At 40.8% G+C, this 63,054-nt stretch overlaps 3 protein-coding genes across 4 annotated transcripts in view; 2 read left to right on the plus strand and 1 right to left on the minus strand.

Annotated features, from left to right (window-relative positions):
• CDYL (chromodomain Y like) overlaps positions 1 to 16,703 on the plus strand; it is a 105,063-nt gene extending 88,360 nt beyond the window's left edge. The window contains 5 exon segments of the mRNA XM_042833683.1: positions 5,433 to 5,689; positions 6,378 to 6,550; positions 9,376 to 9,586; positions 13,898 to 14,041; positions 14,904 to 16,703. Of these exon segments, the coding sequence (XP_042689617.1) occupies positions 5,433 to 5,689; positions 6,378 to 6,550; positions 9,376 to 9,586; positions 13,898 to 14,041; positions 14,904 to 15,062 (944 nt within the window). The 3' untranslated portion in view covers positions 15,063 to 16,703.
• Positions 16,704 to 36,045: 19,342 nt separating this feature from the next.
• On the minus strand, positions 36,046 to 48,175 carry RPP40 (ribonuclease P/MRP subunit p40). Of its 2 annotated transcripts, none has more exons than XM_042840047.1 (8): positions 48,012 to 48,175; positions 47,524 to 47,668; positions 44,497 to 44,565; positions 42,976 to 43,071; positions 42,092 to 42,217; positions 38,083 to 38,281; positions 37,596 to 37,730; positions 36,046 to 36,337 (listed from the first exon to the last, which is right to left on the minus strand). In XM_042840047.1, exons 1-8 carry the CDS (start codon positions 48,135 to 48,137, stop codon positions 36,139 to 36,141), a joined length of 1,095 nt encoding a protein of 364 aa, XP_042695981.1. In that variant the 5' UTR covers positions 48,138 to 48,175; the 3' UTR covers positions 36,046 to 36,138. The 2 variants fall into 2 exon arrangements, with proteins under 2 accessions (XP_042695981.1, XP_042695982.1); XM_042840048.1 differs by lacking the exon at positions 48,012 to 48,175 and adding an exon at positions 47,809 to 47,934.
• Positions 48,176 to 62,032: 13,857 nt separating this feature from the next.
• Positions 62,033 to 63,054, plus strand: part of PPP1R3G (protein phosphatase 1 regulatory subunit 3G) — a 2,334-nt gene continuing 1,312 nt past the window's right edge. The window contains exons 1-2 of the mRNA XM_042839335.1: positions 62,033 to 62,317; positions 62,617 to 62,817. Of these exons, the coding sequence (XP_042695269.1) occupies positions 62,033 to 62,317; positions 62,617 to 62,817 (486 nt within the window). The remainder of the gene's footprint in view (positions 62,318 to 62,616; positions 62,818 to 63,054) is intronic.

Consider the following 63,054-nt stretch of genomic DNA (forward strand, 5'->3'; position numbering starts at 1 on the left):
ATGTTTTGCCAGAAGTCCCTTTTTGTGTGCAAAAAGGGAGCATGGGGCAACCTGCACAGGTCATTTGGCACAAAGCCTCATGGACTGTCTGCCCAGAGAATCCAAAACAGCACAAGTATGGAAAGGATTTTATTTCCCAAAATCACAGAATTGCAGAGGTTGGAAGGGTCCTCAAGAGATCATCAAGTCCAACCCTCCTCCTAAAGTGCATTCCCTACAGTAGGTCAGGTAGGTAGGTGTCCAGATGGATCCTGAGTATCTCCGTAGAAAGAGACTCTGGGCAGCCTGTTAGAATGTTCTGTCACCCTTATCATAAAGAAGTTCTTTCATTTGTTTCTATGGGACTTCCTGTGTTTGAGTTTTAGACAATTGCTCTTTGTTCCATCACTGCACACCATTGAGAAGAGTGGCCTCATCCATTTGTGTCCCATCTCACATTAGATTTCTTAATATTTATCAGATACCTTCTCAGTCGCCTTTTCCCCATGCTGAACAGACCCTTGTTACTCAGCATATTTTTTTTGGCATAAAATGTGACTTCCACCACTGTTGTTTTTTTTATTTATTTTTTTAACTGGCTTTTCACATCGTATTTTTCCCTCTCTTGTGCTTGAGTTGTAATCAGTTACAATTACATGTTATTTTTGCAGTTAACACTTAAAGAAATCATTGCTGGGGTTAGTTCATTTGCTTACTCAGTAGAATGCTTCTTATTTACAAATTTGTTATGTAGTTTAAGAGAAGAAGTGGTTGGTGTGTTACTGTATAGGAAAGGTGTGAGGGTCCTTGAAGCTCACTATGATCACTGTAGACACAACTTAAAATACTGAGAGATTGCCTGATTAAAGTGAGATTAGTTGCATTGGAGATGTATGCTGAGAAATGAGAAGGGGACAAAACATAATTCTGTACAACACTGCCTATAGCAAAACGTAAAACTATACCCAGGTAATGATCAGTTCTGGACTAGATTTCTTTCTTCAGAGGGATCAGTGGATTTCTTTTTAGGCATTTTCCTAAAAACATCTACTCAGAACTAGTTATAATTTTTTTTTTTTTTTTTAAAGTCACAAATTGTTTTAGCAAAGGAGAAGAGGAGAAAAGAGGCTTGGAAATGCTGTAAGTCCCCATCTTGAATATTGTGTGCAACTTTGAATCCTGTTCCAAGATTTAGCAGAAGAGTAAAGCACATAGAAGAATTATATGTGTGGAATGTCTTCTGGAAGAAGGAAGGGCAATTGGATTGGGACTGACCTGCTTGGTGAAAGGTTGTACTGAAAGGGATGAAGGAAATGAAAAATCACAGGGTTGTAGCAGTTGGAAAGGGACCTCTGGAAATCATCTAGTTCAGTTTCTTGCTAAAGCAGCACAGGAGGGTGTCTAGACAGGTCTTGAATCTCTTCAGAGAAGGGGCTTCTGCCCTCTCTGGACAGCCTGTATCAGTGCTCCATCATCCTCAAAGTAAAGAAGTTCTTTCTCGTGTTCAGATGGAACTTCCTGTGTTCCTGTTTCTGCCCGCCGTCCCTTGTTCTACTGCTGTAAGTCACAGAAATGGTTCCACCCCCATCTGCTTGACTCCTACACTTTAGGTATTTATAAACAGTAATGAGATCCTCTCTCAGCCTTCTCCAGGCTGAATAGTCTGAGGTCTCTTAGCCTTTCCTCATATGGGAAAGGCTTCATGCCACTCACCATCTTTGTTGCCCTTCACTGGACTCTCTCTAGGAGATCTGTCTGCCTTGAACCAGCAAGCCTGGAACTGGACACAGTACTCCACATGTGATTTCACCAGGACAGAGTAGAGGAGGAGTTTCACCACCCTAGATCTGCTGGCCAAGCTTTTTTTTTTTTTTATACTGTTGGCCACGTTGTCCAGAAGAGCATGCTGCCATTTCGTATCTCATGGCCAACCTTGTTCACCAGGACACCCATGTCCTTTTCTGTAGATGGATGTTGCAGAATTTACTGGGGGGATTAAAAAATTTGGAAGATGAAAACATAGCGGTCTCAGCAGTAAGCTGGGCAGTTTCATGGTGGATGAAGATTTGAATACTTTGGGTACATGCTCTGGGAATGGACTTGCAAATTCTAGGAATCCATAAATGTCTTGTGGGTAGTGTTGAGAAAATACTGAAATCATACCTTCCATCTTATACTCATTCCTGAGGGATTTGACACAGCACCGTGTTGGGCTATGCATGCTAAACTAAACTTAAGAATTTGGGGGACTAACAGTAAAGCAAATCTAATTTAGAGTGGTGCCTAGGATTTTAACTAGTAGCTGTGTGTTACTTGTTTTGAACTCATTGTGTTTACTGAGGAGATTCCTGGCATCAGGTATTTTGATTGTTATCCCCTTCGTAGTTTGGAGGAATGGTTTTTTTGTGCTATCCTTGTCTTCTCTATGAGGGGTGAGGATGTTACCTTTGCTATTCTACCCTTTTTTCAACCTCCCACATTTTGTGTCTGCTTTCCTTTTTAAAAGAGGCCAGTTCCTTTCCTATCTACTGCCCGTTGCTTTTATTTTTCTTCTAAGAGCAGGTGCATGAAAATGGTGACTGTTATCAAGTTTTGATTAGCAGCAGCAAAATGAAGTGTTCCTGTTAATATCATTTTTGTCCATATGGTGAGGCTTTGAGCAGTAGTAGTATGTCTTCACCTTTAAGATGGTCAAATTAATGTTAATTAGTTGCAAAAAAAAAAAAAAAAAAAAACCACAAAAACTTTCCAACTGCAACTATGTTCTGTTCATTTTTCAAACATAGCTCTGCATTCACTGATGCAACCTTTACCTGTTGATGTCAGTCACAAAGCTCTGCTTTTACATGTCTGGGCTGTTTCTTTGCTTTTGAGGACTGAATGTCAAACTGTCCCCTATGCTTCAAGGTGTAGAGCACCAGACATGCAGTGCTAGTAACAAATGCTAATTAAACTTCTTTTAACTTTGTCAGTGGAAAAAACCTCCTTCATGTCTTGTAAACACACTTAAGACAATTACATGGACACCGAAAGCCCATCGCCTTTAGAAACAGCACTTCATTACAAGCTAAATATCCCTTTTTCCACTGAACTGCAGCTGTCCCTTGTTTGTGGTTTGGAACTAACTGTTGACAAGTGTGGACAAAATTTACAGAAAAACCCATTCAAAAAGCGTGAGAAGTGTGTGGTGTTTATATCTTGGTCTCTCTTGCCAAATTTTCTGCTGCTTGAGTACATCCTTAGCAGTTTAAGTTGTGAGCAAAGATCTACTCAAAGCTCTTATGCAAGTTTACTGACTTAAGGATTTTTTTTGGTGGGTGTTGGGTTTTTTGTTTTTTTTTTTAGTTCAGTCTTGTCTGTTGCACTCTCCTGGTTCCCTACCTTTTTTGTCCTTGCCATCACAAAAGGCAATAAAATCAATATAGTAAGGTTTAGAAATCATGTTTGCTTTAATTCATATTTCCTATGGAAAAACAAACTGTTGAGACAGGGATGCAATTTCATCCCATTTTCCTAGAGAAACATCGGGTAACAGTGTTGTTTCTGCACATCTCCTTTGAAGGGAATCATTTTTAAAGGAACGTAATCCGTATAGTATGGTTGGAAAAAGTATCTAAAGCATCACTCATCAATTTCACATTTGGTCTGCATCAAATTTTTATTTATTCTGCTGAAATAAAAAAAAAAGAATTTGATGAGATGTGAAAAACTTGAGAATAAGCATGAATCTTCTGTGACAACATAAAATATTTATTTTCCTTTTCATTTTATTCGCATCTATTCTCTCTGAGGATGTTTACAAGCTGAACTCAGCTCTGTAAAACTTTTCACTTCAAACAGTTAAAATCTTGAATTGCCTTTATCTTCTTGAGGAAAAAGCTATATGATAAGAGAATTAAAACACCATTGCAACAAGAAAGATTTGGAAATAGCAAAATAAAACCTTATTGCATAGCTCCTTTGACAGGTAAGTCGTCTATTTAATTAGATTCTAATTAGACAAGATGCAGGAGAGAAGTATTTATTTACAAACATTTAATATTAAGGTTCACTTATTTGAAAGCAATTTCTGTAGTAGAAATAGAAGAAAATGTTTAATGTCCCAAATTTACTTTCATTAGTTTTTATATATGACTTCGTATGGGTCAAATTAAGCAACATTTAAATAAAGTTGAAAGGTGGAAATTAAAATTATTGAGGTGAGTCCATATAATGCTGTCATTGGACCAACAATTGTTTTAAGTATTTTTGTAAAATAAATAATTACAGCTTCGTGTATTATCCAAACTTGAAAAATATCTTGCTGCTTCAGCAAGTTTGTGAAGATCAAAACAAGATCCACCAGTGATGCTTAATTGCCTATTTATGTGTTTAAACTCTGCTTTTTAAAGGCAACATATTCATGATGTCCTGGAATATCAGGGCTCAGGCTATCCGGTAGATCTTAATACAGACTTAAATCTCAGTTTTCAGCAAGCAGCTTTCAAACCTCCTGTGTCACAGCCTGCAGCATTTTTCCAACATCTTAACCCTGCTGTTCTCTTTCACCTTGCACATCCCAACACATGAATCTGACAAATTTTACATTGAAATTTTAATGTGTAGATGGATATAATAAACCCAAGATGCTCTTATTTTGTCTTATGAATGCTAATTATTTGGTATTATGCATCCTAATGTGGAGTACAGAAAAACCTATCCCTTCTGTGCTATGATGAATGGCCTGTTTACTTGCATTCCTTCAAATACTGTCTATTTAAATTACTGGGAACAAGACCAGAAAGACATAATACTCTGTTTGCCAGTTTTAATAGCAAAATTGTTTAGACTTCAGAAATATCTCATTGTCTATGAATCCATTAAAATATCCATCACTGCATGCGTCTTGTTTCTCTCCCAAAGCAATATAGCCTGTATTTCTTCATTTCTATTTTCCTTTAAAGGCTACTATGGTGTATATGATCTTGTCAATCAAGGTGTTTATTTGACTTGCTGTAAGTTCATTTTTCTTCCATTTATTAACTTCTCATGTTGTTTGAAATTGAAAGGCATCTGCTTTCTCTTTGCAATCTTGATGCTGTCAGACGACTTAGAGATGTTGAAAAAGGAAAAAGCAGAGCATTCATATCTCTCCTGAATTTATTTATTATACTTCATAAACCTACTGAAGTGCATTGGCATTAGGGACAAATAAGCCTTTTCCTCCTCTCTAAGAACAAATACTGTTGGTTTGCTTTGCTCTTTTTCTCACAAGCGTGAAATTCATTTGCATTATTGCACTGTGTACAGTGTATATTTCTGTAACATTTATCCAGCTTCCATGGGAAGAAGTTTAATGTTTATTGTATGTTCACAGTGATATGCCTAGTGTATTTTCGTGCTGTAGGGATTATGAGACTGTTGAACTGATAAAATGTAATTAATAGAATGTTACTGTTTAAACTGTTTTCCAGGTACATCTACCTTTATGGAAGCATTAGCAGCCAATGGTACAACCAACATACAGACTTCTGTGACAGGAGTGACAGCCAGCAAGCGGAGGTTTATTGACGACAGGAGAGATCAACCTTTTGATAAAAGGCTGCGGTTCAGTGTGAGACAAACGGAGAGTGCATACCGGTACAGAGACATTGTTGTCAGGAAACAAGATGGATTCACGCACATCTTGCTATCAACAAAATCATCTGAAAATAACTCGCTAAATCCAGAGGTCAGAACAATCCTGATTTGGGAGGGGGGAAAGAGGTGGCAAGGCTGCAGAAGGAATTATAAATCTCTGCCGTGTTTCTACCTCTTATTCAGGCACAAACACACTAAATGAGATGTGGGTTTTTCTTGCAAGTTATTGTACATCCAATTGACTTGTAGCTTGATTCAGTTGAGGGTGTTAACTTATGTTATCTGAACATAGATATTTTGATGATGTTTGATGAACATAGGAGTTTTGATGTACTATATTCTCTAATAGATGTGGAAATCAGTGAAGTGCAACTCAAAACAAACTTTAGTCTGAATCAAGGTTCTTTTCCTCTGAACTGGTTGCATGTGCCATCTGCTGTCCAAATTACAGAAATGCTGAATTAATTCTATAGTTAAAGATAACATCGAATAATTTTTTTCTTAATGGTTTCATCATCTCATTCTGATCATGTTTAGAAACACAAAGCTAACACTGATGGGGCTTTGGGTTGTTTTGCTGTTTGCTTTTTAAACTTTCTTATATTTGAACAATGAAAAAAACTTTATAAATAGTAACTTTTCTAATATGATGATTGGATCCTAAGGAAAAATGAGAATCTCAAAGACTGAGATCCTTCATGACAAAGGGGAAAGAACAGCGTGCTAATTTCTAATGTTATAATAAAAGTACTTTAATGAATTTTTTTTTTTTTTTCCAGGTAATGAAGGAAGTCCAAAGTGCACTGAACACAGCAGCTGCAGATGACAGCAAACTCGTGCTGTTCAGTGCAGTTGGTAGCATTTTCTGCTGCGGTCTTGATTTTATTTATTTTATACGACGTTTAACAGATGATAGAAAAAAGGAAAGCACTAAAATGGCAGAAGCTATTAGGTATGTAAACGTATCTTCAGTCATCTGAGCGGGTATTTTTCATTATCCAGTCTGACTTGCTTTATCTTTTCTATTTCAAAAGCCTCTAATTCAACAATACCTCAGACAATCACCTGTTATGTGATAAGCATGCAGCACTTCTTTATAATCCCTGTCCATTTCTATCTGGGTTATTATTTCATGCATCACTATTTATACCATTAAAATTTAACTACGGAAACTAGTGTTATGATAATATTTATCCAGTTGAAGCCAATTTTAAAAGACTTCAACAGCCATACACTTTCAGGAAAGGTAACTGAACGTACAGAAACACAAGATCATTGTGTTGATTGTGACTGAATGGTTAACAGTGTAACTGATACAGAACAGTAGAATCATGGATATTTTAGTGGTGAACTAGTAGTGAATAAGTAAATACTAGTTACCTGTCGTGTTTGAACCCAGGAAGCATATGAACACCCTGCTGCCTTTTGCTCATTCCCCCACATCTCAGTGGGATGGGGAGAAAATAGGCAGGAGGAAAAAGGGTAGAAATTGTAGGTTGAGATTAAAAACTATTTACTTAGAAAAAGGAAGAAAAAAATAACAGTAATGGTAACTTATACACACATACACAACCATAAACTAGAAGAATGTTTATCAAAAAATGTATGGATCTTGCATCCCCACGTACAGGGAAGCTCTGTTTTCTATGGCCTGAGATCTTGCAGTAACTCCTGCATACTTCCAGAATAACTGTACTCCTTCAGAGACCCTATGTTCAGTTGCTACTGTGCTGTATATGTCTAAACTTAAAAAAAAAAAAAAAAAAAAAAAAAAAACCGAAAAAAAAAAAACGGGGGGGGGGCTTACTCATAAATTTGTGTAAATCTCCCCATACAGTATCTAAAACTGAATTGAAAAGCCACCTGTCATTCAGGTTAAAAGATTGTTCTACAAATGCTGATTTCTATATGTTCACCTCTGAATTTAATAATCATGTACCTGCACTAAATATGAGCAACATTATCCTTATCTATCAGACCTATTAACTATTTGAGGGAGCTGGGCTTGTCCAGCCTGGAGAAGAGAAGGCTGTGAGGTGATGTCATTTGCAGCCTTCCAGTACCTAAAGGGAGCCTACAAACAGGAGGGGAATCAACTCTTTGAAAGGGTAGATAACAGCAGGACAAGGGGAAATGGTTTTAAGTTGAAGGAAGGAAGATTTAGGTTGAGTATCACCAGGGAAGTTCTTCACAGAGAATGTGATGAGGTGCTGGAACAGGCTGCCCAGAGAGGTTATGGATGCCCTGTCCCTGGAGGTATTCAAGGCCGTGTTGGATGGGGCCCTGGACAGCCTGATCTAGTGTTGAATGAATGGGGAGGTTGGTAGCCCTGCCTGCAGCAGGGGGTTGGAGATTCATGATCCTTGAGGTCCTTTCCAACCTGGGCCATTCTATGATTAACTAAGAAATGTCAGTATCTTACTTGTGAGTTTGGAGTCTCTCTCCCTGTCCCCCAACTTTTATGCACGCATACTTTTCATTGGAACTGGGATGAATGTCTTTTTGTGTCGATAATATGAGAATACACAATTGTAGCATAGTATCGTATCATCATCTAAGAGAGAGTGGCTGTGTGAGGCACAAGATTTTAACACAAACACTTCCATACCAGGGTCATTAAATGCACATCTGTTCTATAACTGTGCTTTGAACTGGGAGAAATGTCAGACTTCCACACAGAGTGTAGAGGTTGGAAGGGGACCTCGGGATTCGTCTGGTCCCCTCAGCAGGGTGCCCAGGACCACGTCTAGACAGGGCTTTGAAGTTTGTGCCCACTGCCTCTTGTTTTGTTACTGAGAACCACTGGAAAGAGCCTAGCTATGTCTTCCTTGCAGCCTCCCTGCAGCTGTCTGTGTACATTGATAAGATCATTCCCACGTTGAGCCTTCTCTTCTCCAGGCTGAACAGTCCCAACCTTTCCTCATAGAAGATATGCTCCAGTCTGTTAATCAGCTTTGTGGTTCATTGCTGAACACTGTCCAATAACACCCTGTCTCCCTTGTACTTGGGAGCCCAGAACTGGACACAGTATTTTAGGTGTTTTTTTTCCTTATGCTGAGGGGAAGGATCACCTCACTCAACCTACTAACAACACTCCTCATAGCGCAGCACACAATATCATTAGTCTTCTTTGCCATGAGGCAAATGTGCAACTTGGTGTCAACTGGGACTGAGTCTTTTTTTCTGCCAGGCTGCTTTCATTGGCCTCCTGAATGAATTAGTGCATGGGGCTGTTGCTTCCATGCTGGACTTTGCACTCCTTTTTGTTGAACTTCGTGAGGTTCCCGTTAGATGTTTCTCCAGTCTGTAGAGGTCTCTGGATGGCTGAACAATACTGTAGCCAGGCTTTTTAATGGTCAATAAGCTTTCTGAGAGTGCACTAACCCACCTAGGTCACAAATGAATTTGAATGTGACTGGACTGAGTACTTAGCCCTGGGATATAGGGCTGGCAACTGGCCTCCAACTAGACTTTGTACCACTGATCACCATCCTTTGGGCCCAACCATTCAGCCAGTTTTCAATCCACCTCGCCATATCCATACTTCATCAGCTTCCCTGTGAGGGTTTTATGGGAGATGGTGATGAAAGACTTACTGAAGTCTAGGCAGACAACATCAGCTGCTCTCTCCTCATTGGCAAAGCTAGTCACCTCCACAGTAGGTTATCAGGTTGGTTTTGAAAGTGACGTTGCTATAGAGATTAATTATTACTGAGATCTCAAGGGCTGGTATATTTTGCTTTTAATACATGAGTGCATGTTCTTGTTTTTCTTCAGGAATTTTGTGAATACTTTTATTCAGTTTAAGAAGCCTATCATTGTAGCAGTAAATGGCCCAGCCATTGGACTTGGAGCATCTATATTGCCTCTGTGTGACGTGGTTTGGGCTAATGAGAAGGCTTGGTTTCAGACACCATACACTACTTTTGGACAAAGTCCAGATGGATGTTCATCCCTTACATTCCCCCGGATAATGGGCCTGGCTTCTGTAAGTAGCTTGCAGGGCAGGGGATGACAGCTTCACAATACAGTTGTGAAACTTTATCCAGCGATTTCATGATCTTTTAAGCTTTGCTGTGCTATCTTTATTATTCTTTCTCTCTTGAAAACCTTTCATGAGAAACCAGTATTTATAGGTTCTCTGCTGTTGCAACTTAGCTTACAACTGAGGGCACCAAACAACCAGCGTGAGACCTAATCCCACATCATGGGCACCCTTAACCCTTTTGGTGGCAGAAGGGAAAGGTGTGTACCTGGATACATGCTCCCAGCTGAGGTCTTATGAAGACCAGCCAATGGTGTCTTGCATTCAGCACAGCATCAGGAAGTGTAGTAAAGAGTACACTGGTCTGTGCTTATGTTGCAGATCCCTGTATCACCAACTATCAGCAGTCTTATGCTAATATGCAAAATAGGTAAATCAGCTTTCATGCACTCATCATTCTAAAGAAGCTTCCCTATTTTATGCATCTCTCCTGATGTTAAATGAGTGCGTTATGCAGGAAATACTTGATCCAAGTCACCCCTGCAAATCCTTTTTTTTCTCATCTAAATTTTAGCTTTGTATCTTGTTTGTATGGTTTTAATGGCTTGAAGTCAATGCTTTGCATTGCTGCTGAAGCTATAAGCTACATTATTTAAGTTTTTCTTTTTTCCTGTTTTCCAGTCAGATAAAAGAATTGAATGTAAAAAAGAAAATGCTACTTAAAATATTCTTACCTACGTTATTTTTGTTGTTTACTTTTTTTATGCTGCATTCCTTGAAAACTTGGACCTATGTCCCATTGCAGTTGAAACTGAATAGTAACAGTGTGAAACAAGCACTCACAGCTCTGTGTTTTTTTCCTAAGTTACTGTTTATTATATAATCCAGTTTTCCCCCATAGGCATTTATTGATTTTAAAAATACAAATTTTTAACATGTTAAAAGCGTCAGGTTGAACAGATCTCATAACTAATTAATTGCGTGATGTCTGGATTTAGTGAGTAGAAGGAAAAAGAAAAGGTAATTGAAACAGGTTGATAGTTATGAGTATATTTAATATATGAGCATGTTACAACCTACTGATTGTTCCTTTCCCTTTTTATTTGGACATCAATCCATTCGTTCATCCATTCATCCATCCATTCCATCCATCCTCGTCCTTTAGAGTGAGTCTCGTGGTTGTTACTTTTTGTTTCTTCAGAACTTTCATAAAAACACAAGCTCTTCCCTAGTGTACTCTTTCATTTGCCTTCGTGAATGCTCTCATCCTTAAATCTAAAGATCTAAATACAAAGCTTCTAGTGCAAATAATACTGTACTATTCCATAGCTAAATGCATTTTCCAAGGGAAAGTCCAAGCTGCTGCTTTCATACTATTGTTGACCCTTTGCAGTGTCAATGCTGTGCAAGGCAAAGTTGGTCTTTAATCAGTGGGTTTTGTGAAATCTATTCAGAACATGTTGGAAATTTCATTAAAGCAGCATGCTTCCCTGGGAAGTCAGCAGAAACAAGAGGCAGCTAGCAGGAGATGACAGACATTCAGGGAGGAAAAAAAAAAAAGTCCTACAAAAGAAAGGGGACCTCTGTCTGCTTTGAAACTTTTTTTACAAATGTATTGAAACAGATACCAAGTAAGTCCCACACACAGCTCTTGTACGTTGGTTTCATTGCATTCTTTTTATCAGCAACACCTAGTAAAAATATTCTAGGGCAAGACTGTTGGAAATACCTTCACGGAGTGGGTCAGTCTCAGCTGCTGAGCAGTCTGTCGTGTAGAATTTTTTCCTAGAATATGGTTGATGTAAAGCTCATTACTGCAGGAAATTTGAAGTACAGACTTGGGATTCAAAACTGATTCTGTATTGGGAATACCAAGAAATTTAGAAGAATGCTTAAGCTCTGCAAATCTGCAATAGAGGTTCTGAAGTCTGCTTGGGAAGCCCTGTTACTGTGTGTCTGCTGTGGAGTTCTTGCTCTGTTTTTTCTGGTTCTTGCTATAAAGCACAGGAGCTGTGGGATCAAGTTATACGCACCTGCTTTTTTTTCAGTCAGTCTGCAGCATGCTGGCACTGCGTCTTAAGCTTTTGTGTCATACGTGGGGGATTCATATTTCCCAGTCTGTAGTCTACATCAGTCAGGATCTTCAGCACTATAGGGAGCTGCCTTTTGGCAGTGCGTGGGAGAGTTGAGGTGCTCTGTGGCATCTATGTGTGGAAGTGCCGTGATGCACTTTCTGTTGAAAGAGGGAAACTGAGACCAGCAGATGTCTCATTGCCTTATGGCAGTTCCTTAGTGAAAGGAGAAGTATGAAACTGAGTTCATGAATATGAGAATTGGTCATGAGAACGTGGTGTTAATGAAGTATTTTTATCATCATCTCTACGGCTGTATTTTATTTCTTGGAAAGTAGGCAACAAGTGTGTTAAATTTCAGATCAAATACAAGACGTGGTCAGATGAATAAAAGTTGTTTGGCAGTGGGTCTCCAGCATACAATATGTACTAATCTAAAGATTCCATTTTGAAATCTGTCAGCTAAGATCACTATTGAGTGTGCATTTCATGCAAGGTTTTCTGCATGTGCTGTGATACAGCTTGCAGAAATAAGATAATTGCACCGCTAGCACTTGTTGTCTTCACATTCAGGAGAACAGTGTCTTTGACAATAATAATGATGATGTTTCCTAGCATTCATTTTTTACCTCATCACTTAAGATCTATGTGAAGAATATGTAACTGACTAGCTGACTTCAAGTGTAAAATTTCCTAGCTCCCAGTAGATTGTCTTCACGTTTTTATCAAAATCAGTGCTAAGTGTCTTTCAAAATTGAATTTAAATATTTTTTCCTCCCTTTCCTGTTTTTTCAGTCAAAATTGTCTATCACTGATTTTTTGGCTAGCATTACAAGTCAGTATTGTTTGTGTATGATCCAGAAAAATTAGAAAATATTATTATGATAAATCTTGCGTAGTTAATTTTGCTGGAACCTGTCATAGAAGGTATTACTAACAGGAGTATATACATTATATGTCAAAGATCCTAGGAAGCATTCCTTTTCACAAGCCAACTGAGCTGGGGGTCAGCAACTGAACAGCCTCATGTTCCAAGTGCCCTGTGAAAACTTTGTCATGTTTTCAGTGTAATTAGTCATCAAAGGGCAGTAAGGCTGATTTTTCAAAGTTGACGATTACTCTGAGCTTTTAATCTTCACTGGCTGTTACTGTGCAGCTATCAAGGCAAACACAAAGTTTAATTGTCTGTAGAAGAATCTTCATTAAGAGTGATACATAAACATGTAGAGTCCCGTTTAACAGGGAAGCTATTAAACAGTCACGTGTGTGATTGGAAATCAACAAATTTTACAGAGATTGTTGTATAAAATGTATTGTTCTTCTGTACCTTTATTAATGCTTTTTTCAATGTATAAGATCTTCCTAAGATTTTGGGTTCTGATTGTTTTTGTTTGTGTTTTTTATTGTTGTGGTGGGTTTTCTGTTTGTTTGTTTTTTAATTCCTTCCAAAAAAATTCCTCTATCAGCTTCAGAAAGAATTAATCAGTTCAATATTAATTTTCTATGACTTAGAACAGAAAACAGCTAATATCCCATTCACTTGCTTCAGTAGGTTTTGGAAATTGAACTCCAAAAGATGAGCCATCTATTTCAAATGTTACATCATACATGAAATGCTATGAAGACATGTGAGATGGGCTCAAAATAAACCATATATATATATATATATATTTAGGTTTCAGAATGTTCAGTATGAAAAATAAAAAATAACAGCAGACCATTTAACTACGCTTTTCTTGCAAGACGAGCAGTTCACAGGAGGTCTACCACAAGAATTAGGTGATCTTTATAATTTACACATAAATGTAGACTTAAAAGTATTTTTAAAAATTATATTTTTTTAAAGTAAGACTTAGTTACTGCAAGCATTGCTATCATGGAAAGCAAGGTGATGAGTTCATTACAGATCTGTCAGGCATTGTAATCTGTTACCATATGTACCATATGCTGCAGTACTCCAAGAAAGCCGAAGCTTATGTACACTCATGAATAGGAAATAACAAAAAACCATCTACACATTTCACACTTAATCATAGACCTCTATTTCTACAGCTACTGAAGCTGTATAGTCAACACCACTGACCAGCTCATCTGTAGGCAGCTCTTTATCTTTAAAAGCTGGAAGAGCCATAGTCAAACTCTCAAATAGCGTAGGCATTTTCTCTTTTCTTTTGAGCATTTTTCCTTTAATGAGTTCTGTCTCATTACATTTCATACCAGAAGTAACTTTTTATCCCTTCAGGCCAATGAAATGTTGTTCAGTGGAAGGAAGTTGACTGCGCAGGAAGCTTGTGCCAAAGGACTGGTCTCTCAAGTGTTTTGGCCAGGAACGTTCACACAAGAAGTAATGGTTCGAATAAAGGAACTGGTGACATGTAATTCAGTTGTAAGTGTCCTTAATTTAACTATGAACAACTTATTGTAAGGAAATAAATAATTCATGTATTGTTAGACTACATCGTTACACCTTCCCTCTCAAAAAAAAAAAGACAAGTAATGAGTATTAATGTGCTTTTTTTGTTGTTGTTCTTGATTTAAAGAATTCATACCTGTTTGTTTGTTTGTTTTTTTTTTTAAACCATATTCTGTAATACATTGTGGCTAAGCATACTGTACTCTTTCAGAATGTACTTTCTTTTTAACTTAAGTATAAATGATACAGTAAATAAGTCCAACTTATTCTAATTAACAGTGTAAACAGTTGCCCTAGTCCTGTTTTGATTTGTAACTTAAATTACCAAGGAAATTGATAACTTAATAATTCTGTAGCAAAAATGCAGTTTTTGACAACAGGCTAAGCTTTCAGTTTTTACTGGTAATGCTTGTGGCACTCATGTCTGTGTTTCAGCAGTTTTGCATGATGGCTGCAACCACCACAATCCAATGCTTTCTTAGGGAAAGAAATACAGTACAAAGCAACTGTTACATGCATTAGATATTGTGGATTTTGAAAGAATAAGTGAAAAAGCCAACCTTTGGGGTGTTTTTTTTTTTTTTCCAATCTTTTTAAAATGTTGTTTAAGTTAGAATGTCAGCCTGGTTATTAGAGCAGTTTTGGATAAATGTATTACTGTTAACCTTCACCAAAATGAAGTTAGTTTTCTCATGTTAGCACTGTGAAATCATGCACATGTAGTACATGAATAGTTTGAAAAGCTCACATACATGAATAACATCAGGTTCTGTTTGTGTGAAACTAAATGTGCAAGCTGCTCAAAACTGAACAAACTCTTCTTTTTCTGGTGTAGGTACTTGAAGAATCCAAAGCTCTAGTACGTAATATTATGAAGGTGGACTTGGAACAAGCAAATGAAAAGGAGTGTGAAGTTTTGAAGAAAATCTGGGGCTCAGCACAGGGGATGGACTCTATGTTAAAATATCTGCAAAGAAAAATCGATGAGTTCTGATGAGGTGCCCATTGACACTGGAATTGTACTTCTTGGACATCAGGGCAAACAAAATATGCCCGTTTTAAAACCTATATAAACTCACCCTGGCTCAGCTTGGGAACAGTAGTAAATCCCTCCTCCCCACCCCCCCAGTTTTATTGTCAAGGGGTATGACAGTACTGTATCACTTAAATTTGAACAAAACTCCTTTCTCCTTGATTGTTGTGTGTGTGTGTATGTATGCACATGCATAAGGTATGTGTGTGTGCACATATACATAGCTTTTATATATACAAAGTGTAATGCGTGACAGCGTGTACATAGACACATGCACACAGAAGGTAAACAATGACAGAGTGCACTACCCACCATCTCCTGAAAGCCTCTAGTTTTGGTCATCGTTGGCTAGTAATGTATCAGGCAGAGAATGGATTAAAAAGCAAATGATGTTGTGCTATTTTCTGCGTGGCAGGGAAGTCTGGAATAATGCTTTTCTTTTATCATTAGAATACAGAATCGAAACGGGTATTAGCCAGCCCTTACTTTCACTGCCCAACAAGTCAGCTAAGATGTAAGGCACTGTCTCAGAAGAAGGTTGACATACCTCAATGGAACATCCTAACATTTTTCAGATGAACTCCTTAAAGCTTAGATCAAAAATATCACCCAAAAGAGAGCGTGCTCAGGATTAATGCTAAGGAAACACTCTGCCCTTTCCAGGGGAGTGGTATAGAGGGGTGGGAGGAAGAGAGCAGGAATGCATTTAATTCTTACCCAGATAACGTGAAGAAACCACTGTCTCATGGGGAAAGGCAATGAGGAGAAGCAGGGGGAATGTGGAGGGGAAAGGAAAAAAAGACAAAAAAAGCTTGTTTTGCAGTATTAGTGAATCACTGAATATCTATGTATGAATATCCTAAGTTATAAGTTAGTTTTAGTGGGTTTTCAAATAGCCTTTTTTTTTTTCCTTAATAACTACATAAGTGCTTCTGTTGCTGGGTGAGAATACTACTTTATATACAGTTGTTTGGTTTTTATTTCCTATTTGCTGGTTTAATTGATGTATTACACCAAAAATGCATTTTATGTTCATAAATTTTAGGTTCACTTAGAATATATTATTTAATAAGTTAAAATTCTTTTGGCACACTATTAAGTAAAAAAAAAAACTTTAAAAAAAAACTACCTTATATTAGATGTTTAATGTTCTTTGTCTACGCTTTTTTTATTATTTTAAATATACACTATATACAGTATGGTGTAAAAGAGTGCCCTGTGTAAATAGACCTATTTTGCATTCCTTTCAGGAGTGGTTATTGATTCCTGACTGCAGATATCTATTATTATTTGGGTATCTGTGCTTGCAATCTTATTGAATGTATTATGAAGAATGGAATAGAAATCAAACCTTATTTTTGTACAGTTTTGAAGTTTTTACTTGGAACTGACCCACCTCCCCTTCCCAGTGGAGAGCTGTACAGTGTGTAAATCTGCCTTTACCTTGGATTGGTACAGTATTTTTGCATCTGTGGGACCTACTTTTTTGTTCTAGTAGTTTGAACTATATATAAACTGTACAATCTGTAAAGTTTTTATAGAATAAATATTCAGCTGTGAAAACTGGTTAAATAAAACTAATATTTCTTAACACATTTTAAACGTGGTTCTCATACAGTTGTCTTTTTCAAAGGCAGTTCTGATTTTAGAGGAAGCATTGCTTAAAACTTGAAAATTAGTGACCTCATGTTTTCATGTTATTCATGTTTTACTCTGTCAAACATATACAAGCTCTTACTCGTTTCCTTCAGTGAAAACCTGGTTGTGGTAAACAGCACTGACATTTTCTCCAAGAAGAGGATGATAACACCTCAGGACAGGCCTTTTCTGGTACCTTGGAAGGGGCATTTGGGCACAGGTTGCAGCTGTTCCGGCTTGAGAATCATTTCTGCTGTCCTTACATACAGGAGAATTTCTCTGAAACAGCAGACTGGACCTAGAGATAGGAAGGAATAGAGATAGGAGAGGAATTACACCAATCGGAGATCACTCAATTCAGGTGGAAATTGAATTCTACTTCATTTTGTGCTGCTACTGTCAGTCAGGCTGTTACTATGCCTACAATTTGCATATTCAGCTGCAAATAAATTGGAAAAAATCCTTAGTTCAGACCAATTTCTGTACACAATAACAAACCTTACACTTACAAACTGTGCCTTCATTCATAAATGTACATATCAGTACACTGAGCTACACAGATGCTGCTTCATAGGAAAATAATGTACAGCCCCATATATGTCAGGAAGCATCTTTGGTGCCCAATAGTTACCGATGTGCAAAACTTGCCTATGGAGGGTCTGAGGAATTTCTTCATTCCAGTTCAGAAGCATCCAGCAGAAAATGTAAAATAGTAAAGGCACAGTTAAACTGTTATACTGAAGAAATCATACAGGGAGTAAACAAGGTAGGTTTATTATTTCTTTGGTTCTAGAATGAATATACAGAAGCAATGAATGAAAATCTTACTCCACAGGAGATGCCCATCCAGCAAGGCAGACTTCCAGAGTTCAAGTAGAACATACTGTGCTCTTTTTTTAATCAGCCTCCACTCAAATCTGAATTGCTGCCATCTATCTCTGTCCACGGGCGCTGTCTCCAATAGCTGCAGGTATGTGAATCTTATGTAGTCTTCTCTTATTATTTTGTATGGTTTCCTAACACTGCAGGAAAAAAAATGATAGTTTAAATTATATTGATAAGGAAATGTGAAAAAATAAGGATCTGTTTCTTCCTCCAAACATCTGATAGGTAACAGAACTTTACTTTCAGCTGCTCTCAAATAGAACTTCTCTGCCTAAGAAAACTGAGGAGTGTGTACCTGAGTGGAGCAGCATTAAGGAGAGTTTAGTCTTTCAAAACTATAACAGAACAAAGCCAACACAATGATGTCCTTCTAATAGCAAGCAATAAGACAAGAGAAATCATAAGTGACTTAAGAGCTTTTAAAATGAGTACTTTCAGGTTGCCTTCACAGAATTCAGGTCTTTGTCTAGCCTGGTTCACTGCAGATACTTGTGGTGTTCTACATAAACTTGCACCACTGCACAGATAAATCAGGTTTAGGTTCCTGCTGCTTAAAGGCAGCTGCACCCACTGGGGGATTGACTGGGCCCAGGAGAAGGGTGAGAAGGGCTGCCTAAACCAGCATTTCTTCAAAGGCACCTCACTTGGAGTCGCAACCTCCCAGAAGCAGTTGTACATGAAGACTGCTTTTCTATGCTGACTCTAGTACTGATGTGTAAACAACTTCTGAGCATCATGAGGTTGTTGGACCCAGGTGCAAAGCAGCATCATAGAAACAGGATCTTTCTGAATGCTTGAGAGAACTTTCCCATGGTGTTTTGCAGCTTATTTTTGTAATAAGGGAAAAAAAAATCTACACTTTTTTCAACCTGCAGGCATGAAGACAATCACGAAACCTGTTTTGATGTCAGGCATTTAGCCGTTGGGCAGAGAATTGGAGATGGTGGTACTGGAGTATAAGTTTGAGACAGGACTGAACCAGGCTTAAGCTGATTCCTGAGGCTCCTATCAAGATTGTCTGCTACTTTGCATTGCTGTACTACTCAATCTGTGAATGCAAAATTCAATAGAGAAACATTGGTGCTGAAAGTTAAAAGGAGAACAGGGGCTGTGGTAGTACAGTGTAGGAATCTCTCTATGATAGTCTAGTTCTTCTGAAATAAGTATGGCCACAGGCACTTGAGCAAACAGCAAATGGTTAAGTATTGGCAATTGGGCTGGAGTAAGTCCTCACAAAACGTTGCATTACACTTGAGATCATTTTGAGTTAAATAACACTACTTTTCTCCTGTCAGGAAACAGGACTGGATAAGCCAGAGGTTGAAGAATGTACTTGGAACTGGTAGAAAGCCACACACGTACTCATCTCTTGTGTTATTTTGAACAGAAATAGAAAGCACAGCAACATTTTTGCTCTGTGTAAGTTAATCTACAACATACAAAAGGTATTTTGGGGTAAGCTAAAAGTTAAACTCACCTAGATGTCTTTTTCTTGTTCCAAGTTTCAAATTTGCCCAGACAGCACTTAGAGCAGTTTCCTTCAGTGAGTCCTTTGCTGTGTTGCTGCTGTCATTGCTAAAGGGTACTTTTCTCTGTACTTCAGAACCTTGTTCTGAAAACAAGGCTCAAGGGAATTAAATCACTTTGTTAGGTGAGATCCATTTCTTAAAGCTATGCTTACTTGAAATTAATTGAAACACACATAATACTAGAGCTATGACTGCCTTCCCTTACACTGATACAACTTCATCATGCTTTTACCCAAAGGTGGGTGGAATTGGACTGTAAACAGCTAGAGAAAGTGGCAGTAAACAGCATTTCTGGATGAGAGAGACCTTCAGTAAAGTGGGTCAATGACCTACCTCGGTTTGTTGGTTGAAGTTGAAGTACTTCATGTTCTTCCAGGTTCTGACAAGTATGAGTAGGAGGGAGGAGATACCTCTCAACTCATTTACAGTTATCCTTATGATTTTTCCATGCTAAGGAACTGCCGGCAGCTGTCAACACTCAGGCTGTCTTACAGTGCTATATCAGAGGCTGAGATGGCAACCTTAAATCATGCAGCATGAGGACACAGCTATGCTGAAGATGGCACACGAGTTTTTTTTTCCTTTCCAAAGATGTAAGCATCAGGATGAGAACCATGATACGGCACAAGGCCACCATGTTGTGTTCAGCATCTTGTATTAAGATGGTACCAAATCCCCTAGGACAGAAATGAGCACAAAGTGACTTGTGTGTTTTGGGTGAGACAGGAATCATCCTTGACTTTTGGTGAAAAGCATAAAGAAAAAGTCTTACTTGTTTCTCCAAGGATAAATAGGATTGCTAAAGAAAACAAATCTACGTGCCTTTTACATAGTGCCCAAAACTTTGCTTTAGACTTGGTAGCTTAAAACTTTGTATTTTTCTCCCCAAGATCAAACCCATCAAGCTGCAGAGCAACCCAGTCATCCTGAATGTAACCAAATGTACTAACGAAGTTGACAGCATATAGTCTCAGTCATTAGTTCCAAATTAACACATTTTGCTACATTCCCTGGCTATTTCTTTAGACTAAACACATGCTAAAAACTACATAATTCTGCACAGAGAAATCAATTCATAATGCTAGAATAAAACAGTATTTCCTAGATACTCTTCAAGTCTTTGAAAGGGTAAATAGTAGAAGGACAAGGAGAAGTGGTTTTATGTTGAAGGAGGGAAGATTTAGGTTGGATTTCAGAGGGAAGTTCTTTACTAGGAGAGTGGTGACGTATTGGAACAGTCTGTCCAGAGGTTGTGGATGCCCCGTCCCTGGAGGTGTTCAAGGCCAGGTTGGATGGGCCCTGGGCAGCCTGGTCTGGTATTAAATGGGGAGGCTGGTGGCCTTGCATATGGCAGGGGGTTGGAGATTCATGATCCTTGAGGTCCCTTCCAACCTGGGCCATTCTGTGATTCTATTTTCTGAAACTCATTCGTTGTAACCCTATACATCTCCACCAAAATGTCCTAATTACCAGACAAAACCCAGAATATTAACACTATTGAAGTGTTGCTTGGCATCCCTACCGCTAATCAGTTAATTTTCAATAAGTTCATAGTACCACCTGTCTCAGTGGGAGCAGACACTCATACTCAGCCCCTCAACATTGCCCCAATCACATGCTGCACCAAATGCCTACTGCCAGCAGCAATTTGTTGAAATGCAGACAATGCTCCACATACATCAAGTGTATGTACGTGAAGTTCACTGAGCTTGTCAGGCTGGACTGGGATCTTTGTCAAACAGTTCTATTTTAAAAACAACAACTGGAAAACCTGCTAAGTCAGGAACAAAGAAAACACATACATGCATAAATCACACTTGCACTCCATCATATAAAAATGATAAAGTAAGAAACAGTTTTCTTCCAGTGCTAGTTCACATATGGTCTATTGCATCACAGAACTACTGTGTCATAGAAGCATGCTGCGATCAAATGCCAAAAGGCAGAGAGATGTCCCCTTTCTTCTCACAACCCCTCTGCTGTTCAGGAAGGATTTTCTTTATTCTAAGTAAGGTTAACAACAAAGCAAAGCAAGAAGCTTCTAAACAAGATGACCCCTTGAATCAAAGGGATCAAAATAAGAAAGCGAATGGAAGCAACACTGCTCACCCAAGCAAAAGTTTTTTTGCTTGCTTTGTAGGCCTGATGACCAGTGATGTCAAAACAGGGGTCTGCAAACTGAGCTTTGTGATCTTGTGTTCATTTATGCCAATGTGAAGTTACACTAAAGAAACAAATTCAATATATCAATACATCCAAAAGGCAAAGAAAGTCAGGTTTTGATTCTAATTTTCATAAAACAAAACAAGTTGCTGAATTTTCAGAAACAAACAACTAATACAACAGCCTGTAACACTGTGTATGTAATAAAAACAATACACTATATCAAAACTGTACAGAAGTCCAAGAGAAATTGATCAGCTAAGAATAAAAGTAAGTAATTTTGCTAGTATCTAGAAAGGCACACACAAAATCTGACTTTAGCTGGGAGACTTCAGAAATCCTCAGCAGGATTTTGTACCCCCCAAGAAATTGCAAGAACATCAAAGATCTTTCACAGACCTAAAGATCTTTCAAAGATCTGTTTTTCCTACCTCCCAGCAGCAAGACCAAGCTTTAAGTAGAAAGGGGTAAAAGAGTTTCAGCCCCAAGAAAGGGAGGCACATGCTCACTGCTCTTTGTTGAAGACTGCATTTGTCAGAGCTGCAGAGCCTCTGACTGCTTCTGTGTGGGAAACCCTGGAGGAGAAGTAAGGATCTGCTCAGAACTGACATGAAAACGTTAAGTTTTTCTTGAAGGAAAGAAGGAAGGCATGAGAAATCCGAGGCAAGAAGTGCAACTATTCCCAGCAATCATGGCAATTGCAGCTTTGTAAGTTAGGCTGGCCAGATGCCCAGAATGGGTAAGCAACCCTGAACCAGCAGCACTGACAAGCATATGGGAGCTGGCACGGCTCAGGAGTGGTGCAAGATGACCTCCAACTTCACAAAAAAAAAATCTTAGCTACACTTCTAAGCTTTTTTTTTTTTTTTTTTTTAAATTGTTGTTTAAATTAATAAACCTAGAATTACTCCAAGATGGTGAAGTTTGGTTTTTCCAACAGTACGAATCTATGACAGAGAAACTTTCACAAGCAGTACTCGGAACTCTGAAGGTAGATATTAGGTATCTTTTACTTGATGTCCCATGGTATAAACAAAAATGAACGAGTTTAATTATTTTTAAACAGAGGATGCTAGAGTGCAATTATTTCATACTGTCACCTGCCCTGCATGGGCTTTTCATGAAAAGAAAAGAGTTAATAGAAAGAGTTAATCTGAACAGCAGTGTTCTTTCTGTAGCTGGAACTATGTACTGCCTGATAAATTTGTAACAAGATGGAAACACAAAGTCATAAAAAGTGGTGTCCATCAGTTTTAGTGAGAGAAGGGGCAGAAACCATACGATACAGGAGACCATGAAAGGCCGTGCCTTCACATTCTTCCCTGGCTTTCTCATCAGCACTGTGTCCAGCACCATACTTAATGTCCTTCACCACTCTGCTACAGTGCAATTATCCCGCAGTGATCCTGAAGCAGAACTTTAGGGAAGTTCAGAATAGCTCTTACCAATGACATGCAAAACCATTTGCCATCTAATGGGGTCAGAAATACCTGTAGAAGGAACACAGGTGTGCTGGAATTCTGACATCATATCTTGCTTCACCTATCTGGAGTGATACCATACTGGCAAAACCCAAGATCCTACAGTGTTCAGGCTCCTTAACTTCCATTCACACATACATAAGATAGCTCATGAGCATTGGTGGCCACGAGCTGCTGGAAATTGTACTTATTATCCAATTTTAACAGGCTCATCTTTCTTAATGATCTTTTTTATGATGAGCGAATAAACAGTCCCTTGGGATCTCATTTTATTTCTCTTCAGGCCTTTTTAATTTGCTAGTTTCTCAAGCCTTGCTGCCAGCTTCCCACATACTCAGAATCACATAAATCACAACTGCATCTAATTTGCATCTTTTCTAATAAGAAAAAAAGAAAGCTTATTTCTCTCTTAGTACTACATCTTTGGACATTCTTCTAAAGTCCCACGGAGCTGCATCCAATTCATAGCAGTACAAAAGTGACTGGAGCATAGCAAATCTTTTGGTTGCTTTCATTCCAACCTTAGTTTCTTCTGCTGCCATCTTTCCCACAAGTTCCACTTGATGCCTACTAGCACAATGCTCAGCATGCTGGCTCTAGACTCACTGTTCATGCTACTCTTGACACTTTTCTTTTCCCCAGCCCCCTACCAGCTCAGTGCTTTTTTTATTCTGATGACTCGTGCCAAACACTGAAGTCATAGTTTGAGTCTTCAGTTCACTCACATCCCTCACTCTTATCCTTATTCTATAGCTCCCTCTTCCCTTTCCTTATAAACACTGTCAAGTCTGAATAATTCCATCTTTTTCAAATCTGTATTTACATAATGGACAGCTGTAATGTATTTTCCTTTTCCTCATCTCACTATAACCTGGCAGCTCACAACACTCACTCCTCGGGCATTTGCACATCTTTGGGGAAAATCTGGAGTTCATAGTGACATGGGGGTTAAGAAATATGAAGCTTATTTTGGCTCTGCCATGATTCCGACTCCGAGCAGCCAATTTGCCTCTTTCAAAATGCCATTTTTCAACAAAACCCATGGGCTTCCAGACTTTAATTCATGCCAAACTGCATGCAGATGAGCAGGTTCCAGCCAGCTCTCATTTGCCACAAAGCCAACATGTAATACAGCTCCATCCTTGCTTTCAAAAACCTTGTGACAGAATAATTCGTTTAATAGTCCAGACTTCTCTTTGGCTAGTTCCCTTCCCAGAAAGCTCCCTCTAGCTCAAGAGTTATTGAAAATGTTTTTCACTATCTCGCACAACTATTGTTTTTGACAGTCTGTCTCAGAATTTCCATGCACCAACATTTTCCACCACTGAGGCAAGCCAGAGCAAAAGAGGAAAAATAAGGCACGATAAGTCCATTTTGTACTTTGACCAGTACCTCCAAAAAGCATTCTGTGTGACATTATTCTGCTGACAGCAACATCCTGAGAACAGCCACAGGGACACAGCACAACAGGCATATGTCTGACCACAGGCAAGGACAAACTTTCTGAACCTTAAGAACAACCAAACAAGTTTGAAAGCACTGGCTTGGAGGAAACATTCTGAAGTGCATTTCCTTTCTCTCTGTCCTTTTTTCTGTCAACAGCAAAACCTTTCCTGGAACTTTACCATGTTTGTCCAAGTATGTGTTATTTTTTAATATTTGGAAGCAATGAAAGGCAGAAGTGGATTCTTTTTGCACATTACTACAACACTGGACACAAAACTGCTAGCAGAATATGGGCATTTCATGTCCAGCATCAGAAATTGTTAGAATCTCAGTGAAGTTCTCAGAATTTGTACTGCTTCCTTTCTTTCCTACTCCCAAATACCAACTCCATCAGCAAGAATCCTCAGGAGGTTTATGCAGGACAGTTTTAGCAGAAATCAATTTTACCCCCCCCACCCATAATAAACCTGGCTGTAGTAACTTCCAAACTACAAACACAGCAAAACTTCTGGGGGAGTTAAATCAATAAAAACAAACAAAAAAATCAGCAAAATGGAAATAAATGCAAGTCCACCAGAAGACAGCTACTTATTTCTGCTTAGAACTGTAGAGTTCTTCAAGAAATCTGACGACATAACTCACACTCAAGGCCACACAGAACAGCTCAGAGATCATGAGAGGACAGAGCTCAAGGGCTGACACCAGATGATTTAATCAAAGACATGCCATCCTCAATGACACTTAGTTTTAAGAAAGTGTACCACAGGTAATTTACAAATCATATGTATTTGGTAGGCATTCTTCTGTCGTAAGAAAGCAAGGACAAGAGACCAAGATGGTTTATTGCAAAAGTAACCAGATTCTTGACTCTCACACAGATACTGGCACTTGCAGGTCTTCTCTTAGAAGAGGGCAGTATCTGCTCTTCTGATTGGACTGGGAATGAAATATATCCAAGTATGTACAGAAGCATCTGGCAGGGTAGGCTATTATAATTTCACTTTTCCTAATAAAACAACTAGTTTTTAAGAAATTCAGGAGGCTGTGGAAGAATATGGGAATTCATAGTTTGCACTAAAATCTGAACTGTTAAGATCTCTGTTGTGTATACAGAAGTTGTTCTGTTCTGTCCACATGGCTCTTATTGAGTTTGGAGAAGTAAAACAGAGCACATCCTCAACTCATCTCTACTCATCAACACCTCAACTCATCAAAGCTCTTTTTCCTCAATTGCTATCTAAAAGATCTCCCTTAGGCAAAATTTATCATATTAAATCTCAGCCCAAGACCAACTTCTAATTTATTCTAGTTTTTTTCCTTATCCACCTTTACTTTTTTATTGTTACTGAAATTTAATTAGGGGGAAAGAGGGCAAAACAGCCATTTTAGAGCAGTAATTGTGTGAACTTGCACACTTCATTGTGTTCTTTCTTTGCCTTCATAACTTACAGGGATGAGAACTTCTGACACTTTGAACAAAATCTTCCTCATAAAGCAATTTCTATGCTATTGAAAAGTCTCTATCACACTTCTGCCTTATGTTACCACTGCAGTTTTCTATCCCGTCTTTGTTTCTGAATCATCTTTTTGGAGTCTTCCAGAAAATGACAAACGAACGACCACTCTCCAAGAACAGAACAACAACAACAAAGGAGAGGAAAACCACAGAAACGCAATCCCACCACCTTGGAGATGTAGCATTTGTGAGTCACACTGAGAATTGTCAGTGCTGAGAGCTTTTTGTCTGAATGGTGGCTGCCAGATTGCTCTTCCAGAAGAGAGGCCAAGAACTCCACAGTTTTTATTCCTGGAAACAAATCCTGCTTATCTACACAGCCTGTGGCAAACACTGGCCAAGGGCAAGGTAGGCAGGCCCTCTGCCTTCAGCAGTGCCCATCTCCCTGACATTGTTTCTCAAATTCAGCACAATAAACAATTTTAGAAACTACAGAAATAAATACAGGAGGAGCATTTGCACTTTCTCAATGAGCCTACCAAAACCGGCGTCAGAAAAAATAAGAAATAGCCATTCCAGACTACAAAGCCCCACAATAGTCCTGAATGGGGCAGACCTACCTTCTGATAGGCATGAAGAAAAAAAAAATATTCTTCACAGCTCCTCTTCCTAGAGGTCCTCAGCATAGAGTTAACTTGGTCAGGCCACAGATTAAAGAAGGAGAAGGAAGAACAGCATCTGGATCTAAGGATGTCTCAAGTTTAGTTGAAACTTAACAGCAACTCCACTTCCAGCCCCTAGGGAAGAAAACTCAGCGTAGGTTTTCATTCACAAAAGTAGTAAATCTATAGAATAAAAATTGGCTGTCCCACCCAGATTACCAACATCAGTGAGAAGTTCTGTGCAAAGCATGTGTGTTTTCTTACGCTGAAGTGTTGTGGCTATGCTCCAAGTTCCCAATTGCATAGGAGCTATACAGAGAGGTTCCCACGGCCGACAATACTTTAGGGACTTGAAAGGAAGCTGCAGGAATGCTTCACTATTTAAAAACGCATTCACTTCTGTTCGAGGGAAGGCATAGAGGAGGAGGGCTCCTGTAAACGAGTAAGGTTGAGCTGAAGGCCCTTTTGAAGCCATAAGTTACATAGCTTCTTAGCAGTGTGTTTAATCTTGTCCCTCTAGATCTTCACCCAAGGCAAGGAGCTTTTAGTTTACCTTCATCTAACTTGGCTTAACACATAGATGTTTTAGCATTGCTTGGGGAATAGTAAAAGGGTAGGCAGGAAGAAGTTGAGGGGAAAAATAAAAAAGAAATACATAAAGACTCTGTCTGAGAAACCAAGGAAGCAAATGGCATCCTACTGATTCTGCAAAGCTCCAGGAACTCTATCAACAGGGATCCAAACTTGACTCCTAAAACTCATGTATTATCCTCAGAAGAGTACTGGCTGCTTCCCACCAGACACACCAGTTTCTGTCTAGATCACATTGCACTGACACTCCTGTAATGGAAGCCATAACTAATAACGTTTCAGCAAAACAATATGTGGGAATTTTGCCATGTCTCTCTGCTCATTTTACAGGGAAGTCCTAAAGCTAAAAATCCAAGCCTTCCTCTTGGGGAAAACAGAACAATGAATCTTGCTGCAGAGTGACACATTCAAGGCAATTAATTACAAAAAATTCAGCTCACAAAGTCACACTCTGAGTATGACTGGAACATAAATAGATTAGCAGCCGCTAAGAATTGCTCCTCCTGATCTGAAAATAATGTTCCCTCTTTGCTTTTGTAGCCTTTAATGATGTACAACCACTCTTTTAACAAGAAAAGCCATTTCACATTTTTATAAATATCCCAAATGCTTCAGGTTACCCTTAGTTACCCTTCATCTCTGTTCTCAACAATGTTGCCAACAGAATCATGCTTTCCAGCAACTACAGCCTTGCCTTAAGCAGAATAAAACCTACACCACTTCCTTCATTTACATCATTCCCCAGACAGGTGGAGGAAAGACATGACTTGTTTTGCCCTGAAGCTCTGGTCAAAACCACTGCTCTCTGATCAGCAGCCTTCAGAGGAAGACAGATGCAGCCAGAGCTGATTACAGGTTTTGAAGTTCTCTGAGCATTGCATGTACCTCTAGCCATCCCAATGTGCTTTGCAAAGCCAGCAGTATCACTGAGCCTGATGCACTGAAACTGTCAGAGCAGCACAGAACTGCAAACCGTACAAGGTCACCCAGTAATTTGTTATCAGAACTAAAATCCAGCTCTCTCTACCACAGTCCGTCAGGGAGCTCTCCCAACTCAACCTCCCCTCTTCAACAACAAAAACAAAAAACCCCACACAACAAAATCAGAGCAGGCGGAGCTGAACTGCAGAATGAGAATCTGGTGCACCTTCAGATTCCTCTTGAAACAGTTACACGACAGAGTACAGGATAGAGTGTTTACACCAATGATGGGAAAACAAACAACACTGGCATAAATCTTTTTTTGAACACACTTAAGTTAAATAAGGGACTGCAAATTCTTGTTCTAGGAGCTCTACAGTTGGATTTATTATCTAACAGGCTCAAGAAGCGATGCTTAGCTGCTTCGTTTTGTGCCTGTCTTATGCTGACAGCTAAGTTGCTTCAATAATGAAGATACCTCACTCCGTAACATGAAGTCTGTGATGGTGCAGTGACAGCATAGTGCCCAGCTCAATAAGGCTGTCACCCCAGTGCCAACTTCTGGTGTCAAACTGCAAGAACTTTTGAAAGCTGTGGTGTAACAGCATTGGCTTCCCACAGTGGCTTAAATTATACTCTTAAAACACACACTTTAGTAGTGTTGAAGAAAGGCACAAAATATAACGATAGATTAATCAATACATACACTATTTTTCAGCTACAGCCACTAACAAAACCCAGTTTCTCCGCATACTCTACAACCCTATCAGTACACAACACAGGAATTTGAAGTTTGGCTGAGATATTAATAATAATATTGACGCTCAACTATATTTGATAGCGGGTGGGGATAAAGGAAGCGCTCAGCACCGCCAGACAAAACAGCACATACTACTGCATAGAATGTTCTTTTATTGCAAAACACAGCCATTTTCTAGTAAGGAAGTCCACAGAACCGCTACAATATAGCCTACAAAAAGAAACTTGACATAGCCACCTCACCTTACTCTGAAAAACCAAGAACTGCTCCAATCAGTTCAGCCCTACTTTTTTTGCTGCTGTATCCGGCCGCATTAAAACAGTTCACGTAGTACTGGAAGCAAACTTCCAAGAATGAATCAGAAGCCTTTTTTGTTTGTTTGCTTGTTTTTTTGCTCTGCCAGCAGAGGTTTTTATTATTCAGAAAGTGGGAATTTCGTAGCCTGCTCGCTGAATTACTCTGTTTTTGCTGTTTAAATTCTATTCCAGGAGTAAAAATGATTTAAATACTTCAAACATGTTCCGATATAGCCACTACATAAAGAAATGCTAAAAGCAGACCCAATGCATGAAATTATCACTTAATTAACAGTACTAGAGGAACTACAGTCTAGTACCTAGAGCACTGGACTAGCTATAATGAGCTTTCATTCTAACAGCAGATCAGCATCTGACTTGCTGCGTACCTCTTATGAGAGAGGAAAGAAATACTTGTCTAAGCCTTCCTCTGCCCTCTTCCTTTTGACTTTTTGTCTTACCTATTTATTTTACAGGGTTTTGTTTGTTTGTTTGTTTTTGGCAGTAGCAGCACTTCTTCCATTAAACCCTGTTACCTCTCTGTCAAGCAGCCTCAGATCAGCACTCATTCTTGTCTCTCCTGCATTACCCAGAATTAAGCTGTGCTGTCTTGTTGCTTTCCTCACTACAACAGCAGCATCTTCAGAATCTCTTTGGATAGTTGAAGTTCTTTTTTCCTCATCCTTACCTCTACTTTTCTTAGATTCCCCCACGTTAGTATTACTTAATATTATTACTTCAAACAAAATAGTGCTACCAACTTTAACTCCTGTTATGCAATTTCCAGCCACATATTTCCCAGCTTGCTGCAAGATCACCCGTTAGCCTCGCAATAAAATTTCCTGTCTTTCCATTTGCCCAGGGAAGACTGGCACAGCTCAGTAGAAGGGCTGAGGTTAAAGCAGAGCATTTTCTCCTTAGTTCTCAAGGAATGACTTATCACTATCTGCATACCAGGACAAAAGTCTCTACTGCTTCTGCAACCAGCCTGCCCCAGGCTTGCCTCTGCATCCAAATATTTGACTCCCCTTCTCCATGCTAGATAAAACACTCCCCAGAGGCCAAACTTCATAGTGAGCAGTCAGCCCTTTGATCTCAGAAGCAGCTGGCGCACAGCTGCTCCCTGTTACTTCTGCAGCTCTCAGGAACCCTTTGGATTTTCCTGTCCTCCCTCACAGTCAGGCACGAAGGGCAAGAACACCACCCGCAGCTACCTTTCGTTCTCCTGCAAAATTTCACCTGCCACCTCACTTTCTCTGCACAGTAATTCTTTTCCTTGAATTACTGGCTCAGCCCTAACTAAGCAGTCTCTCAAGGACACAAGCAATAATGCTTTCTTCAGCATTACCCATGTTTGGGAGTTTCCTGGAGAAGACATGCTGATCTCCTCACAGCACACTGTCTGTCCTACAGACTGTAGGGAACAAGCTGCTGTCCCTTCTCACCCATCTCAGGAAAATCTTCCCTAGGATCACAGTAGTTTGCAGGTAGAAAGAAGCCAGTTGCACTCAGTGGAATCTCTCTCTCGTGCAACTACAAAGTCCAGTCAGCAAAGGACAGGCTGTCTTCTGAAAGGCAGGCCTTCCATAGAGCTTTCCTAGGAAAGCATGGATCTGAGTAATGTACCATTCACAGAGCCTCAGAGCAGACAACAGTAGTGACTATTTACAGCCAAGTATTATCAGTGATACTTCATAAGAGCCTAAAGGAAATAGAAAAGTTCAAAACCAGCTCAACACCTCCAACCAGCTGCAGGACTGAGAGACAGTATTTTCATCCCTTCCACAGTTGGAAAAGCCCTTTGAAACAACCACCAGGAAATGACTAGAAACGGCATAAAGCAGCATAACCAAACGACTCTACTCACACCACTGGGTGCTGTGAAGCATTTACAGTCCATTGACTGTAAAGAGAACCATGTAAAGAACCTCTCACGTGACTGTAAAGAGGTCGATCTGATGGGATTTCCCCAGACATCCCTAAAAGATTAACTTTAGTACTCACATGCTGAGGAAAACTGATAAGAGTTGAAACACTCGACTTTCGAGCTTACTTTCCAGAACCATCTCGGTGAGACCAGAAGAGTTTACCCACCAGTGCTTCTGCACCAGCTGCCTCATCAGCTATCCCAGGTGCTCCGTAACGAGCTGCCTCAAAGAAAAGTCACTTCACCTGATCCTATCAGCGTCATTAAAGTCTCAAGACCAAAAGCTGCTGCACTCCTGCTGACTATATTACAATGCATATGAATAAGGTTTAATGCCTTGATCTCAATTAATAAGGGAAACTAATACACAAATATGACTCTCAGCTCTGGAGAGTCTGCAGTTAAAACTTTTCTGCAGTTATAACTTCAGGAAAGGAGAAACTCTTAAGAGACCTTCTGATAAAGAGGAAAAAGATGCTTCTACTTACTAGTCTTTTTTGTGGAAGTTGAAGTGTAGTGTAATCCCTCAACAGAGGCTTTCAAAAGCAAACTTTAGCCAATAAATGAAGTCATCTACACTGCTGCATAGTAATGAAACAGTAATGTTTGACACATTCAAATGTCAACACATCAAGTGTCCTCTAGTGAAGAACCAGAACCAAGCTAGGAACTTTCCAAGACTCTTGTTCACCATTCATTATGCGAGTTTATGTCTGCACATGTGACAAGGCAGCATTTCTGCTCCTGGTAATTCATTAGAAACACCTCATGGCAGGATAATTGGGAAAAGCAATGTACTGACTTAGAAAACAGCACGCTGATTTGTCACAGTCGTGTGTTTGCAAAATGCTTGCAATTGACCAAAAGGGGTTATGTATGATGCAGGTGTATGACAAATACCCAGTTATCATCCAGGATGATTTTCCTCACTGAAAAGGATCAATAAACAACAACAACAAAAAATCCAACTGCTTCCCCCAGGTTTTTGGCTTTGCTGTTCCACTCACACTGATAGGAGATCTTGAATTTTTCCTCCACAGTTCATCACTACTATTTCTCTTTCTCCATCACATGGGACAATTTTCATTTTAGACTGTGTTGGTATTTTAAATATACTGATTTCATAGAACAAACAGTGAACTACCAAGAAAAAAAAAAAACACAACCTTTCATAAGTTTTAACACAATTTAGACTGGATATTTTCAAGCTGCCTATGCTGTTAGCGTTAACTAACTTTTGTTACTTACAAAAACTGTCTCAATTCAGCTAAATTGCTTGAGGATATCCATGGTGTAGTTTCCTGAAATGTATCTCTGTGATATCATGACTGTGAAGGCTTGCTTTATAAGCAAGAACATAAGCCAATTCTAAAAGTAGAGATGAGGTGAGGCTGGGGTTGTGTGGGAATTAGCAAGATAGTAATGATAATAATCAGCAATAAGCCTTTAGTATGGCTGTTAGTAACAACTTGTTTCTGGTAACCACCTCTTTCCTGCCATATCCAAAAAGGAGGTCTATAGCCATCATTCCTATCTGTGTTCAGTAGGTGTCCCACTTACTCCTATGTATTTTCTCCTCAACTCTCTTCTCCCCTTTTTTAATTTACAGAGAAGGCATGTCTTTTTTTTTTTTTTTTTTTTTTTGCCTGCATGTACACTAAAACATCTTAAACATGCATTTGAAATTTTTACACATCTTTAATATAAAGAAACAGAACATTCAAGCCTAAAATGAGCTTTTCTCCCCAATACTTTAACTAACTGTAATACTATAATACAATGGAAAGAACAGCAATAATAGCAGTGACACAACCCAAGGCTGCAGCAAATGAGAACAAACACAAACACAGCAGCTACAAAAGCAATGAAAAAAAATTTATTTAAAAAAAAAAAAAAAAAAAAAAGCTGCTTACCTTTGGAAGGCCTCAGACAGGAATCTCAAGTGAGATACCCTCACCTCCACTGCCAACCCTTAAATGAGGTCTGGGAAAGGACGGATCCTGGCTCCACCCCTTTCAGTCACTCAGTGCACTGCTTGCACCTGAGCTCCCCTGGGTTGATCCTGCCTTCCTACCAGGTGTGCAATCACTGGTCACTTAGCATTTCTGCTACACTCAACCCCTTCACGGTGTGAACCAAAGACTGAGCAGGCTGAAGGTAACCCCTTTCCATTACAGTGATCCAGAATACCACAGTGCTTTGTACAATTTGCCCATCACAGTGTAGACTGACAAAATATAAGACGATAGACGATTGGTTCTTGGTTGAGGTTCATGTTCCTTTGTGGGCCGGTAGTCAGTGGCTCTCTGGTGGCACATAGGGAAGGTTCAGCTCGAATTCTATCAGCCCCATATAGTGCACCACTGAGTGTCATGCTGAACTTGTATTGACAGTAGAGCATCTCAATGTCATGTTGCTCCTCCTGGCGACCCCGTGGACTCAAAGTGACTCACAGGAAGTAGCATAGATGTTTCAGAGGTACCAGAACGGGTAGGTCCGCCCAACACAGCAAGATTCCTTTCTTCACCAAACCTGAGACCAGAACCTAACTAGGCTTTAAATAAAATTTTGACACTGCCATAGGCTCCAGCCAAACCCATCCTGAGTTACAGAGACATCTAGTTCAGCTGGAAAGGTGCAACTGAATATACCCAGTGCCTGGGCCTGTTTATAGCAGCTAGCTTTGCTTGCTGGAAGGCTTTTTTTTTTTTTTCTTTTTTGAATCAAACGAAGACTTCAGCAGCAGTGCTAACTGGGGCATAAAGGAAGGCCAGTATCCCAATATACCCCAAACTTCTTGCAGATACCTTGGCATGGTAGGGACTGGGGAGAAGACTCTTAGAGTCTTCTCAGCAAGCCCAGGACAGGGGTAAGCTTTCCATCCATTCTTCTTTAGTGTGATAACTTGCTTAGCGTAACTTTCTTATGTATTTCTTAATTATAACATCCGTGTATTCATTGGTTGTACAACTGTACGTTCTTCTGGGAGAAAAAAAATAGTCAGCTTAACATAAGACCTCTGGTCCCATCTGGGGGCTGTAGGTGCAGAAGGGCTGGCATTCCCTGTCACGCAAGTAACCTGAGCAATTGCTAATTCTTTTTTCTCAGGTAGCTGAAGTATAGTGACTGGGGTCACTTGAGGAAGCTTTCTACTTTTATTGGGAACTAGGATATCTTTCAGGTTCCATGTTCTTGTTGGCATTTTTTTCAATAATTCTCACCCCTGCTTTTTTGTTTTTAGGGGTATTTTAAAACTTTAGCTTGTTCTCCTACTGTCTCCACAGCTAGAGGAAGACACGATTGGGCTAGCAATCAATTTTATCAAATTGAACTCCAGCTTAGATTAAGTCATTCAGCATCTGCTTTTAGGATACCTGTATGGGTCCCAACTGAGGAGTGCATGGGGTAGGACTTCCCCCTTTTAATTAAGGGATGACCTCAGTCCCTTCCAATGTCAGGATATTGCACCTGTTCCAAAGGTGGTCTGTATCCCCCAGCTCAGCCACCAATTGGGTGACTTGTTGGATGGTGGCCTCCAAGGCCACTAAAGGGTTCAGTATAGACACTAGTGCCCTATACTTGTGGGTTAGAGCTTGTTGTAGTATGATGTCCCTCATTCCTGCTGGAAACTTAACAGGTCAGGACTCTCAAATGCATCATCATTAATGGCCTACTTCATCCCTAGTTCTCTGATATAATTTTGGAGCTCTTCCGTTGAGGTCCATGAACTGGTATTTATCAGCATATAATTTGTTTGGCGATGTAATTCTACATGCTGCCATTATCTACTGAATTAAAGAATGGCTTTCTTCATTATGTATTACTATCACATTACAGCCTCTGTCTGAGGGCCAGATGTAGTAATGGATGCAGGTTTGAAAATCTTGGGCCAATTAACTACCATGCTTTCAGCCCTCACATCCCATAATCTCAAAAGCCAGGCTAGTATGCTCTCTTCTTTGTTTAAATCTTTGCAACAAATCCAGAAGTTCAGCAGCTGTGCATGGGCATGCTGTTACATGTAGTGCATTGTGGGCAGGGGGCTACTCTTCAGGAGCCAACTCTGTTGGTCTTTTCTGGAATTTTCTTTGTCTTTTGAGTTATTACTGGTCTTAATTCTAGAGGATCTGATGTTTCCAGATCCTCTAGTTGGATGTTAGTCTGCTTGGCCTTCTTTTTGTTTTTGTATTCAGCTAGGATCCAACAATCTTACTGATCCAAATCCTTTTCCCCTCCTAATAACATGGATCTTAATTTCAAAGGGGAAGTTCCATTTGAGGGTGGAGAAGTTTGCCCTGTCCAGGATGCAACTTCATTTTCCAGTTGCCTAATATAGGCTTTTTTAAAAGCTCATTTTCATCTTTTAATTCTTCCTAGAAGGAATGATACGCATTAATAGTGAGTAGCAGTGGCCATGCCACAGCAGATACTGCTACCACTCTTTCCTCAGCTGTCAAAAGATTTTATCCTAGTTTATCCAAAAATTATCCAGCCACTTTTGAAGGGGATTTAATAATGGGAACATTGCCCCTTTTAAGACCCCATTCTTCAATAATCAGTGGAGAACTTAGCCAGGGGAGCACAGGAATCCTGGAGTTTCCCCCAGGAGTTTCTCTTTCAGTGTATTACCAGTCCTGGTGACCATCCAATGCACTTTTTATTTTTTAGATAATCCATCCTAAATAAGCACCTGGCTGGCTCACTCAAATGCAACAGCTGTGGACACAGAAATAAAGGAAAGAATCTGCTTACCTTCAGAAGGCCTCAAGTAGGCAGGGATCTCCAGCAAAATACCCTTGGCCTCCACTGCCAACCCTTAAATGAGGTCTGGGAAAGGGTGCATCCTGGCTCCACCCCTTCCAGTCACTCAGGTTCATTGCTTGCATCTGAGCTCCCCCAGGTTGGCTCTGCCTTCTCACCAGGTGCTCAATCACTGGTTCAGGCCATGACTTAGCATTTCTGCTATACTAACAATCCTTAAAAATACTTTCAAATGATGCTAAGATAAAAAGAAACAACCTGCAGTCAATGCCTGAGAACTTACAGACAGAAAATATTTTTCTTAAATATAGAATTTTGAAGTCTTGCAGAACTGAAGCCACTATATGGCAGTGAAGAAACAAAAATCCATTCTTTCCACTTTAGGTCATGCTTCAAGGAAAACACTACAGAAAAACACAAAGCCTCTCAAGATTTAACTTATTATCTGATTATTTTTGTAAAAACTATATTTTTATACAGTATCTTGGGATTATTAGAATGCTTTTTCTGTAGACAGAGCATTACGGAGGACAATCATCATTAGTTCCTAAAGCCATCTGAAGCCAGTAGTCCAGATTTCTAAAAATAACAAAGTTGTACAAGTTCTCTCCTCCTTTGTGAAAACCATGTTCATTCTCTCTCCATGAAACAGGGCTGTCTGCAAAGCCATGCACAGTTAAGGTCAGCCACTGTGCCAGCTTTGGTTCACCAAAATAGCAACTGCAAGAAAGAAAACAAGTTTATCAGTAATTACAATGGAATGAACAGGAAGTTCAAGTATACAAGGTCAAAAATTTAAGACAAGCATCTTAATGAACATTAGTAATTAACAGAGTTTAGAACACCCTGCTTTAGTACATACGTAAATCTGAAAATATTCTATCAGAATGACATTAGGAATTGAAATATGTTTGATTCTTGATTATTCCTACCATACTTGTAGACATGACCAAAAAAAAAGTTACAGTTCTAAAATCAAAATTAGTTGTTTGGAACTTCCTACAGAATGCATTGCCTTTCAGAAAGTATTACATTAACTAAGAACAGAAATCATTGGGGGGGGAGAAAAAAAAGGCATAGGAGGAAGAAACAGGCTGTGCTTGACACAAATATTTTTACCATCAGAAAGGAAGTGGATTACAAATAATCAAAGCCAGGCATTATATACTGCTCCTAAGCAGGGGCAAGGGTATTCATATGCTAACTCTGTAAGACTAGTAAGGCTTTTTGCTTCAGATCTGAAAATGCAAAAAGAGTAATGATAACCTCCCAGACAAACCAACAGCAATATTGTCTTGAGCCAGTGCTACAACCATCAGTAGCCACGCCCTTCAAAAACTCTCTTACACACAGCAAGGAAGCTCCAGAATTCACTATCAGTAGAGCTAATGTACATTACAGGCAGATGTTGTACTGATCCAAGATACACCAGTATCAGGTAGACTGGTTGTGCATTAGAAGCACAGCTACCCTGTTCATCACTACCCACATTATGTGAATCATGTCATAGCATAATTTTTAAAAAAATCTTAATTTACTGTAATGTCATAATAACCTTGAAGCACCTTGTGTTGCTCTTTTTGGTTTTATAAAGGGATTTCAATACTCTTTTCTATCAATAGTTAAAAATGCTAAGTCATTTCAGGGTACTTGATGTTCACAGACATGAAATATGAAAAATACATGAGCTCAGCAGAGCCACTGTGCTTTAGAAATTAAGACATAAAAACAAAGTTGTTACTAGAATGCAGGGCAGGCATTCACATACTTGTCTAGAGCAGGAAAGTATCCAAAAACAATTACTGCTTTTTCATACCAACATTAAACTTCTGCTCATTTCCCAATTGAAGTCTTCATTTTTTATTTTATTTTCTTTCAACAGCACTACTGAATACAAGTGTTTAATTTTTGAAGTCACTTCGAGAAACTACCAAAAAAACCCAGTGAACTCTAAGAATGTCCTCCTGTAAGTCCTTACCAAAGCTGCTCCAGTAACTGAATTATCTTCTCAGGAATTATGAAGCCTGTGATTGTGCACAAAAATGCCTGGTCCACTACTGTGTTGGGCTGAGGACAGCAATAGGTTGATAAAAAACTAGAAGATACATTATCTCTGGAAAAAATAAAAAGAATAAATAAAATAAATGTACTTAAAATCTTCCAAATAAAGCTTTAGTAATCAAAACTTGTACCAAAGAAGTATCTACGTGTATCATCTAAATTGATACCCAAACAATTAGTGGACAACTGACACCCAAGTTGTCACGGGTATCCTCAAAATCACAGGTAAGTTAATCAGGACTTTAAACAAGAACTTAAGTGCAAAATGCACAATAGACATTCCATTGGCAGAAACGTCCTTCTTAATCATGTCCTTCTTAATCCTTACTTAGCTGTTCCTTAAATAAATTGTGGCTTTTCCTACTTAAAATGTATTTTAAGATCAAACAAAATCAAATACTTACAGATTAACTTGATTCAAGACAGCACCTAGCCATTCAAACAGTTCCTCTGTACTGCAGGACTCTTCTGGCTTTCCTTCAAGTTCATTGCTCTGTAACACTGGACACTGCAAATCTCTTAATGTGCTGAATGCTACTTTTGGCTTTAGGGTCTGTATTTGGTTTTTTGGAAAGTATGACATCAGTGTTGATCCCTCTGCACCTTAACAACACAACACCACAAAGGGCTGTTACAAAGCTATTACACACAAGGCACACTGAAGTCATGAAACATTTGTATGCACATTTAAAGGCATGCAGTGTGGTGCCGAACTACAACTAGAACTGCTCCTGCTCTTTTCTTTTGCAAAAGGCATAGAATTTTCAGTTTCCTTCTTTGAATTGAGAATTAGTGTAAAATCCAGCAACTCACTACAAGTCAGTAACATTAGTGGGAGGAAGGGCAACGGATGTCATCTACCTGGACTTCTGCAAGGCCTCTGACAGAGTCCCTAACCATATCCTTCTCTCTAAACTGGAGAGGTGTGGATTTGAAGGATGGGCTGTTCAATGGATTAGGAATTGGCTGGCTGATCACAGCCAAAAGATTGTGATCAATGGTTCTGTGTTAGGGTAAAGGCCAGTCACAAGTGGTGTCCCTAAAGGGTTGGTCTTGGGACCAGTGCTCTTCAACATCTTCATCAGTGACATCAACGATGGCATGAAGTGCACCCTCAGCAAGTTCATGGATGACACCAAGCTGAGTGGTGTGGTCAACACAGGGGAAGGCAGGGAAGCCATCCAGAGGGTACTAGAGAGGCTGGAGAAGCGTGAAAGCATGAAAACCTAATGAGGGGTTCAATAAGCCCAAGTGCAGAGTGCTGCACTTGAGTCAAGGCAATCCCAGGTATTTATACAAACTGGGGGAAGAGCTCATGGAGAGCAGCCCTGCAGAGAAGAACTTGGGGGTCCTGGCAGATGAGAAGCTGGACATGAGCCAGCAGTGTGTGCTTGCAGCCCAGAAGGCCAACTGTGTTCTGGGCTGCATTAAAAAAGGGTGGCCAGCAGGGAGAGGGAGGTGATTGTCCCTCTCTACTCAGCTCTTGTGAGGCCCCATCTGCAGTACTGCATCCAGACCTGGGGCCCCCAGTACGGGAAGGATGTGGAGCTCTTGGAATGGGTCCAGAGGAGGGCACTAAGATGATCAGAGGGCTGGAGCACCTCTCCTGTGAGAAACAGGTTAAGGGAACTGGGCTTGTTTAGCTTGGAGAAGAGAAGGCTCCAGAGAGACCTCATTGTGGCCTTCCAGTACTTGAAGGGAACTTACGAACAGGAGGGGGAATGGCTGTTTACGAGGGTGGACAGTGATAGGACAAGGGGGAATGGTTTTAAACTGAAACAGGGGAGGTTTAGGTTAGATATTAGGAGGAAGTTTTTCACTCAGAGGGTGGTGATGCACTGGAACAGGTTGCCCAAGGAGGCTGTGGATGCCCCATCCCTGGAGGCATTCAAGGCCAGGGTGGATGTGGCTCTGGGTAGCCTGGTCTGGTGGCTGGCAACCCATGCACTGTGTCATTAGGTCGCCTCCAGCTCAGCATCTCTAGAAATTTTTTAAGTATTTAAGTGTAAAGGAGAGCATACATAAGGTAAATGTAAATGGAGATACTGCATCTCTAAAGCCATTTAAGTGAAATTAAGCTCAAAAGAATTTAGGCACTATTTCTTCCAAGAGCACAGAGCATCCAGAGAGATCCCAGAACCACTGGTTCAGCAACAGCTGCCTCCTAGAGACAGCATGGAATCTGGAAGCAAAACCAACTCTAATGGAATGAACTCCTGCAGTTCTCAGGAACACTTTACAAAAAGTTATAGTCTCATAAATTCTCCTGGAACATGACCTTTAAGTACCAAAAGTGTCCCTTCTCAGCTTCCTAAAAGGCACTCATGTCTTTTACTCAGCATGCCCAGGTAGTGAGGCTTTCAGTTTTCTCAGTGGAGGTCAACAAATAAGAATCATTCCAGGAGATTCGATCCCATCATTAAAGACTATATATTTGATGTTCTCAGTGTGATGGGAAACTTCATCTAGGAGCCAGGGGAGTTCAAGGGAAAAATCACTGATTCACAGCAAATTGAGAAATCATCTTCATATACAGTATACATTGAACTTAAGATCAGCCCAGTAAAAGAACAGAATTAGCCATGGTGGCAAGCAGCTCTCCCATCTACTTAGCTCCATTCCAGCACACCACTTCCCCAAACAGTGAAAAAATGAGCAGCTGACTACAGGTTTGAGAACAGATTTTTCAATTGTGTCAGGAGAAATCCTAGGATAGTGTGAGGGACAAACACCTTGAAGTGAGAAAGAACAGATGAAATTGAGGAACGGGACACAGTTAACTGCAGAATACAATATCTGTGGCCCACTGCCAAAAATCCTGGACTGCTTAAGCTTCATCAGCCATGTCTATCCCACCGACGGCAATCACTTGGAGGAGGAGGGCTAAACCGACCCTTTTTAACCATCCTGCACAAAAAGCTGTCCAAGTGCACAAGGGCCCACATGACAGATACTGAACTTCTGTTAGTTTGCATATTTACATAAGCATGTGTGTATTTATGTTTGAAGTGCATTAGGACGATCCTCCTTCAGTCCATTCTTCCCTTAAGTACTTGTTACACTAACAGCCTCAAAGAACACATAATATTGCCTGAGAATTCTTGATCAAACAAAAATTGATACATTTTAAATCTCCCCTCTAAATAGAAACTTCAGCTGTAGTCCTAACTTTAGGAAATCTCCAAGGCTACAGCCAGTACTCTAACAGAGCAACTCCTCTAGCTACAGCATAGCTTTCCATGCCCACAACAACCAGCTACATTGTTAAAGTTCTCTCGGAGTCCAGTGAATTTCAGCCAATAAATATTTAAAATTGCCATAGAAATTACAGCAGTAAAACAGAGAAGAAAAGATGGCTTTGATTCTGTCATTAAAGACATGAGACACTCCATATTCCTTCTTTCTGTTCCTTTGAGCACCAGAACGAGGAAATAGGGGGGAAGAAAAAAGAAAAAAATTCAGTATGAAAACTGAAAACCCCACTTTTGGAAAGCAATAGGAATGTTTACAGGCCTTCAGCAGTGCTGGCCATGGCAAGAAGCACTAGGGTTCAGCAGGAAGGCTGCAAACACAATGCTCATGGAGGACAAGGATGTCTCAAGAAAATACAGCCCTCTTTTCCCCTTCCAGCAGAATCCACACAATGCCTCAGTGCCTATAAATAAAAATCTATGAGGGTTTTATTTTTGTCAGTACAAAGGAAGGGTCTTCCTATGTTACGAACTTGATTCTTGCACAGAACGACATTCTAATTTAACTCTGTATTTAGGAGATGGTTAACCTGACTATAGTTTTTTGGCCATAAGAAGCTGAAGAAAAGGGATATTGTTCTTCCTGAATGCTGCTACGCAGGCAGCAATAAATGTAAAAAGCATACTGGCCCTAACACTATTTTGCTTTCTGCCCAGAGTCAATAAATAAAGCTGAGCCTGAGGATCTGCCACCTGAGCTGGATTTATATCACCATTTATGGTAGCAGGAGTCTTCACTGTGACTCTTTCCTGAAGATGACAAGGGAAGAAACCACAAGCCTTAAATAACTTCTGTAATAACAAACAAGGACGAATCCATGTAACACGGTTTGTATTATAAAAGGTGGGGAAACCTGAAGGACCATTAAGTGAAACACAGTGTAGAGCTGAAGGAGCTTGAAAGCAGCTTTAATTTCTCACATCAGTAACACTCAGACTAGAAACAGTCCAGAATCACAAAGAATGTAAAGAGCAGATGGGAAAGCACACTCAAGAACCTCCCTGACATCTCACTAGTGTGAGACTTCTCAGTGACTTCAAGCAGCACACAAAGCTCCAGTTCTGATAAGGCATGGCTCCTGTGTTTTTTGTCAGTGCAAACGCTGCAAACATTTGGACATCACGTCAGTTCCATTTTAGTTTTACATTCAGTTCTTATTACCTGAATTATACCAAGCCAGTAAGAAGTCAAATTCTAAAGGTTTCTTTTCTTTCAAGGCCCAAAGCACCCTCTTATGTTTCTTGCCATCAGGGTGAAAGTTGGAATCGGTCAAGTCAATAGTTATAACTGCAAAAATGTACAAAAGCTATTTTAATTCAATAGACTAAATTTAATATCAAAGTTAAGAATTAAAACAATACAAAAAAAAACCAAAAAAACCAAAGAGCATTAAAATAACTTTTCACATGTACAGCATGTTTACAAAGTATTTGACTATGCAAATGTGACTCCCCATTACGTAAATAACCTCTTCCTGCCATCTTTATTTTGATGTAACATGGAACTGTTTCCTAGTGATGGTAACAACAAAGTCCCAATACAGGGCCTCCTGTGTTCCACTTTCTGACCATTACCCCTTGTTCTATTGCTGCACACCACCAAAAAGAGTTTGCCCCCATCAACTTAACTCTCATGCTTTAGGTACTTATAGACAGCAGTAAGATGCCCTCTCAGCCTTTTCTTCCCCAGACTGAAGTGTCCCAGGACTCAGCCTTTCCTCTTACATCAGAAGGCACAGATACCTCACAAACCAAAAAATTCTACAGTTCTACATCACCCCAATTTAAGCACTTAAACAAAACACCAAAAATTAGAGACTTTATAGAATACCCCTGAGAATGTTTATCTTCTTACAGTTATTTTTTCATTTCAAAAATTCAGTTTTTCTCTTCATGCAATCTTCTTTATCTACATCTGGAAAGATACCACTTAGACAATAATAATTTTTAAGGAAAGGTGAGTTTCAGAGTTGCTGTTTTAACATCCTAACAAGGCATTTCACCAACAGATCTGAAGTAAGCACTGTTAATATTAATCACACTTACTGTATCTCATTGGTTTTTTACCAGAATACCGAGAAGGGCGGCCTTGCAGTCCAAGTTCCTCATAAGTATCTTTATCTACTGACAGAATTAGTTTTCCTATAAACAAAACAAACTTTAATGTAAATAATTTTTCAATTTAGTTCCCTTGAAGTCTCCTGAGAACCACATACTTTTATACGATGTTAATTTTGGATCACTTGGTATTGCTAATGTAATCCAGACTCCTTAGTTTCAGTTAAGCTGATTACCAGATCTGCTCCTGGTATTCAAATTCAATTGTTCTTTATTATCCTACAGGCCTTATGAATTTGAATGAGAAAAGTGCAAAGTTGTTACTGATTTAGACACAGGTTTTTTCGTTTGTTTTACTGTACTATGGGAGTATTTCACTCAATCCTTCCTCTGCTTGACCCCTATATTTGCTGTGTCAGTGGCTGAACACAGAGCTACACTTGGGACCTGATTCTGTAAACATTCCTTCATGCTCTGCTCAATTAAACATACAAAAGCATTACCTCCTGCTCCTATGGGACTGCTCTCACTGAGTGAAACACATTTATTAGCAATGAGCAGATAATGCTCAGAAGCATCTCCACTCCCCAGCTCACAGGTCAAATCTGGCAGCTGCCACTTGGTACACAATTGTACACAAAAGATTGCTACCACAGTATTTCAATTTTACTACAATATATTTAACAGTATAATACAGAACACAAACAAATACACTTGTGCTGAAGGTTTCAGACATTGACGTCACCAGAAACAGTAATGCTGTTCCTGCATCAATGCTGCGTAGCTGGTAAGAACTGCACCATACAAACTCAGTCACTACCAAGTACCTGTTTTGCTAGGACTGTGCTAATGGAGTACATAAAATAATTCCTCCTCTGAAAAATTTGGATCTTCTTATGCCCTCATAGGCACCTGCTCTGTTTTAACACCTTGAGCTAGAGGGCAGATAACCCAATTTGTGTTTCTATTACGTTTGATACACTATTAAACGTGAAAATATATTTGAATGTCAGAACAGTTCCATTATTTTCTTTGCGTGCAAAATTCCATAATGCTTTGTCATGAAATAATGATGGGAATGCAGGAGAGGTTTTTCATGTTAAATATTTCTCAAATAATTAACACTGACTATTTCAAAAGGTATTCCCAAATAATGTTTATTATTTCTTTTTTGGTACAAATTGTATCCTTAAGAGCACTATGAAACAAGAAGTTGAAAGGCAGCATATTGAGAAAAATAATCATATGTAGCTATTTCTGCCAGGTGAAGCACTGACAGCTAATACTATCAATAAGCAACATTGATTTTTTATTTTACTTTCCTTTAGATAAAATCATTTAACAGTGTGAATCAAAGCTGAATTATTCTAGCATACTTCTAATAAAGTAGGCAAGTACAGTAGGCCCACCTTCCAGTTTATATAATTCCACATTAAAAACAAACAAACAAAAAAAAACACAAAACAACCAACAATCAATGTATGCATCTTAAAAATCAAAAGAACATACCAGTTGGTAGTAAAGCTGCTGTATTATCTTGATCAATTCTGGTGTTATAGGTAAGTGCATAACAGGAACCTTTAATAGTAAAGCAGAAAATTCTGAGATTATACAGCCTCTGGAGAAAGATGTAACAAACAGGAAACATTCACTTCAAGATAATCAAGCATGCACCAAATCTTTTGAATTATTCTTAATTCTTCTGTTTCCACTAGGTAACTTTCTTGAACAAAACACCTGTTATTAATTTTATAAAGTCTACAGTGGTACTATTGCAAAGGACTTGTAATACAGGTAGCATTGCCAACATGCCTTAATCCAGACACACGCTGCTTCCCTGTGCAAACACAGCAAATGGAAGGAACTGTACACAGAATTGAGTTGGAAAGGACCTTTAATGGTCACCTAGTCCAACTCCCATGCAATGAACAGGGACACCTACAGCTACACAGGTTGCTCAGAGCTCTGTCCAGTCTGACCTTGAGTGTCTTCAGGGACACTGCATCCATCACCTCTCTGGGCGGCCTGTTCCAGTGCCTAACCACCCTCATTCTTCCTACGTCCAATCTAAATCTCCCCTCTTTCAGTATGAAACCATTTCCTGATGTTCTATCAAAACAGACTCTGTTAAAGAGTCTGTCCCCTTCTTTCTTATAACCCCACTTTAGATACTGAAAGGCCACTATCAGGTCTCCCCAGAACCTTCTCTTTTCCAGGCTGAACAGCCCGATCTCTCAGCCTGTCATTGTAGGAGAGGTGTTCCACCTGAATAATTTTTCTGGCACTCCTGTGGAGCCAGCAGGTCCACATCTCTCCTAAACTGAGGACTTCACATCTGGATGCAGTGCTCCAGGTGAGGGCTCACAAGCACAGAGGGGGATGATCACATTCCCTTGCCCTGCTGGCCATGCTTCTTTTGATACAGCCCAGGATACGGTTGGCTTTCTGGACACTGAGGACACACTGCTGGCTCATGCCCAGCTTGCCATCCACCATTACCCCCAGGTCCTTTTCAGCAGGTCCTTTCCATCCTTTCATCCCTCAGCTCATACAGAAAGCAGGAGTTGCCATGAACCAGGAGCAGGACCTTGCACTTGAATGTGTTGAACCTCATGAGGATCTGGTCTCCCAGGCTCACTGCTCAAACCTGCCCAGATCTCTCTGGATGGCAACCCATCTCTCAGATGTGTTGATCACACCATACAGCTGCTTGTCATCTGCAAACTTGCCACTGTTAATGCCATTGATGAAGATGTTAGAGAGCTGGTTCCAGTACTGGTTCCAGTACTGACCACTGAAGGACACCACTCATCACTGATCTCCACCTGGACACTGAGCCATTGACCATCACCCTCTGGGTATGATCTTGCAACCAGTTTCTCATCTGTTGAACAGTCCATCCATCAAATCCAGATAAAGATGTTACAGGGAGCCATACCAAAGGCCTTACAGATGAAAGCAGCATCTCTTCCTTTGTCCACTGTCAGTTACACCATAATAAAAAGTGACAAGGTCGGTCAGGAAAGACCTGCCCTTGGTGAAGCCATGCTCGTTGTCCCATATCACCTCCCTCTCTTCCATGTGTCCCCTCAGCATAGCTTCCAGGAGGATCCGCTCCATGATCTTCCTCAGCACAGAGATTAGACTGACAGGTCGACAGTTCACTGGGTCATGCTTTCTATGTGTTAAAGAAGAACGTGACATTGTCTTTTTTCCAGTCAACAGGGACTTCACCTAACAGCCATGGCTTTTCAAATACCTTCTGAATAGTGTGAAGAGCAGTTGTCAGTGAAGACTGAGGCAAAAAAAGTTGTCAAGTACCTCAGCCTCTTCTTTCTCCATTGTTACCAGCCTGCTTGTACTGCACTCTCTTGGACTCTCTTCTGGTTCATATACCTGTAGAAGTTTTTCTTGTTCTTCTTTTACTCCTTGCCAAGTCCAGCTCCAGCTGGGCCTTGGCCTTCCTGACCCCACCCACAGCCTAGCAGCATCCCCATACTGTTACCAGGGTTATCTCCCCCTGCTTCTTCTGCCTATGCAGTGAAATATGTTTTTTCCTGAAATATACGGGTTACTAATTCACATAAAAGCAAGGCGGAAAATGCTGACATTATCAATATATTTTGTGGCAGATACTTCCAGAAAATGTTTCTGTTTTTGATACGTTATTAGAAACACAAGAGTCAGATTGTGTGAACTTCTGATGATATGGACTTCTTTTCTGATATGGAAGAGGTATTACATTTTGTATATCAAGAAACTGATTTCTTACTTCCCTGTTTCTCTGACATGTTGTTTTTTCTCCTCTGTTTTGCCTTTAAAGCTTGCTTTCCTCCCTGGCAATCATCCAAAAGATGCAACATTCATCAGGAGCCAAATAAGCGGGCCCCGCTAGATGGAAACAACATACTTTGAATACGCAAAACAGGTTTGCTGGGCAGAGGTAGCATCTTTCTGATCTTTCTCTGCAACTTCTCTCTTCTTACCATGTAAGGATGGCCCACAACTTCACCACCCAAAAGAAAAAAAAAGCCAACAAAAAAAGCAGCAAGTCTTCTTTGCACCTAGGAAAATAGGCACAGGCTGCACTGTGTTGAAATACGAAGGGATCGGAGAGGAGAATCACAGAATTGCAAAGGTTGGAAAAGACCTTAAAGATCATCAAGTCCAACCACAACCTGACCATACTGCCCTGACTCTAACAATCCTCTACTCAGTCATATCCTTGAGAAGGGAGGTGATATCTGCACAAGCTGTAGAAGATAAGAGGTGAGACTACACATAGAAGCCCTCCTGTCAGTGGCTTGCAGAATTTAGATGGAATGGGGAAAAAACAAAGAGGGATCAAGTGTAACTTTTGGCCCCATTGGTAAATGCTGGTATCACAAAGCAGGAAAACAAAAAAAAACATAAAGAAACACATAGATTTTATTATCACAGCTTCTTCCCTTTCTTTACAACAGAATAAACAGCTGCAAGTTAACATTGCTGCTCACGGAAGAAAAGACGACCTTTGTGTGCGTGATACACCCTTACCTTTCCTCACGAAACACTCAATGAATTCGTGGGCGAGCAGCTGATGGACAGACAAGCTCCTCACCACGTAGTACTCCCCAAGGTCCGCAACAGCGTTTTTCAGCACTTGGGGCAGCATGCCGCACTCGGGGATCAGCACAGACACCTGCCGAGAACAGATCCGTAACACAAATCGTGCCTGAAACACGTGAGGGATGAAAGCCGAGAAACGCAGAACGCGAAAGGAGCGAGCAAGTCACTTCAGGCTATCGTCTTCAAAACGCCGCCATTGGAGCACGCACACACCTTTAGCTTTTTGCACACGCCGTGCAAAAAGATGACTCCCCGCGGCCCGACTTAGCCAGAAGCTGGCTGGAGAAGCGAGGTTCAAGGCAGACCCGAAGCTAACGTCCGTCCCGCTCGCTGCCTCCCGTCCCGTCCCGTCCCGTCCCCCCAGCTCCAGGACGCGCCTCCATTCCCCTCGCGGCGCTGCCGCCGCCCGCACTCACGCGGCAGTTGTAGGCGTGGTCCCGCACGTGCGCCGCGTGGCGGGAGCGCGCGTGCCGCGCGTGGCCCTTCTCGCACACCAGCAGGTGCCGAGGCGCTTGCTGCAGGCGCCGCAGCGGCGCCGACATTCTCCACCGCGACCTCCAACAGAACAACCAGCGCAGCGCGCGCCACCCGCCGCCCGGCGGAGATGCGAGGCGTGGAAAACCCCTTGCATGACGTCACTTCCTTCTGTCCGGACTCAGCGCCGCTTCCGCGTAGAGCCGGGTCCCCGGCGCGGTGTGCGCATGCGCTGCGGCGCCCCTCGGTGTGGTGGGTTGGGAGCTGCGCTTCTTCCACCGGCGCCAGCACACGTTCATCTGGATTCGTGGACATACAGCAGCACCCCTCACAGAAGCCTGAACACCCACTGAGCGTGTCGTGTCCCTTAGATGCTGAGCGTATTTGCAACAACAGCAATACTTCTATCAGATATAATGCAGTGTCTGCTCACGGTCTCATGAATCGTAGGATCACAGAATGCCCTGCCTTGAAAAGGACCACAATGATAGTTTAGTTTCAACCCCCCTGCTATGTGCAGGGTCTCCAAGCACCAGACCATGCTGCCCAGGTTAGCCAGCACCAAGCTGAGTGGGGTTGGGTCTGCCCGTCAAGTGTCCTCTCACAGATCATTCTGAACATCATATATTTTGTATAAAGAAATTACAAAAACTTTACAGCTCCATGCAGTTTTTTCTCTTCCTTGTCCCTGAACTTTTTACCCCCATATTTACTTTAAGATGGTAACTACTAACTTTCCTAGTATTTGTTTTGCTGCTTCTATATGCTGTACAAGGTTGCATTTCAGTCTAGGTCACTAAAATCTGGTCAGTACACATTGTAGAATCATAGAATATCCCAAGCTGGAAGGGACTCATAAGGATTATAGACTCACAGAATGGTTTGGGTTGGAAGGGACCTATAAGGTCACCTCATTTCAACCTCCTGCTACAGGCAGGGACACCTCCCTCTAGACCAGGTTGCTCACAGCCCCATCCAGCCTGGCCTTGAATGCTTCCAAGGAGGGGGCATCCACAGCCTCGCTGGACAACCTGTTCCAGTGTCTTACCACCCTCACAGTAAAGAATTTCTTCCTGATATCTAGTCTAAATCTACTCTCTTCCAGTTTAAAGTCCTTTTCCTTCATGCTGTTTCTACATGCCCTTACAAAAAGTCCCTCCCCAGCTTTCCAGTAGGCCCCTTCAGGTACTGGAAGGCTGCTATGAGGTCTCCTTGGAGCTTTCTCTTCTCCAGGCTGAAGAGCCCCAGCTCTCAGCCTGTCCTTGTAGGGGAGTTTCTCCAGCCCTTTGTTCATCTTCATGGCCCTCCTCTGGACCTGCTCCAACAGCTCCATGTCCTTCTTGTGTTGGGAGCCCCAGATCTGGACACAGTACTCCAGGTAGAGTCTCACGAGAGCAGAGTGGCAAAATCATCTCCCTCGACCTGCTGGTCACATTTCTCTTTCAACAACCCAGGATACAACCCAGGCCTTCTGGGTTGCAAGTGCACATTGCCAGCTCACGTTGAATCTTTTATCAACCAACACCCCCAAGTCCTTCTCCTCAGAGCTGTTCTCAAGCCATTCTCTGCCCACTCTGTATCTGTGCTTGGGATTGTCCCAGCCCAAGTGCAAGACCTTGCACTTGGCCTTCATGAGGTTGGCATGGGCCCACCTCTCAAGTCTGTCCAAATCCCTCTGGGTAGCATCTCTACCCTCCAGCATGTCAACTGCACCACTCAGCTTAGTGTCATCTGCAAATTTGCTGAGAATGCACTTGATCCCACTGTCCATGTCACCTACAAAGATGTTGAATAACACCTGTCCCAACACCAATCCCCTGAGGAACACCACTTGTCACCGGTCTCCACTTGGACACTGAGCCATTGACCACAACTCTCTGAGTGTGACCATCTAGACAATTCCTTATCCAGCAAGTGGTCCATCCATCAAATTTATTTTTCTCCCACCTGGTGACCAGGATGTCATGCAAGATAGCATCAAACACATTGCAAAAGTTCAGGTAGATAAAATCAGTTGTTCTTCCTTTATCACTGATGCTGTAACTCCACCATAGAAGGCCACCAAGTTTGTCAGGCATGACTTGCCCTAGGTGAAGCCACGTTAGCCACTGTGCTTGAAATAGCTGAACGCCAAGAGGACAAGTTTGTTTCAGTTGTTAATGTACAGATTATGGTAAGGTCATTTGTTAACAGCCACATGGTTGCACATACATGAATCATCAAACTCCTATAATTTTACTAGTTCACTAGTTCAGCTAAACATCTTGGTAGTTTGATATCATAATTCAAACACTCTCATTCTCAACCTGGTCAGTTCATTGGCAAAGGTAAACAGATAGCACTTCAATATTCTAGATCTGTCTATTATGCCTGACACACAGCTCACTGAAGCTTCAGTGTTCTGCTTCGAATGGAGACTGCACTTTCCTGGTGTTCTGTCTCCATTTAGGTGTCTGTGATATTGCTGACTGTAAATAGCAGTACTGTGAGAAGGCTGATCTTTGCACAGCCTGCATTAAAAGAACTGCATTTGGCTAATGGTAAGCGGGATGCTTCTGAGAAGCTACCAGTTCAGTGCTTCTGGCTTGTTAGGCTGGCTCAGACCCACTTGTTTCTGGGTGCATGCCTTCTGGGTGCTTGCTAATATAGTAACTTCAGGACAGCTGCTCTGAACTCAGTGGCTTGTACACTATTATGAGGTCCCTGTCTCATTAACATTGGTTGAGGAGGTCTGAAATCTGCACTTACATTGCCTGTGTAAATTGGTTTGTTAGGAATCAAGAATGGCTATGTAGTCATAGTAGTCTTCTAATTTAAAGCGTGCAAAAATTAATGGGAAAAGCAGTACCTGATGGATGTCAGTTATTACCACACCCGCAGGCAGAAGCCTCTATGAGCAGACAAGCATTACTCTCTGATGATCAGGAAGCCTGTTCTGCTAATGGGGTGAAAAGTTCAAGCCTCTGATCAATCAGCCCAGACAGCCAGAGAGGAAAGTCAGCTCTATTCAAGGCAGCCTGTGGAGCTGGGTTTGTTTTGATGGTTTGTTGGTTGTTTTTTTTTCTTTTTTCTTTTTTTTTCTTTTGTGAGCTTCTCTCACAAAAGTAATTTATGTTTTCTGCTAGGGATACAAATGGATGAGAAAAGAAATGTGGAAAAAATATGCTGTGGAAAGAGCAAGAGAATCAAGATTCATGGCTACATATTCAAGGGAGTTCAGTCACTATTTGGGGGATTTTGGCAGGCACATGTACTTCACTGCAGTTCAGGAGGGCATTGAAGGGTTTACATCATTGTTCAATTAATTTGGTTCATATGTCAGACAATTAATTTTAACCTACGTTTACTCTTTTATGTCCTACTATAGCGCATGTCTGCTTTAGAGAGCCCCAAGAAGACACTGAACTACATTAAAAAAAAAACACATTTAGCAGTCCAGTAGTCTGTGCTGTAACATGCAGAAATTCCCTCCTTAAATACTGAGCTAGATATCTGCATGCTAACTGTTGGTAAATGCTGACATTTTTATAGTGATTATTACAGTTTTGTGAGTAATTAGGTGTATGGTTACTGCATATTGTTTTTTAAGAAAAGATATTCTAAACTTTGAATAGCTTAAATTATTTGGCCCTAGTGAAGCTACCACTGTTTTCCTAGGGATTTAAACCTGTACTGAGGTAATGCAGTTTTACTGCAATCCAGCTTCATCATGCTCACAGAGACTAACAGCCTGTAGTCAGGAGGAGGAAAGAAGTGCCTCGGGCAACCTCTTGTAATAGCCTGGAGTAGGGAAGGGTCTCTAAGACACTTCCTGGGACTAGTGAAAAATTGATTCAATTTCTGTATAAAACAACTGAGATCAGAAAGGAAAGCCCAATAAACATTACGTACAGTATCTCTAATTGTGAAGCCCAGGTATTTCTTTCATGTATCTTTTCAATACTGAAGGGCAGCCTTAGCTCATTCTTCCAGGTGGATATTCTGTGATTATCATGACTAAAGGACCTAGACTTTCATAAAATCGAATCTTAACAAGTATTTGTCACATTTGTATTTTTAATTTGGTTTGTGTCTTTAAGATGAATGAAGTTGTTTTTTCTTTTGAGATACTATTTTTTTTCTTTCTTAAATATCGTTGACTGCCAGAAAGAAGGAAGGAAGCTGCCTAAACCTTTTAACCTTGGCTATCATAATTAGTAATTTGTAAAACAGAAGCAATTATCTCTAGTGCCTTGTTTATCTGAAATTATGATAACGTGTGTAAGACTGAAAATGGCACTTCACTTGACCCACGTCAGCTGCTTTTTTCATTGAGGAAAGTGGAAAGATGGTGAAGAGCTTGATAGTTAGCTTTATATCCTGTTTTTACATGCTCTGGTCCAAATGCTCAGAGCAGCAATGGGTTGTAAAAACGATCCCACTCAGCCTTGTTTTTCTAGGAGATTACAAACAAAGCTTCTGCCAAGCTACTCCCCAAAGCTGCTTTTCAAGCCAGGAAGAATAGCAAGTGCTGGCTGTGGACAGAGCTGCAGGTTTTGGTTTAAATGAAGTTAAAACAAACCAAAACAAGATACAAGCAAACAAACTCCACACAAGGGATCTGTTTCTTTTATAGTTTAAAAAAAAAATCCTTTATAATCTGGGAAACTCACTCATTCTTGTGATGCAAGGGAGGGAGAAGAAAAGAGAAGGATCATTCATCTGACAGGGCTCCAGGGATCAGGAGTGGTCTGGTCTTCAAGCAGTCACCTCTGCTTGCCTTTTAAGGGCCAGAATTTGGCTGAGCCCTGCGTGGTCATGGGGAATTTTCTTGACTTTGTGTCTTCCTTTAAACAGATTCAGTACTGGTTGCATGGTGGCTATTTAGAGGCACCCTTGCAGGATGCCCTTTGTGGCAAGCTACTCTATGGTGGTCAATGAGGAATAGGAGCGTGTTTTTCTATTCACACTTCCAGCAGAGGATAATATGGCCACATTCACCCAATTGCTCTGAAATGCCCTGGAGAGTGCTTCCACACTCAGGTAAATCCTCGACCTTTCACAAGCAATAAATAGGTGTTCCTTTGCCTGTCCAGCAACAAGATAAGAAAACACCCCCGCCTTTTCCATTGCTGTTTTCCTTCCCCAGCTCTATAGATAAACAGACACATTTTCCCTCAAACTGTCAACGCCATCACATTAAACTCAGAGCACTTAGCCAATAATAGTAATTTTTTTCCAGTTATATCAATGGGTGTGGTAAAAGATCTTACCTGTCTTTGCAAAATTTGCCTTCATAGTATCTTTAGAGCACTGTATTTCTGGTAACACTGGTACTGCTGCTGGGATTCCAGCAGATCTCTCTTTAATTCACCTTCAAAGCAAAAAGAAAACAAAATCAAACATTTTCTCCTGTACACAGTTGTGGTTTTTTTTTTTTTTTTTTTTTTTTTTTAAGGCCCTGTTGAAGTTTAATTTTCAAAGCACAGTATATTTTCTGTTAGGATCAGTGCAGAGTAATTCCTTCCTGACACAGCCAATGAAGCTTCCAGTCTGCTTCAAGGGGAGGATTTGCCATTCCCACCAAACAATCCTTATTTGCTAAACCTGTTACTGTGCACTCCTTTGTATGTTGATGCATGCTGTTAACAAATGTTCTGATTGCGAGATCATTGGAATTTCTGCCCACTGAACTGTTTCTCTTGCTTTCCCAACTCACTGAGGTCCCATGCTGCACTTCTTAGTGCTGCATGTTTGTGCAGCTCTCAGTCTTTTCACCAAGGATGGATGGGCAGCAGAGCTCAACCCTCAAAGCTTAGCATAGTAACTTCAATCATGGTTGTTTTTTTTTTTTAAAGCAACACCAAAATTATGTGGCTGCCTATTTCAAGCAAAGGGAAGCTGAAAATGGTGCCAGCAGAGGAAGAGAGCTATAGAGAGAAGAGACTGCCTTCTAGCTAGCTGGAGAGCTCTTTCTCCAAGGCTGGAAGGTGAGCTTTCCTGAGCAATCCAGCCTGTGCACAGGTATTCAGAAAGCAGTTGCAAAAGTGTCTGGACATCAATTTCTTTCCTCAATGTAAGCTATGAAGTTAAGCAACCAAAACTGTGTAATAACTTAAAATAACCTAAGATTAAAAGAAAACATCATGTTCCCAGGTAGGAGTTGTTCCCTCAGGAGGATTCAGATATCAAAGTGGTATTATCAGAAGTGAAGTTTAAATTTGAAGTTGCACTTTTTATCTATCTTAGGAAGATTCAAATTTGAGTGTAGAAATAGACAAAAATAGTAATTCTGGATACACTGATTAAGAATGGTGGGGTTTTTTTGCATGTATGCCCCTGTTTCATTACATTTATTTTAGAGTAAATCCTCTCTTTTCTCATTTCAGTCAACTTACTATTAGGATTATGGATGCCAGAGTTGTTCTGAGACTTATATTTCATTATATTTACAATTATAGACACGAAGTTCAATAGTCTACTACATTATACATTTCAAAGACAAGATGTTATTGTTTCAGATCCTTTTCACTTCAGAAGTTTTACAAGTATTATTCTCTATTAGTGGGCTGTCCTTATAATTCCATTTTTGATAATTTTTTAGCCCTCAGACTATGTGCAGACTGCTCCTGTCATGCCAAAGCCTTATTTCTACACTGGGATTTAAGTGTAAAAGCAGGATGTTTTTACAAGCTGCCCCGTAGTCAGTGTGTGTATTCCTCTGTCATTTGGAAAGTACACTTCAAAAATCTCACTGAGACTTAAATGAGGATTCAGGCTTTTATGTTTAGCCCCCCATCTTTAAGTTGTCTAAGTTTTTGCAAAATTCTTGACATCATGGTTCAGATAACCCCATAAACACCTGTTAGTGATGCGCATTTATTAATAGGCTTTGAAAGACTTCTCTCCAGTCACCTGGAAGCTCCACTATGAGAAGTAAAGGAACCTCAAGGATTATCAAGCTCCAACCCCCCTGCTGCATGCAACATCTAATACTAGATTATATTGTCTTTTCTGATCTTCATCATTTTTAAGATTGGAGGTCTCCCAACCACTTTTCCATTATTTTTGTTTCCTGGATAAAGTGTTTGAGAACAAAACTAGTGAAAAGTTTTGCCTCTATAGATCAATGTTTTACTTGAGGTCTGAGAGCTTCTGAATTTTTTGCTATTCAAACCATTCACAGCAAACCAGTTGTTATTTGCCACGATGGGAGGAAAAATTCTTTAGAGCCAGAGTCTTTATATTCTGCCTGCTAGTGGTTTATGTCTGGATGAAGTTCTTGCCAAAACTGCTGCTCCTGCTTCTGGCCAAATGTGTGAGGAAACAGGCAAGCCTTTGTATGTCTGGCAGTTTTAGACAAAAAATCCAGCAAGAAACTGCACCATCCATTCAATCAATCAAGCAGCAAAAATCACATCAGTGTGAAGATACAGAATCTCAAATAAGCTTTTGAACTTCACCGCTTGCTTGGAGGATTATTGCTGTCTGCAGAACATACTGAAAGCTCACCACCTCACTGCTATTATCCACTGCATTTAAATGTGAAAAACAAAGCTGCTTGCACCTTGGAACAGTTCAGTGCCAATACTTTATGGATCTTCCTGTTCTGTAACATGAGTCAAGAAACGATGACTAAATGGATTCAGTCATAAACCATAATGAAATCACACCCACTAAACACATGGCAGGAATGACAGAATGTTACATAGAGCCATGAGTCTTCAAATTTGAAAAGAAGACAGACTTCACAGTTAAACAAAAATACTCTGCATTTGGCCAAGATGAACCTTTTGTTAGCAGACTGAGAAGAGTGGGACTTGTATTGGGAAATAGATGTATCCTTCTCGTGGGAAGAGTAAGAATTTCCATTTTTTCTTCAGTTGGAGTAATAGGTAGAAAATGGCATGCAAAATTAAGTGAAAATAAGTCGAATTTTGGGACAGTGGATAAAAAAGGAAAACTCAGAGAGAAAATGACTCTTGAAATAGGCTTTGAAAGAGAAACCCTAGAAGTCATTCAATTTAATCACTGAAACCCTTCAATATTCAGAAGGAAAATGAATCTATGGCTCTTCAAGTTTTACTCTGTTCATTAGTTCATTCTTCCTCCTTGGTCATTAAGCTGCTTCTCCCTGTGACTCCAGTCTGATTACTAAATCACTCCATGAGATAATTAAGAGCTCCACATTTTGGTTCTCTAAGATTGACCTGGCTACTCTTGATCTTGCTGAGTTATCCTTAGATCTGCAAGTATGTTTGAAAGGATTTGGCTAGGACTGCTTACATAATTAGGAAGCAGTGGTACGAGGGGGAGGCATTAGCTACCAGAAATCAATTAGTAATTGAGACTCTACACTCTGTGATTTACTTAAAAGATTCTCAGTTATATTCTGCACTCTTCTACAGCAGTGTAAGCTGGGAATTACTCCCTTGACATCAGCTGAGTTACAGATGGTATGAAGCAACATTTCCAGTGTGAGTGGACATTGACCAACTGGTGTTGCAAACAGGATAATCTAGAACAGTAAAAGCTTTCACTTTAACTGTGCTCATGCATATCTGTTGTTTGTGTGGGACACAGAGCAGAGTGTGAATGGCAACACTTCCTATTCATGGCCATCCCTTTCGAAAAAGAAGTGTCTTCTTTCAAAGGAATTGCTTTTGAACTCCTTACAGTGTAGAGACTGCTTGAAATATCTTCAAACTGAAGTAACTTGAGTCCTTCTGCTTCATCAAGTAAAAAGATAAACAACTCAATTTTGGCACCATTAGGTTGCATTTACAATCTATCATCCTCACATTACAGACACTAGAAATGAGGTACTGAATCACAGAAGTAGCTGCCTTTAAATGCCTCATCAATTTGGGAGTGAAAAGAAATGAGAGACATGTGGGATTCATCTTTTTTTGTTTTATTTGGATATGGAAATGCAGGCAGAAGCTACAGCAGATTAGTAGTCCAGATACCAGGAAAGGCAGCATATTTAGCTGAATTTATTCTTAAATATTTACTGTATGATAATCTGAAGTGTCTACTACATACAGATGGCTCATAAACGGAAACTGCCATGAATGCCAAACATGTACAGGGAACCAGGAACCCCAAGCAACTTCATTAAGGCTGCAATCTCCATATATGTAGACATGAATCGTGACAATATTTTTTGGTAAGTTTTAATCTCCCATCCTATACTCCTTACTCCATGTAAGTACTCTGTACTATGCAGTATGTATTATGCAGAATGCACTATGGAGGACCCTGTGAGGAAATCCGACTGTATCTCCAGTACGAGATCTCCAGTGTACTGTTCAATAAGTAAGGCCTGCAGCTACACACTGAGCAACGCACAGAAAAAAAATGACAAGAGCACTGAGTAGCTGTCTATCCTGTGTGCTTAATGTGACGGTCCTGAGGGGAAAATGGCATAGGAACACATCACTACAGGCTGTAACCTAAACAGTACGCCCCAAAACACTGCATTATGTTAGAAAGGCAATGTCACTTTGGGCATTTTCTAACATGTGGGTGCTCAAATCTGTTTCCTCGGCATTCTTCTAACTTAGATTCAAGAAGGTACCACTTTTATGACCTTTCAAGGTGATAAATTATAGTGGAGGCAGGGAGAAAGAAAGCAGCTTCATAAACTGTAGTCATTTTCTTACATTAAAAAGTGATCAAAGCTTGTTTTGCTTTGTTTTTCAGAATAAAATGTTCCCAATCTATTCTCGATAGAACAGTTGAAGTTTCCTTGGCGATGGGACATGCAGTGTCTTTTCCAGTAAAATTGCTGTTCTGATTTTATAGTATTTTTTGATTTTAAAATGTTAGACAACACTAGCTTAGTTTGCAGAACAGTTGATCCTTTGCACGCTATTTGCATTTTCATTTCGTTATTGGGGAAGAATGTAATTGCAAACAAATGAGATTTAGAAGTAATTATTATCAACCACACCACTAGGGGGGGTATCTTTTCTGCCTTTCCCACTGAAGGTGATGGAACTGTGGGACTGAATTCAGAGTATTTATGATCTACTGCATTATTAGTCAAGGAAATATAAAGCTCTTTTTCCATCATTATTATTTTTAATACGTCTGGCAGAGCAGGATTGAGCATGCATTCATTCACACATGGCTCTGTCAGTGATTTCTATGTGCGAACTGATAACGATGGTTACTATGCCAATCCATTGCTTTTGCAGTTAGGCAGCATCACACAGTCCTGGGTTTCTTGTTCATGCACTCCAGAGGGCATGAACTTGCTAGAACAGTAGAGTAATATTAAAGCAGCACATATTTCTGCTGGTTTTTCCTACTGTAATAAATAAATAAATCTTATATATATGTATATATGTATATGTATTTAGAAATACTTACCTATTTCATTCACTGAAAGTCTACTCTGACGTCTTACAGGGTTTTTTGTTTTTGTATTTTGCTGTCTTGTAGCAGTATTGTACTGTGTTACAGACACCCAGTTGCTGGTAGGTACGTGCATCAATTGAAACAATCCTGTTGTAAGCCGTAAGAATAAAAATGACTGTGATATAAAGTACCTCTCTTACAGGACCTCCTGTTAGATGCCTGTTTTTCCATCTTCTAACGCACTTCAGCAATTCATAACAAACTCTAATTGGGGCAGTTTTGGGAAAATGCAGACTCAGTGTTGAATTTACTACTTGTGCTGCAGTTTGGAAAGCTACACATGCAAACAAACTATTTTTAACATTGGGTTTATGCAGCCCATACAGGTCTATACAGTGTCTCAAGAGAAGTGAAAGAAACAGCTGATGTACTGCTTACGTACACAGTTGCGACTGCCCAGCCAAAAAGGCTGCCCTGCATTAGCTGGGAACATGCTGCATTGCACAACTCCAGTTGCCTGAAAAACAGGGTGGCACCTGAGCTGATGACGTCAGGTTAAAGTTCGATTTTAAAAAAAACACATCCAACACAATGAAAGACCAGCAGAGGCTTTGCCAGCTGACATCACAAAGGCCCTTCTGACCACTTGGCCAGCTCTGATGTCCTAACAGAGTCCAAATGAGTCCATGCCTCTGTTGATTTTGAGGTACAGGCCTCCTCTTTGTGACAAACACAAAAGCAAAAAACAGAAACCATCTGGGTGCAAGTTCATGTAGAACACCCTTTATATAAGACTCCTCTGCATAAGATGGAGCTCCATTCACGCTGAAGCCCGATGCAATACAATGGCATATAACACGGTTGAATTTGATCCACATCAGCAAACTTGCTGAGGATGCATGCCATCGATGCACCCAGATCACTAACAGAAATGTTGAACAGAGCTGGCCCTAGAACTGAGCTCTGGGGTCACTCCTGTGACTGGTGTACAAACTGTGATAATCCCTGCATATCTATAAATCCCTGTAAATTGTTAAATATCTCTTAGTAGTTATTAGTCATTCACGTTTTCTGATAAGCTGTTGCTACAAGAGATTTTCTTAGTTAAAACTTGAGTGGGAAACTGCAGAGATGTGGTGTATTTGAACTACATACACTCCATGTAGTAGAATACTTTCCGTCTGGATGGATAAGAAAACCTTCTAGTTTTGGCCTTGAAAGTTTGAATCTAACATCAAAATTGCACAAAAAGAAATGATGAAAAGTGTATGAATGGCCTTTGGGATTAAATTGTGAGTTGAATCCTCCAGTTACATGATTCCGGGTGTCTGCAAACTAATATTTTTATGTTCATTTTGTGTCCAGTGATGACTATTGATCCAAGGAGCTCAGTGAATTTATTAAATTGCACATCAAACAGAGCTCCCTCCCAAAGCAGCAAACCAAAATCTCTGATCTAACAAGTCCTGAGAAACACATCAACCATGCAGTCACGGTCAGAATGGAGAAAGTGATGCTGGGAATCACTTACCACTGATTTGAGCATTCCTATTTTGCTCATGTCACTCAGTCATCATCTCAGGATGAAAATGCTCCTGGAGGATTATGTGTGTTGAATGCAGGCTGGAGATTAGAGGGAGAAGGGAGGAAGATGGGAAACATGGAGGGCGATGAAGAATGAAGTTGCTCAGTTGATGATTTATATCAAATGTCCTTTAATACAACTGGCAGAGTTTCAGGGAATGCAAAAAGCCTGTGAATCTGCTGTCTTCTACTAAAAATGCCCCCAGTTCTATCTTAGCTGTTTCTTGAATAACAAAAGTGGTAAATAGTAGTTGGAAGTACCCTGGGTATCCTGTTCTTTTAGGAGAATCAATTCTGAAATATTTCAGACACAACAATGAATGCCTCCTAAATAATGCCTCCTCTCACCAGTGCGTGTCATAAAGGTTTATGCAATTTCACATCACACTCACTTTCAGAATATGAGCCAGTGACTAACACCAAAACTCTGGGATTCCTTATGTGCTGCTGCCTCCTTTAAATTCTTTTCATGCAGAATGAAAAGAATTTAATTCCCGTTGTCTTCACTGCCTTTTCTAAATTTCTGTGAACAGTAGTCCTTCCTGCAGGCCTGTCTCCCAGACTTGCAGAGCATATAAGGAATGCATATTAATTTCCACAGTACTGCTTAATTTTTTAACAATATTTACAGCATGTTTCTCTTTTTGCAGTCCCTTATTTTGCTTAATTCTTTCACATTGCTCTTCAATTTCTATTATTCCAGGTGGTTTTGCATTATCAGCAAACAGCACATTTTTCCCCTCTGCTGCTCAAAACTTTGGCTGATGGGGTCAGGAGCAACGGCAACTGATTTAAGCGTGCAACAGTCACTCACAAAGACCATCAGCTCCAGCACCAGCACATCCTGCAAAGTGCAGGGATGGAGGCACCAGCCTGTGCTGATCAAATCCCAGGGGAGCAGACCCGCCAGGAGCTGGTAGTGCTCAGAGGGCACGTGATGGGACATGAGAGACCAGCAGTGATGGTGGCCATTGCCCAAATGGCCCTTGAGAGCACTGGGCCAGGGTGGGCAGTCAGAACTCCTCAGCCTAGGGACAGAGCTCTGAGAGGTGGTGGGCAGGCTGAGGGGCATGAGGACCTTGCTAACTAGAGCCCTGAGCAGCCTGACGTCTGCTCTGCCCATATCCAGGGCTGAAGTTTTTATCCTTATCACTAAGGATGGACAAGGATAAGCTGGTTGATCTAGATGTTTCTTTTAGTTCTTAAAGAATAAGTAACTGGTGTCATTGTCCTGACTAAGTAGCCCCCATGGTAGTGCCCCATAACATCCCCTTATTTGCTTGTCCTTTAATCCTTACCTAGATGCTGCCAGCTGTGCCATCACCACCTGCCAGCTCTGTACAGACCAGCGCCTCCCTCACACACAGCCAGTTCCCACCTCACCTGCCCTGCCTGTCCTTGCAGAAAGGCCCAGAATGGTCCATTGCAACACACCAGACACAGGGCTCTGCCCACCAGGTTCCACTGATGCCAGTGATGTCGTGGCTCTGGGACTGAGCCAAGGCTTCTGGCTCCTCTCACTTGTTTCTCAGTGCATGCTGCATGCACTGATGTAGCAACATTCCAAAGGTGCTTCACCACAGCCAGCACCTGCTGGAGCAGGATCTGTCTAGCACACAGCCCTTAAACAAGCTGCTCACCTCGTCAGTCTTTGTTTCAGCTTGGTTAACCCCATGCGCCACACACATAGAATTGGGTGAGCTGTGAGTCTCACTTCCAGGCGCAGCTGACAAAGGGCTTACATTGCGTCCTCTTTTGGTCAAAGTCAGTGTTAACAGCAGAGTGACCCAGCACAGCTGTCTGTTCTGTTTGTGGTCTTCTTGCAGCGCATTGCAGACCTCAGCTCAGTGATTCCATGGCTTACTTCCACTACAACGAGGCTGTCTAAAGATCCAAAGGGTGGCACACAAGCTTCCTGGGACTGGCTGGTTGTGAGGCTGCCCTACAAACAGCCCAGCTGAGCTGAAAGCAGAGCATCAGTGATGAGCAGCTGACAGCAAACTGCTATTAGTCATGTTTTCCATTGGCACCGCTGATGCCACAGTGTCTGTCCTTCGTTCCTGTTCCTATAAAGCTCCGAAGTGAACTACGAACAAATGCTGCGTGCAATGCCAGGAGCTGGAGGAGTCATTCACTGGCAGGCCGCTACTTGGCAGCGAGGCTTCACACTCAAAATAAAACAAAGGATGTACAACAAACGAGTGTCTCTCCCCGAGAAAAAGAACAGTTGAAGAACAAAGTGTTTCTGCAGTCATCCATAGAAATCACCACAGACAATAGCGATGGTGCGCACAGAGTTTGGAAAAGGTCTCGGATACGGGTCTGAGCACAGTAATAAAAGGGTGCTGTTAGCAGGATGCTGGTGGCCATGTGTAACTCTCGGAAAATAGAACTGAAGGGAATTCAACTGGAATCTTACAAGATGTTCTGAGTGTCGGGAAAGGCTGCACCTGCAAGTGTCCTGCTAGGGCCTTTGGCCTTTATTTTTTGCAGGCACTGCTGCGACCAAATGAGCGGAGAAAAAGCAACTGAAGAGACTGGTTTAGGAAAAAAAAAAAAAACACTTTAAAAAGGGAACGGATTTGTCGGTCCATTCACTCGCCTAGGTTTTTGTCCTAGTGTTCAAGTCTCAAAGCTTTCCTCGGCAGAACCCATCTGGGCACGAAAGCCACCCTCCTCGCTCTCAGCCGCAGCCGGACGCTTTGCTGCGGTGCCTGCGGGCCACGGGCTGCTCCGCGGGTGTGCCAGGCCGTCCCTCCGCTCTCGTCCAAAAGCCGTAAAACCGACCACGTTGCTAGCGGCTCGCTCTTCCTCACTGTGGTAACCGGGGCCCCCGGCGAGACCCGGCCGCGAGGCAGCGGGGGACGACGTGCCCAGCCGCCCGTCGCACCTCCCCGTACTTCCTTATTGTTTGCTCCCGGGGAGGTCCCGCCCCGCCCGCGGCGGCCGCAGCCCTTGCGGGGTGGCTCCGGGCCCGACGGGGACGCGCCCCCCGCCCGGGGCTCTCCGCGGGGCGGCGGGATAAAGCTCTGCGCGCCCGCCCGCCGCCGCCACAGG

The sequence above is a fragment of the Centrocercus urophasianus genome, unplaced genomic scaffold (assembly GCF_019232065.1).
Source record: "Centrocercus urophasianus isolate 14NV4802_14NV808 unplaced genomic scaffold, USGS_Curo_1.0 seq_11, whole genome shotgun sequence".
NCBI lineage: Eukaryota > Metazoa > Chordata > Aves > Galliformes > Phasianidae > Centrocercus > Centrocercus urophasianus.

Coding starts and splice junctions, on each gene's coding strand:
- RPP40 (XM_042840047.1), bottom strand. CDS start 48,137: ATGTCGGCGCCGCTGCGGCGCCTGCAGCAAGCGCCTCGGCACCTGCTG. Junction 37,731..38,082: donor GTCTTGAATCAAGTTAATCT/GTAAGTATTTGA, acceptor TATTTTTTCCAG/AGATAATGTATCTTCTAGTT. Junction 36,338..37,595: donor CAGTTACTGGAGCAGCTTTG/GTAAGGACTTAC, acceptor TCTTTCTTGCAG/TTGCTATTTTGGTGAACCAA.